The sequence below is a fragment of the Panthera tigris genome, chromosome C2 (assembly GCF_018350195.1).
Source record: "Panthera tigris isolate Pti1 chromosome C2, P.tigris_Pti1_mat1.1, whole genome shotgun sequence".
Taxonomy (NCBI): Eukaryota; Metazoa; Chordata; class Mammalia; order Carnivora; family Felidae; genus Panthera; species Panthera tigris.
Genome location: NC_056668.1, coordinates 86,772,770 through 86,826,148, shown reverse-complemented (window position 1 = coordinate 86,826,148; position 53,379 = coordinate 86,772,770). Strand labels below are relative to the sequence as shown.

Genomic DNA, 53,379 nt, shown 5'->3' with positions numbered 1-53,379 from the left:
AATCCCCAACTGAAACATCATCCCATTATGAGTAGTTTCTGCTGATGCAAGCAACAATTTAAAGTATCAAAAGTAAAGTCATATCTGATCTTACATTCTCTTCACAGGAAAAAAACAACAAAAACAACAAGAGTGTATGATCTATGCCACGCACTTAAGGAGTCGTAAAGGGATCTTCCATTGCCTTTATCTTAATGACTGCCTCCAGCCATCTTCCCTAATCAAATAGACACTGATCCTATGACCTAAGCTCATGTCAGAGAAACCAACATCACCCCTCTGCAGATGTTCTTCCTGCTCTAATGAGAAATAATACTAATAACTAACTCTTATTGAGCACTTGCTATGAGCCTGGCACAGTTCTAAGGCTTTACATGTATTAATTCATTCCTTGGGCTTTTGCAAGAGTAGAGAGCCACACTGAGTTATGCAATTTCACAGGAGCCAGAGAACTGAGCGTCTCCTGGCGTAAAGACAACTCATTGGATAATTGAAGCAGAAAGTAATAGAAGCAATAGCTGAAACTGTTACATAGTTCAACAGTCCTGGATTTATGGTCCTATTTCAAATCCACTGCAACCAAGTCTTCAGGTGGCACTGGGTTTGGGCATGCTTTACAATATTGCAGATCAAGGTATTGATCGCTACATGAGTGGCACTTGATTTTAAGTGTGACCTGCTATGAAATACAGGTTCCTAGGTCCCATCTCTAGAGGTTCTGATAAAATAGCTTGGTTATAAGACCAAGGAACCTGCATTTTAAAAGCTCCTCATGTGATTCTAATACAAGTGGTCCTATGTTCATTCTTTGGAAACCCCCAGGTCACATTACGGGTTAAATAGGTCTTGGAAGCCTGACCTTGGAAAACTGAACTCTGTCTCTAGTCCCAGATCACACGACCTCCCTGGATCTGAGCTCAGTACAGTGAGGGGTTTAGAGCAGATGATTTAATGTACTTTCCACTTTTAAGATCCACTGAAATATATGAAACCATAAATTTGTTTGCAAGAAAATGTTATCTCCTCTCCTGGATTCACAATAAGGTAAGAACTCCTCACCTCAGCTGCTGAGTGGCAGTGCTCACCTAGAAAGGAAAGAACCCAACCTCCCACCCCACCCCACATCTCCTGGAAGTAGTGATCACAGACTTCTGAGCAACCCCACACTAGGGATTGTGCTCAGTGCTTTGGGAACATTATTCCCTCAGTCACATAACCCAAAGAGGTAGATACTTCACTAATTTGGAAAAATGAGGCCACAGAGGCCTAGAGATGCTGAATAACTTGCCCCAAATCATAAAACCACAGTAATTAAGGGCAGGTCCAGGCCTCTAAAACAGATCAGATTCAAAGCCTTTTATTGACAATAATATCCTGCCTCCTCTCTCAGTAGCTAGGGATATGTATGTGTCTTGTTGTTTTTTTGTTTTGTTTTGTTTTTGTTTTTTGAGAGAGAGAGAGAGAAAGAGAGAGCAGGGGAGGGACAGAGGAAGAGGGAGAGAGAGAACCCTAAGCAGGCTCCATACCTAGCATGGAACTACTACACAGGGCTTGATCTCATGACTCTGAGATCACGACCTGAGCCAAAATCAAGAATTGGACACTTTCCCGACTGAGACACCCAGGCACCCCAGGATATGTGTCTTATTATTCAGGTTCTCACAGGAATGTTGGTGGCCAGGTTTTCAGAGAGACCAGATGGTCATACGTTTTGATGGGTATTGAGTGTGTCCTAATTACTTTTAGATAAATTCTTGCTCCTGACTTGACCAATTTCTTGGCAAGTGATGTCTCTTCATTAATTTTAATACATCTTTACAAACTATCGAATAACTCTATTCACTAGAACTCAATCAGAATTATCAATTAACTAGAAGTTGTCTGGGTTGTTTTGTTTTGTTGTTTTTTGCTATTTCTCTTTCTGAGGAAAAAAAGACAAATGATAGGAAAATGGATGAGTATCAGAAACTTAATTTTTTTTTAATAAAATTCCAGGAGAGTTCCTGGGTTAGTAATGACTCAGGTTAACTCTTCTGTTCCAGGTAAGACACATTTGTGGCCAGTGGGTTCCTGATCTCATGGCAGACACCTTTATGTCAGCTCCTCCTGAACTCAAAATGTTAGCTCTGTGAGGGCCCAAATCTGTGTCTGTTTTATTCTTTACTGTATCTCCAGCTCCTAGGACCATGCCTAGCACGTGTGCTCCATCAATCATTCTGGAGCGATTGAATGAGATGGACACCACCTCGAAAATTATTCTCTATATGATGTTAAGGGCAACTACTTCTAACCAATTGGGGTAGGTGGGCTTGAAAGATGAAAACATTTGGCTATCCCTGTCTAGGTCTTCCATTTATATCTACAGGCTCTCCACAGTGTGAATTAAAGTTCTAAATGTTGGCTGTGGGGATCCTCAAGGTTTGTAATCATTTTATTCAACAAGCATTTAGTGAGCTTCTCCCAGTACATTCATATTCTGCTGCTATGGTTCTCAAAGGGGATGGTGCCACCCCCTGGTGGGCATTTTGGAAATCTGTGGAGTGTTTCTTGGTTGTCCTTATGATTGGAGGAGACAGCCAGATGGGGCAGATGTCCGGCAAGTTACAACAAAGTCCCACACAACAAAGAACTGCCCTGAGTGCCATGGAACTTTCCATGTGTCAGTGGGCATTCATGTAGATGAAAAGCGTGTTTATAATGATCTGAGCTAAAACCTAACTTCATTTTACATATAAACACAAAATATCTGTGTTTGTTTTGCACCTTTTTCAATATCCACTGAATTTTCCAAAAATGCATCTATGGTGTAAATTCAGAGACATGTGTACCCACTTTGTCCAGAAATTCATCAAAAGTTCTTCACATTTGAGGAAATCACACCACCATCAGCAAAGCTGTTTGAATTGGCATTTAAGTTACTAATATAATAAAATACCCAATTGACCTACATTGCCAGCTGCCACATGCACAGTGATTATCCATATAGGTGTCACTATCTGTGTATTTCATTGTACTACTGATGTAGCCATGCTCAAGTATTTACATGGAGAATTACATATTTAATGGTAACTTAATTTTAATTTCCCCATATAATAAAGTTTGCACATTATGTTATTTTTTAAATGTATATGGGTAGGTTATATCATCAATGAATCTCATTTCAGAATAGTAAAGTATTTGCTATGAAGGAGGCATTGGGTCTGAAGGGGTTGAACACTACTACTACTGTTATCCTTGTTGTTAAGAAAGTGGACAATTATTTTGCAGGAATTTTTTTTAAGCTTGACTCAACATATTCTTTTCCACGCTTTTCCATACAGAGTGCCATCATCTTTCTTGGGCCACAGGGAACATGTCTATTCAAGTGGATTTGTATCCCATCTCAATCGGCTCATTTAGGGAAATAAGTCCGTTTCAATGTGCTATACAAAGAGAAGCCCACACAATTCCTACCTGAAATTGGAATTTCAGGCTGAAAACATCCAGCCTTCTCTGAGTTTCTAAGTTCACATACCATGCATAAGAAGAGCAAAGCTATGCTTTGCTTCCCCACCCCCTCCTCATCCTTATCACCCCACACTGTCCTCAGTATGTTGACCTCCCTGGTCTTCTAGGACCTGCCACACAGTAGGCTCAAAATAAAAGGCTTGAATGAATAAATGTCCTCTTGAAGATATTTGTGACAGAAGATTGAAAAAGAAGCAGGAAAAACAATAACATACCTAGGAATAAACTTAACTAAAGAGGTGAAAGATCTGTACTTTGAAAACTATAGAACACTTATGAGAGAAATTGAAGAGGACGCAAAGAAATGGAAAAAAAACCATTCCATGCTCATGGATTGGAAGACCAAATATTGTTAAAATTTCTGTACTACCCAGGGGCACCTGGGTGGCTCCGTTGGTTGAGCATTTGACTTCGGCTCAGGTCATGATCTCATGGTTTGTGACTTCAAACCCCGCATCGGGCTCTGTACTGACAGCTCAGAGCCTGGAGCCTGCTTCAGGTTCTGTGTCTCCATCTCTCTCTGCCCCTCCTCTCCTCACACTCTGTCTCTCTCTCTCACTCTCTCAAAAATAAGTAAACATTTTTAAAATGTCTATACTACCCAAAGCAATCTACACATTTAATAAAATCCCTATCAAAATACCACTAGCATTCTTCTCAGAGGTAGATCAACAATCCTAAAATTTGTATGGAACCACAAAAGACCCTGAATAGCCAAAGCAGTCCTGAAAAAGAAAAACAAAACTGGAGGCATCAGGATTCCAGATTTCAAGCTATGTTACAAAGCTGTAGTCATCAAGACAGTATGGTACTGGCACAAAAACAGACACATAGATCAATGAAAAAGAATAGAAAACCCAGAAATGGGTGCACAACCATATGGTCAACTCATCTTCAGTAAAGCAGGAAAGAATATCCAATGGAAAAAGACAGTCTCTTCAATAAATGGTGTTGGGAAAACTGGATGGCAACATGCAGAAGAATGAAATTGGACCACTTTCTTACACAATACACAAAAATAAATTCAAAAGGATGGCAGACTTAAATGTGAGACAGGAAACCATCCAAATCCTAGAGGGGAACACAGGCAGCAACCTCTTTGACTTCAGCCAGAGCAACTTCTTAGTAAATACTTCGCCAAAGGCAAGGAAAACAAAAGCAAACACGAACTGTTGGGACTTTATCAAGATAAAAATCTTCTGCAAAGTCAAGAAAACAATCAACAAAACTAAAAGACAATCTTTGGAATGGGAGAAGATATTTGCAAATGACATATCTGCAAATGGGTTAGTATCCAAAATCTATAACAAATTTATCAAACTCAGGTCACCTGAGTGGCTCAATCAGTTAAGTGACCAACTTCGATTCAGGCCACAATCTCGCAGCTGGTGGGTTCAAGCCCCGCATCAGGCCCTGTGCTGACAGCTCAGAGCCTGGAGCCTGCTTTGGATTCTGTCTCCTTCCCTCTCTTTCCCTCCTCCACTCTCTCTCTCTCTCCCTCTCTCAAAAATAAATAAGCATTAAAAAAATTTTTTTAACTTATCAAACTCAACACCCAGAAAACAAACAACCCAGTTAAGAAATGGGCAGAAGACATGAATAGACAATTTTCCAAAGAAGACATCAAGATGGCTAACAGACACTTGAAAAGATGCTCAATATCATTCATCATCAGGGAAATACAAATCAAACTCATGATGAGATACCACCTCACACCCGTCATAATGAAAGGGCAGACCTATGCCAGCTGACTCCATCTTGTTCTGTGTCCTCCACCTTGACCACGCCTCCTCCCCTTGAGTAACCTCCTGCTCACCCATTCAAACTTCGCGATCAAAACATGCCCGGCAACCTGCGTAACAGGACTCCGACCCTTCCCCAGCCAATCGGCTGAGGCCACAGCCATTACCTCTCCAACTGCCCCTAGACCCCAATGAAACCTTTGTGCTTTTGAAGCTCGCTCTCTCTCCCCGGCATCTCACCGCTGCGTCGGTGCAGGTAGGGGATTGAGCTCGAGCTAGCTCAAATAAAGGCCCTTTGCTTTTTCATCGGACTCAGCTCCCTGGTGGTCTTTGGGGATCACGAATTCTGGGCATAACAATAACAACTAAAATTAACAACACAAGAAACAACAGGTGTTGGCAGGATGTGGAGAAAGGGGAACCCTCTTGCACTGCTGGTGGGAATGAAAACTGGTGCAGCCACTCTGGAAAACAGTATAGAGGTTCCTCAAACAATTAAAAATAGAACTATCCTACAATCCAGCAATTACACTATTAGGTATTTATCCAAAGAGTGGAAAAATACAGATTCGAAGGGGTACATGCATCCCAATGTTTATAGCAGCATTATCAACAATGGCCAAATTACAGACAGAACCCAAACATCCATCGACTAATGAACGAATAAAAAAACTGTGGTATATACATACAATGGAATATTATTCAGCCATCAAAAAGAATGAAATCTTGCCATTTGCAACAACATGGATGGAGCTAGAGTGTATTATGCTAAGTGAAATAAGTCAATAAGAGAAAGACAAATACCATAAGAGTTCACTCATATGTGGAATTTAAGAAACAAAACAGATGAATATATGGGAAGGGGTGGGGGAGAGAAGAAAGGGAAATAAACCACAAGAGATTCTTCATGATAGAGAACAAACTGAGGGTTGATGGAGGGAGGAGGGTAGGGGATGGGCTAGATGGGTGATGGGTACTAAGAAGGACACTTGTGATGAGCACTGGCTGTTGTATGTAAGTGATGAATCACTGAATTCTGCTCCTGAAACCAGTATTGCACTCTATGTTAACTAACTAGAATTTAAATTTAAAAAAAAGAAAGAAAGAAAAGAAAAAGAAAAAGCAGGGAGGTGACACAGCAGGGAGGTTGCCTATATTTTTATCAGATATGCAGACTGGCACCAATTTATTTTAACCAAAACACGTGGCTTTTGTGTGTCCAATATTGTGAGTATTTGAAACATTTGATGAAATTCCCAATTTGCCTCTTCCTTTGCAGAGAAGAAGAGTAAGATTTTTTAACTCATCTCCTTCAGCTTCCCTCCTCCCTCTTGAAATGTCTGTTGCCACCTCACCTCTTTACCCGCCCACCCTCTTCTTCCTTTTCCTCCCAGAGGAAAAGAGTTCTCCTCCTTTTCTGTCCTCTGAAGGATCTTGATCTGTCTCCACTTTTATAACTTCCATCCTCCACTCTCCCTACAAAGATGTCAAGGTCTACCCTTTCCTCTCTTCTTCTCTCTTAAACCAGACAGTAAGGGTGTGTGTGTGTGTGTGTGTGTGTGTGTGTGTAAAACCTTCATTCATTATTTCCTTTGATTTTCCCAACGACCCTTTAAGGCAGCTAATATTATTCCTATGTTACAGTGAGGAATGGGGACCGGGGAGGACTAAGAAACGCCCCCAAGTCCCATGGCTCATCAGCTAGTGAGTAGAAACATCAGGGTTCCAACAGTCCACACTGTTGCTGTCCACCAGAAAACTTTAGTCTTTGGCCTCTGCTCTCCCTTTTTCTGTCTCTTTTATCCCTCATGGTCTGACCTCCTTTCCCCATTTCTAGGGAGTTACTTTCTTTAAGCATTTAAGATTAATGATCAAATCTATCTAGCACATCTTACTTGTAATAGGAAATTTTAATCACTTGTTTCACATTATTTTGTTTTTATTTTTTAATGTTTATTTATTTATTTACTTATTTATTTAGAGAGAGTGTGTGTGTAAGCAGGGGAGAGGGGCAGAGAGAGAGAGAGAGAGAGAGAGAATCTCAAGCAGGCTCTGTGCTGACAGCACAGATGCGGGGCTCAATCTCATGAACTGTGAGATCATGGCTTACGCTGAAATCAAGAGTCAGACTCTCAACTGACTGAGCCACCCAGGCACCCCACATTTTTTTTAATTCACTAATTAATTCCACCAGTGATTCTTTATCCTGGCTACATCTAGATCACCCAGAAGGATTTTTTTACTTTACACATTTATTCTATAATAGGTAATATACAACCGTGGCTCACCACTCTACAGTGAGGAGTCTTCCTCCTGTCCCTGTAGTCCAGCCACCCAGGACCCCTCTCCAGAGGCAACCAACGTTACTAGTTTCCTGTGTACCCAGAGGTTTTATAAACTACAGACTGCTCTAGGAAACTCAGATTTAATAGGTCAGTATTTCAAAAAGTGAAGGTAATTGTATTTTATTGACAAGGTTGAGGATCCCTAAACTTTTTCTAAAATCTCTGACCACTTCTAAGCCACCAAGATCACAAAGTAAATGTTTTCTACCATTTGGAAAATTAAACCTAACCATATCTCTCCCCATTTGAGAACCCCTCAATGGTTCCCTATGCCAAAATTGCCATACAATTGAATGGGTGTTCTGTGAAAAAACTATACCATGGTCAGATCCACTTGGGAAATGCCTTAATACTGTGTCCAGCATTAGGAAATGAAAAAAGCGTATTCGCGTATTGTCCCAGTTAGCTTTGTTTAGACATAATAATGCTTACGAAGCTCTTAGCCCAATGTCTGCTTCATGGCAGGGCTAAAACAATGTCAGTTCTTGCTCTTATTAACCACTCTATCCTACATCCTATAACACAGTCTCCTTTCTGGGACTTTTCTCATTTGTATAGACTTAACAAATCATTTGTAGCTATTTGTTTAATTCCTACTTTCCTCATTGGCCTGGCAAGCTCCATGAGCATGGGACAGTATATATTGTTCTTCCCTGTATTCCCCTGCCTATCACAGGATAACACACAGTGCTCAGGAAAATCAGGTACCAACTGGACAGTATTAATACTGCCATTTAAGTCAGCGTTCCCCCAAATTTGGCTAATCATAAACCCTTTTACAGTGCAAAAGCAGTTATCACACAAAACAAGTATTCTTTAAAATCTATTTTGGAGGGGCTCGGTCAGTTGACCATCTGACTTCTGACCATCTGACCATCTGACTTCAGCTCAGGTCATGATCTTGCAGTTCATGAGTTCAAGCCCCCGTGGGCTGCCTGCTGTAAGTGAAAAAGCCTGTCCCCTCCCCCCCCGCCCCGCCTCCCGTGCTCTTCCCCCACTTGCACTCTCTCAAAAATAAATTAACATTTAAAAAATAAATAAAATAAAATATATTTTGGAAAACAGTCTGAAGGTTAAATTCAAGAGCCTTACATGGGCCAGAGCCTGCTCTGCTTTGGTCTCATGCCACTCCCTGTCCATGCTTCCCTGTCTTTTGTTCTTGCCGTCCCCTCCCTGCCTCCATCCTTTGACCAGTTTGTGTTCATCCCCCAAGACTTCACCTTAACATGGCCCTCCCAAATCAGACTAAAATCATCTACCCTTTTGTCTCGTGTTGTCCTTTTGACTGTCAGCTCCCCAAAGACAAGGACTTGATCTTACTCATCCTTGTCCTCAGGCCCAAGCACAAGGCCTGCCGTGTAATCCACAACTTGCAAGTGGTTAGTGAATAAACAACTGATTTTCTTTCACAGTTAAACTTTCATCTCCAGGATGGCGTTACATAAAATTACCAACTGAATTATGGCTTTGGATCTCAAATCTGTGATAACACATTGGACCAAAGGATGCAGTGAATCAAACGTGAATAGAATGAGCCTGAGCTCACCCTTAGGTTGTATGTCATTAAATCTGCATGTGGGTGCAATGAGGTAGGGATCCTCCCCAGCACAGACACTATTATGATTGATGAGGCTGGTCTCACAAAAGCTAGTGACTGTAACTCAGGTTAGATGAAAATAGAGTCATTCAAAAGCTTAGAACGTCAGAACCATGACTCTGGAGTTATCCCAAGTGGGTCAGGACACAACTCCGGATTTCTATCCCAGGCTTGTGAATAGGAGCGTGTGAATAGGATATGAATAAGAGGTTGGCTCAGATAAACGTAACTTGACACGATAATAATGACGTGAGCTCTTTTGCAATGGAATGGCCCACATTTCAAAGACTTTTTTCTCTAGTGACATGATTCTTGGATAAATGGCTGTTAAATCAGTTAATTTAATTATTGCGTCACTAATCTGGACTTATCTCTTGCATACCAGATTCACACACCTAGTTTCCTCATGCATTCTCCAACTTGTATATTCCCACGCAAATAATTGTAGGATTGAATTGCAACTCTGTGTTAGACACCAGGGATCCAAAGACAAACCCTGCAGATTTCCAGCTGGCAAAAAGCTCACAGTCCAACTGGGAAGAAAGGCTAGCAAACAAGTACACAAGGCTATGTGATGGTGTATAATTAAATATTGGGAAGAGCTTCTACCAGAGCAAGGAAGAGGAATGACTAGTACCACTCTCGAGGTGAGGGCAAGGAAAGGTGTTTGAGAGGAAAATTCTGAACTGAATCTAGGAGTCTGCTTGACAGACCAGGTGGGCAGTTTTGGCACAGGGAGTTGGACGGCTCCAAGTGGACAGCCCTCCAGTTCAGCCAGCACAAGGTCCATCTCATCTCCTTCCCTGGCGTAGACCAGACATGATGTGGTCTCAGCGATCAAGAGTCATTCAATACCATTCTAGAAATAGGTTATTGAGCACCTACTGTGTAGCAGGCACTGTTCTAAGCCTTCCAATATAACAGTGAGCACAAGAGGGGAGGTGCCTACCTTGTGGGAGCTTTCATCCTAGCGAGGAAACAGATAAGAAACAAAGACCCAAATGGAAGAATTCCAAATACATTAATGTGATGAGGAAAGAGAAATGGGATGATGATGTGGAAAGAGATCAGGAAGAGGGCAGGCTACATTGGATGGGAACATGGCATTTAAGCTGGGACCTGAATGGCAAGGAAAAGCCAAGCAGACCAGGAAGCAGAGCACTGCAGGCAGGGACACAGCCAGTGCAAAGGCTCAGAGGTTGGGAGAAAGTTTGGTCAGCAACAGGAACAAGAACAAACCTGATGGTTATGGAAGGGACACCCAACTGGGGGAAGCAGGATCTAAGAGCCTTGGAAGAGGCAAGCCTATTGACCCTTGGCCATGCAAATAGTCAAGCAGAGTGACACTCTGGGGCATCCCAGCTGTGGCCAATATTCAGAAGTCAAGATTATAGCACATCACTGAGGGATATTTGTCCATGTGAGGTATGGCCCTAATCAACATGCCAGAAAATCAGACAGAAGTAGGGCCCAGCCATTAGACCCATTCTCAAGGCAGCACTAGAATACTAAAACTAAGGAGGAGAAACTGAGGCAGCTTACTATGTTCTGAAACTGGCTGCTCAAGCACCAGGACTCACTCCCAGGGTCATCAAGCTCCTAGAGTCCAAGTTGGCAGCAAAGAAACCTGAGTCCCGGAGGCACTCTGAGAGAAGATGTAAAGGCTAGGCTGCTAGACCACCATAAAAGCTAGATCCAGCTATACCTTTGAATCCCAGGGCTAGAGGAAGGAGCCCCACCAGATAGGGACAGGCATAGGAGTAAGGGGGATGGTTATTGCCTAGGGCTCATCAGTAGTGGCTCAAGAACTGACTTGAGAAGAGGGATGAACCTGAGAGGCTGGGGATCATCTCCACGTGTGAGCAATATCTTAATTAATGGCAGCAGCATCCACCCCATCAGTCATCCAAGCTGGAAGGCTGAGTCATCTCCTCTCCTTCATCACCACCTCCACCTCCACCCACCATCAGTGAGTCATTCCAGTCTGCTGCTAACTCCTCTGAACTATCTCTTGAATCTATGCCCTGCTCTCATTCATACTGGACCTGCTTTTGTTGAGTGTTCTTTTTCTCTCACAGGGCAGAGTGGAAAAGGCAGGAACTATAGAATCTGACAGCCTGGGTTTGAGTGCTAGCTCCTCTGGTTACAGTTGTGTGTGGGGTTAGTTGTTTAACCTCTCCATACCTTCATTTCCTCACCTGTGGAATGAGAACAGATACAAACTTCATGTCGTTGTTATAGGGATTGGTGGATGAACTTTGTAAAATCAAAAAAGCTCTATTAACTGTTAAAAACTGAGAACAAACTGAGGGTTGATGGGGGGTGGGAGGGAGGGCAGGGTGGGTGATGGGTATTGAGGAGGGCACCTTTTGGGATGAACACTGGGTGTTGTATGGAAACCAATTTGACAGTAAATTTCATATATTAAAAAATAAAAAAAATAAAAAAATAAAAAAAATAAAAAAAATAAAAAAAAAGCTCTATTAGTATAGGTATTTATAATCTGGATAAGCTTATGTTTCCTTAGATCTCAATATAATGTTGCGTAGAAGGGAAAACAAATCCAACCTCAAAATTGTAAACGATAAATGCGAGCTTCTGGGGCACCCGGCTGGCTCAGTCAGTAGAGCATGCAACTCTTGATCTCACAGTTGCAAGTTCAAGCCCCGTGTTGGGCATAGAGCTTACTTTTAAAAAATGCAAGCTTCCATTGAAGTCTCTTAATATTTGTGGCCTTAGCTAGCCAACTTCTATTCTCCCTTCTGTCGGTGCCCCAATTTTCTTTCGGTACTGCTCCTCCTTCACGCTCAATTCTTGTCTTATTTCTCTGTCTCCAGAAGTGACACAGGAGACTCAGTCCTGGCCAATCAGAACATCACACTCTTTAGTCAAGTGTGTGATTTGGGGTAGGCATGTGACTTAATTATAGCCAATTAGACATAAAGGAACTTCTTCGGGGTTAGTACCTGCCATTTCCACCACAGGGATGAGTAATTGGCCCAGACTGTCCAGTTCACGTGTACCATCCCTCCAGTCACAGGGACTCATTCAAAGATGAATACAAGGCCCCACCTGAGCAAATGAGAATTTTCTTTGAGAATGTCAGGGCAATGGAAGAGAAACCTTCTATATTCACTCAGGGTTGCTAAGCTAGAGAATATGGGCCTTGGGTTATTGTCACCCCTCTAAGGTGTCTGTAAAACAGACAAGGAAAAGCAAAAAGATACAGGAAAGTTGTCTGGATGATAATGTTTGAACCCCTGATCCAGCTGTGCCTGAAGCTATCCACTCCTGGCTATATTTCCCTGGTAAATGAGTCAATAAATTTATTTTTTGCTGAAGCTAGATAGAGTTGAGTTTATGTCAATTTCTAAGCCATTTAGAAGTAACTATCCCTATTTTCTTCTTTCCTTTACAGAAACCTGACCCATTCAGAAACTTTTGAAGATAATGAAGAGAGCATGTGAAATTACCCACTTTATTTTTTTTTTTAAGTGGGCTCCACACCCAGCATGGAGCCCAACGCAGGGCTTGTACTCACGACCCTGAGACCAAGACCTGAGCTGAGATCAAAGTCAGGGGCTTAAGCCACCCACACTGAGCCACCCAGATGCCCCCCAAGCTTACCCACCTTAAATGCCTAATGATTTACAAAGGAGCAAATCAGCTAGAAAAACAAATTTGTTCTCTGTGCCAATTATTAATCATAAATTGAATCCCAGAACTACCTACCAATATTGGCAGAGTTAAATTATCAGATGCCCATTATTTTGGCAACAGGGAAACAGGCCTCCATTTAAAGACATATTATACCAGTATTATTTCCAGAGCACACAACTAGGTGCCTGGCTTTGCAGCCACAGAGGCAAAAACAATCAGCAACTTCATAGATTACCCCCTCTGATTCACCCAAGCTGAGAAATCTAGGTCACATTTCTCTGCCTAATTAACAACAAAGGTGGGGGGTGGGGGTGCTGCAAAGGAAACCCTGCAAGTCATAACCCTGACTGGATCCTGAGCACCAAATGCAAAGATCTACTTACCCTCTTCAAAGCTGTGTTTTATAGCATGGCCTGTCGATCCTTACTAAGCCTTTGTTAATAAACCAAATGAATTTCCATTCACTCCTCAGGAAGAGAACTATAAAAGCTTAATTTCACAAACCAGATAGGTGCCCAGCCATGCTTCCATTTTGGGTGAGGTAATTCAGATGTGTGGGGTGAGAGGTCAGGTGTAAGACAGCAACATAAGCTGCCTGAGAAAATTTGAGCGCAAACTACATTCTCGTGTCCTAACACTTGGTACTGTGTCTCTTCCTATTTCCTTCCTGAAGTGTTTTCTCTCCTCAAGAAGCTGATTTGTTGAGCCTCTTGCCTTGACGTGGATTCTGTGATTACAGACAACATTTTTTTAACTTTTATTTATTTTTGAGAGAGAGAGAGAGAGAGAGCGTGAGAAAGGGAGACACAGATCGGAAGCAGGCTCCAGGCTCTGAGCTGTCAGCACAGAGCCCAATGCGGGGCTCGAATTCACAAGCTGTGAGATCATGTGAGATCACAAGCCGAAGTCAGATGCTCAACTGACTGAGCCACCAGGTGCCCCTACAGAAAACATTGTGAAAATACAGTAATGGAAGTTCTGCCTTTGCATCTTCACCTGCGTGATCTCTTCTCTACAGGCATCCCGGGACATCTAGGCAGAGATAAGGAGGGATAGAGTTTTTACCACAGAAATGTCAAGCAGAAAGACTCAGTACTCAGTCTCTGACATCCAATTATATGATTTGGGATCAACAGGAGCACCATAGATTTTGGAAGCCAGGCCTTGCAGGACAAAAGGATTTGCTAAATGCCTTTATGTTCCTTTTCAACAAAGAGGAAGCAGGTCTGGTGAATTCAGAAGTTTAATTTCTTCAAAACCATAGGAGGAGGTGGCTTCTTTTCCCATAGAACACAAGGCTGGTGGTGTAAGGTGAAAAATCCCTGAAGGCCATCTCAAGCCTGCGCCAAGGGGGGCACTGGGTAACTTCTTACCCACCTGAACTGGAGACACTCAGGGGTGAGGGCACAACTGGAGGGCTTTCCCATCCTGCTGCCATTAGCGTTCAGGGCTAACTTTCTCTTCATTGAAATATGAATTCAGGAAATCAGAAGAATCCAAAACAGATCATCCACCCACAATCTCACTCCTCAGCTCCAAACTCCAAATTTGGAAAACGGACGGAATTCATTCCCACTTTGTTTACATCCTGTGTGTCTGTTTTGGGCTGATTTTGCTGCAGCTGTGACCCAAACTCCGTGCTATTATATTCTGAAACTATAAACTTGGTTCCTTTTCCAGGGCCACATCTGTGACATTGAAAATGAGGCCAGAAGGTCGCTGAGTTGTTTCTCAGCATCCAAAGTGGGTCAAGCAGAGACACAACTATCTCCCCAGGTCCACTCACTCCAGCAGGCAAGACCCCAGTGGCATTAAGCAGCCTGAATACTCCCCAGCTCCCTCCATGTGGGAGCTCACCTCTCTAAGAGTTTTGCTGGATGCACAAAAACATCAATAACATCAATCCTTTGGGGTAGGGAGCAGGGGGGGCTCATCATAACAGGATTAGGAAAATGGCCAAATCAATTTAAAATAAATGATAGGGCCAGTGTCATTCATTCAAAAACTATTTGTTGAGTAAGTATGTGCCATGTACCAGATGTCAGGATAAAAGATGTACAAGGCAGGTCACCTGAGTGGCTCAGTCAGATAAGCATCTGACTTTTGGTTTTGGCTCAGGTCATGATCTCATGATTTCATGGAGTCGAGCCCCACATCGGGCTCTGCACTGGCAGCACAGAGCCTGCTCGGGGTTCTCTGTCTCCTCTCTCTCTGACCCTCCCCCACTCATGCTGTCTCTGTCTCTCTCAAAATAAATAAAAATTTTAAAAACTTAAAAGTTAAAAAAAAAGATGCACAAGGTGAATCTACTACACCCACTCCAACCCATCCCCAGCTGAGCTGCTGCAGGACTGCTAAGGCTGTGCACTGCACACCTCAGGAAGGCACCATTCACACCAGCTACCATGTGAAAGATGCCCCTGGCAGTTTACAACCCTACCAGAGGCATTCCTATTCCTGCGGAGGACAAAGCCATAAAAAAAATAATTGTGGGTGACAAGTATAGAAATAAAGGTATGTGCAAAGGGTCATGGGAACCTGGTCAAGTAATGAAATGTCTCTATCCATCCTGTTTGACACCCACAGCAGCCCAGGGTTTGGATGCCTCTGCACATTCCTGCATGGTTCATTCCTGTGCATCCAGGAAAGCAATTCATACTGGATCAAAGGAAGATTTCTTAGCTTCCAGATCCACTCCCAATGCACAGCTCCTGGGCAGTAGTGAGGTGTGGGGCTGACTTTTGATGCTCCATAGCCTACGGAGCAGATGACTCAAGAATCCTAAACGCTGATGACTCTTTTAGCCTTTTCTTCCCAGGATTATGCTACTGATTGGCTGGTGTTAAAGCGTAAAACCAGGTCTCCCTGGGTGGCTCAGTCGGTTAAGTGTCTGACTTCGGCTCAGGTCATGATCTCACGGTTTGTGGGTTAGAGCCCCACGTGGGGATCTGTGCTGGCAGCTCAGAGCCTGGAGCCTGCTTTGGATTCTGTATCTCCCTGTCTCTCTGTTCCTCCCCCACTCACTCTCCATCTATCTCTCAAAAATAAATAAACATTAAAAAAATAAAGAAAGAAAGAATAAAAACAACAGGTGGTTAAAAAAATTTTTTTTTGAGAGAGAGAGGGTGCGAGTGAGCGAGGGGCAAAGAGAGAGGGAGGAAGAGAGAGAGCATCCCACAAGGGGGAGAGAGAGAGAGAGAGAGAAGCAGGGCTCACCTGAACCGGGGCTCATGTTTTTGTTTTTGTTTTTTTTTTTACCTGAAGCAGGGCTCAAGCTCACCCAATGCAGGACTCTAACTCACGAACTGTGAGATCGTGACCTGAGCCGAAGTCAGAGGCTTAACAACTGAGCCACCAGGCGCCCAAACATTTTTAAATTTAATCCCTTGGGTGGTTTTCCCCATTTTCTAGAGGGGAAACCTTAGTGCCAAGTTCATCAGATCCTTTGAGCATCTCTACTGCTGGGGGGTGGCAGGGAGCAGCTGAGGACATCAAATGACGTCAGTCGCCTTAGTTGACTCAAGGGACACATAGAAGAATCCCACTTCAACCACCCACAGGGACAACATAACTGAAACAATCACCCACTGAGACAAGATAATGTTTAGAGTTACAAGTCACAAGTTAGGATATTGTCTTTCCTGATTTATATTATAATTCTTTGCTTTATGCATCAAAGTGAACCAATTACACAGATACCAAAGAAATAAAGTAACCCTAACAGAAATCAGGCAAGAGATGAAAAGCGGCTTCAAAAAAGACTAGTTTTATGTGTCTGTTAAGTAATAATTGAATAATAATCTTAAGTAAGTAAATATTACAAGATCAATAAATAATAACAACCATTTCTCGAGCCCTCACCATGAGTGGAAGCCCTTGCCATCACAGGAGGAAATTTAGACCCAGAGAGGGCATGTCACTTTCCAAGAATACACAGTAGTGAGTATCATGACTAACATCCAAATCTAGGTTTTTCTCACCCCAGGGCTTATTTTTCTCATCACTATGAATAATCAATAATGATAAAATAAAATTAAAACTTGTGATGAATAAATAGATTCAATAAAACTAGAGTATGCCATAAATCTATTATCCTTAACATTTCAGATTGCCCCATTTCCTAAAGAAAGTGTTGTGTTGGACTCCTTGCCTTTTTTTATTTTTCAACATTCTGCCTGGGGAACTCGGTTGGTGATTAGACTCATGGGGAGGCCTTGAGGGGCCTATACAAAGTAGGATGACGCCGGCACCTGCTGCAGGGTTTTCTCTCATCTTCTTCCTCGGGAACCTCCATGCTCCACAGTGATACCCAGGAAAGGAAGGCGCGTGTCTTCTTTCCCAAACAGTCTCAATTATGTCTTCCAACATTCCTACATCCCGAGGACAGGACGCTTCAAAAGTCTGGACTACAACTAACTACAAAGACCGTCAGGGCAAAAGGAAGAGGGTAAAGGGAGAGAGATATGACCATATGCGGCTAGAAAGTGAGCACCTGGATCACATCAAGGATCCAACCTGAGAATAGCGGACTCCTGTTAACCAAGCCACCCATTTTCCGTGACCACCTAACCTCTTCTCACCTTGGCTCTTCATAAGGGCTGGAGCTTGTGCTAAAACCCTCATGTCCTGACTTCCTCTTTTGGTCCTCATGGGTATTAAAAATTACAATCAGAGAGATGAGACGATTGGAGAATATTTATTTCTACATGGTCACATGCACTTTGGTACCTTACATACACTATTTCATATAACCCTTACAACAAGTCTATGAGGTAAATGTATTTATTCCCCAAATGAGGAAACTGAGGCCCATCGAGGTTAAGTAGCTGCCCCAAATCACACAGCTAGCACGGGGAGCTTACAACTCACAATCTCTTGTTAAATTCTTTGAAATTCATGCTCCAAGCCACTCAGAGCTGAACTTTTACAATAGCTACCTAGAACAATAGGCTGGATATCTGGGAGATGTGATTGAAATCATCTAACCCATCACTATCCAATTAGATATAATGTGAGCCATGTATGTAGTTCAGATTTTTCTAGAAGCCACATTTTATCTAATGTTTATTTATTTTGAGAGAGAAAGCACATGTGAGAGAGTAGGGCAGGGACAGAGAGAAGAGAGTCCCAAGCAGGCTCTGCACTCCTGAAGCCAGGCTCAATCCCATGACCCTGGGATCATGACCTGAGCAAAAGTCAAGAGTCAGATGCTTAACTGACTGAGCTGCACAGGCAACCCAAATTGTAGCCACATTTTAAAAAGTAAAAAAGAGGCAGGTGAAATTAATCTTAATAACATATTTTATTTAACCCCATAGATCCAAAATATTATCATTTCAGTATGTAACCAATACAAACAGAAATACTATTAATGAGATATTTTACCATCTTTTGCATACTTTGAAATGCAGTGTGTATTTTACATTTGTAACACATCTCAGTAAGGATGCCAAATTTTGAGCAGTTAAAATAAAATGTAGTCCTACCAATGTTATAAGATTGTATTTAAGGGGCGCCTGGGTGGCTCAGTCAGTTAAGCATCCGACTTCGGCTCAGGTCCTGATCTCACGGTTTATGAGTTCGAGCCCCGCATCAGGCTCTGTGCTGATGGCTCAGAGCCTGGAGCCTGCTTCAGATTCTGTGTCTCCTTCTCTCTCTGCCCCTCCCCCAACTTGTGTTCTGTCTCCCTCTGTCTCTCAAAAATAAATAAATGTAAAAAGAAATTGTTTTAAGGTTGTATTTAAAAGAAAAAATTATTACACTGCTTCCATTTTTAATTTAAATTCAAATTCAATAAAATTAAATTGGAAAATTCAGTTGTTCTCAATCCCATCAACCACATTTCAAGTGTTCAATAGCCACACATGGCCAATAAGTGGCTACTCTATTGGACAGTGTAGATCTAGCCCAAACCCTCTAGACTTACTTACAAAGAAACCAAAGCCCAAAGAGTTTGTGTCTCGCTCAGCGTTGTTGCCAGTTGGTAGCTGAGCCAGAACTAACCCAAGCTTCCTAACACTGACTTTTCTACCACACCACCGGTAGTTAGGCACTATTGAACTTATGGACTACTATGGTTGATTTGCTGGCATTTGGGGGATCATCCCTCAAACTAACCACATTCCTATACCAGCCCTCTCCCTCCTTGGTTAAGTTCATCAAGGTGATTCCTGCTTCCTCACCATGATTCACTCACTCTGCAAACCTCAGGCACTGGGTGCCCCAAAGTTGAGTCCCATGTAGCCCCATTGAGAAAGAAAGCTAAAAGTATTAATAAAGACTTTTTTTTAATATATGACTAAATGACTTCAAAGTTAGTCCTTTTAACACTATTTTCAGGGACAACTTAACATTACATGTCAAGAATTTTTAAGCAGACTTCCACCTTCAACAGGAAGAATATAATGAACTTCTCTTGGTAACATTACTTTATGGGTAGGAGAATGTGATGCTAAGAAATTGGGCAATCTACCTAAGATTATATAAGAATTCAGGAGCATGCTTCAGGTTGGGACATTTTCTATTTCTGCCCTGGATCTAGCTCCCTTCTAAGTCATAGCATTTCTCTCAAATTATTTGTATTTTTCAAACAAGCAATGAGGTCTGAGTTTAAAGCAGAAAAGATTGATGTGGAATAGCCCAATAATTGAGACTTTTTTTGTCCAAACAAAAATCAAGGTAAAACTAGTATATTTAATTCAAGATGCCATTCATGTTAGTAACAAGGTGATGTATAAATAATACCAAGAGCAACAGACACAGCACTGCCTACAGAGACTAATTTTTCACATTGATTTGAGAAGAGTCCTTAGCAATAAGATACTCATCAGGAGCAATGTGGAGGTCTAGTTAGTCCTGAAATTGATTCACATCTTATCACATGTCTTAGATCTCATTTTTATAGACAAAGGTAGACCGGTATTGTTCTTAGCTGATTGTAGCATGGAATCCTAAGCCTTGAAATATGTATGGAATGACCCAGAAAGAATCATCATTCCCTAGGAAACAGATATGCTGAGTGAGAGCTGGAGTTGGCCTGCTGAATAAGGAACTCGTACAATGAACCTCAGAGAAAATAAGGGAATGAATAATAGGGGGAAATGAGGTGCCTCACAACAAATCCTGAGAAAAAATAAGACCAAAAAATAAATACAAAAAAATGCAATTTTTCTTATTTCCAGATTTTGGTTTTGAGATCAAGTTGTTCCTCTGCTGATGTGTGACAAATAAAAATCTGCCTGTTAGAAGCATCCACATAGTGTCTTCATTTGACTCCCCTGCCACAGGTTAGGTTTTCAAGTATCCAAAGACTACGATCTTGTCTCCTCCCCAAGACCTTTCCTTCTCCAGGTTAATCATCCTTGGTTCCTCAACTCTTCTTTATAGGATCGATTCATGCATTCAACTGACATGATTGAGTCCTATTATATGTCTCGTGATGTTCACTAAGAACACAAAGATGATTATGATGCTGCCCCACCCACACCCTTCCTGCCTCAGGGCTTATTTCCAACAGACAAAAAATACTGCAAAGAATGTGTTGATTTGCAATGAATTAAATTATAATTCCAGGTAAACTGTGTTGAAACAATGTTCATACTTTGCACACTTTTTTGAAAACCTTTCATGTACAGAGCTATATTAGGCATTTCTAAGACACAGGATCCTTAGAAATAGAAGAGAGGAAAGCAGTTTTTGCCCTCAAGAACTAAAACTTTTCTTTAAGATATGACTGTATGTAGTTTTATGACTGTAAAACTATTCTCGTGCTCATTAGTTATTTATACACACTCTCCTCGAAAGGGCAGAAATTTTCCATCTCTTTGCCTAGAAAGTCATGAACATGGTCAAGTCAAAGCAGTGACTGCGTGTGCCTGCATATGTTCACATAATAATAAGCATCATCTTTGTTTCTTTCTGTTCTAGGCTATTAGCTTTCAATACCCCCTAGTTCCGGAAAGTCATTTATTCATTCATTTATTCAATGAATATTTGAGTGCCTGCCATGCACCAGACCCTGCTCTAGGCTCTGGAAAAACAGTGGTGAATACAAGAGACCCAAACTCCTGCCCTTGTGGAGTTTAATCAAAAGCTGTAATTTCATTTTTCTTTGAGAAATAAAGATTTACAAAATTTCAACCATCTCAAGCATTATTAAAAAACAAACAAACAAAATACTCTTAATAAGAAAAACTTTTTTCTGGATAGAAAAAAAATGTTCAAATGCAGAAACTACCAGTCATTATGTTGCAAAGTCAACCTGTCAACTCTGTTTAGAACAACATTTAAAGACGTACAGAAATGCTCCAGCAGCTTATTTATTAGTAACAGCAAGTAACTCTATCCTACTTTTCCTCTCTATCCTCCACTTTATTTAAGGAGAGGGAAGACACATTCCTCCAGGAAATTGTTTCAGAGAATCCCCTTCTCATTTGACTCATTTCCAAGTAAACATTAGTTTCCAGATGAACTAATTAGTCTGATGGGAATTTAAATGTCTTCAAAACACTGATTAAAGGGGACTCACCAGTTTGGGAATTGATCAGACCATGCTGTGCTTTTGGCTTCTAGGTAATAATTAACTGGAGGCCTTCCCCAAGCAATGAACATCCTTAGATGTCCTCCATTAAATGATTTCCTGATTGCAACGTGTAGGAAAGTTTTCCTGTGCCCTCCCTTGATGGCACTTACTCAAATCTTACCAAGAGTCACTTGCTCAGGCTCAAGGACAGAAAACTCATGAACCACCTGGAGGTAACATCAGAAAAGGAGAACTGACTGGTTACAACCTCTTCCCCAAAAACTTAAACTGCTCTTGGCAGATTTCAAAAAGGTTGGCAATGACCACGAGACTCCATTCTCTGTCAACATCCACCTATATTACTCATGAAAGGAAGGACAGGCCAAATTTACTGAGAAAAAGGTATGCAGTCCAACAAATAAAATGAGTAAGACTTAAACAGATGCTTCACAAAACAGGAAATCCAAACTGCCAATGAAAAGGCACTAAATTTCATTAGTCATCCTGGAAATGCAAATGCCAACCACAACAATATATACTCTACTGGCAGTGGAATTGCTACAAAAAGAAGGAAAGGAAAAAGGAAAAGGAAAGATCAAATGTTGTTAAAGATGCAGAGCCACTGGAACTCTATTCATACATCGCTGGTGAGGTTGTAAGTTGGTACTGTCACCTTGGAAAACGACTTGGTAGTATCCAGTTAAGTTGAAGATCTGCATACCCAGTGATGTAGCAAGTATGTTCCTGGGTATATATCCTTGAGAAAGTATGTACATGTAAACCAGAATACATATATGAAAATGTACATAGGAAGCAACCTATTTTCAGTAGAATGGATAAAAGTATATATTCTGTATACTCATCCAAGAATATCACTCAGCAACAAAATTGATAAATTTCAACTACATGTAACAATAATGGTGACTTACAGCATAATGTTGAGCAAAAAGCCAAAAGCAAGATGCAAAAGAGTATATACAGTATGATTTATATACAGTTTTAAAACAGGCAAAAACTGCACAATATTGTTTAAGGATATTGCACACATAAGCAGTATAACTATAAAGAAAAGCAAGAAAATGATTAACATAAAAGAAAGATAACAATTACCTTTGGGGAGTGAATAGGGGTTGAGATCAGAAATTAATACATGGAGGAGCGCCTGGGTGGCTCAGTCGGTTAAGCGTCCCACTTCAGCTCAGGTCATGATCTCCCGGTTCACAAGTTCAAGCCCCATGTCGGGCTCTGTGCTGCCCCACCCCCCCAAAAAATTTTTTTAAAAATAATTTAAAAAACATGAAATTAATACCTGGATTGGGACGAAGTGCTCACAATGTTCAATTTCTTAACGTGAGTGCCAGTTACATGGGTGTCTATAAATACTTGTTAAGCTGCACAGATACATTGCTGCATGTTTCTGAACAAATGTGCAATATTTTACAATAGAAGTGTTTTAAAAGCTGAGAAGGGGTGGCAGGCTAAATAAACCATCAATCAACTGCCTCACCTTTCACCTGGATGGTTTATTAATTTTGATGCTTCTTACTTGGAATACCATTTTTCACCTGTGGGAAGTGAAGAAATAACTTTTTTTCCTTTTCTTTTAACATTTATTTATTTTTGAGATAAAGAGACAGAGCGTGAGCGGGAGAGAGGCAGAGAGAGATGGAGACACAGAATCTGAAGCAGGCTCCAGACTCTGAGCTGTCAGCATAGAGTCTGACGCGGGGCTCAAACTCACCAGCGGTGAGGTCATGACCTGAGCTGAAGTCAGAAGCTTAACTGACTGAGCCACCCAGGTGCCCCAAGAAATAAGAACTTTAGAGATGATGTTTATATAATAGATTCTCTATACATAATAGAAAAGCAGAAGAAAAGAGAGTTTAGCAGAATAAAAAAATAAAAAAAAAAAAAGAATTCTATGACTGTGAAGCCTAAACATTCTAGTGCTAATTTCACTGCAAAGTCTGTGATATAAATCCCTGAGTTCTCTAAATCTCCATCACCCTGCAGTAAGGGAAAATAGTGGGGAAAAAACACTTGCAAGTGAAGCATTCAGAGCATATAAAAACTTCATTCAGAAAAAACAAACTTCAATCAAATCTTCTATCAAAACAAACAAGCAGTGAAGCATGTGACTCTTGATCTCAGGGTCTGAGTTCAAGCCCCACACTGGGTGTAGAGTTTACTTTAAAAAAAAACAAAGCAGCGTGACTTCAAGCAAGTGACTTCAGAAAAAAGAAAAACATGCAGGAAAAAAAATGCAAGACACAATCGCACCACTGAAAGTTTCATTACTTATTTATATCAGGGACTCCAATAAAGACCACTCCACTCACTCACTCACTTGCTCAGTCACTCATTCATTCAACAAACTTTATTGAGTCTCAACTCTGTTAGGCATTGCGGGTATAAAAACTGGTTGCTGTCCTGAAAGGGCTTATAATTGAGTAAAAAAGAACATGTATATGCACTTCTCTTGTTAGTTCCCAATTGCTGAAACTTATCCAAGTTCCAAACACTATATGCTAAATCATTAATCATTATTATCTTGTTTAATCCTCATAAACAATCCTTTCAGGAGGTCGGCAATTGTAGAAACAGACTCAGATAGATTAAGCAATTTACCCAAGGGAAAACACCCAGTAGGCTAGAACCTAGACTTGTCTGACCCCATAGCCCACGCCTTTTTACTCATGGTATAGTGTTTTTTCGTTTAGAAAACACAAAGAGATGATCAGCTAAATGCTGTACATACAAACCAGATATTTGCTTCCTTAGTACTGGAATTTCTTACCACACCAACTATTACTCAAGCAATTTTCAATGAGAAAAAAACTATAATGCTTTGGAGTGTAAGGAAAACTTCACTTTAGATTACCTTAACCAGAAACTTCTATAATTTTCCAAAATCTTAATTTAGGGACATTTAGAATGGAAAGGTAAATTCAACCAAAACAATTCTTGAATTCTCAAGTTTCCGTAAAAATCTGGGACCTTAAAATTGCACACCTGACACTCTTCAAGTTTTCTTTCTGATTCCGGAGTAGGGTTTTGTGTTCCTGCTTCCCCTCTTAAATTTCTAATTTCACAACTAACACATGTGATTAAAGACAAATCATTAGGTTCCTCTTGTACTTTATTATCGCCACCTGGAAAGTACCCTCTGCATCCTGAGTAAAGGAAGAGAGGGACACTCTAGGCAAAGCTATCGAGGGGTAGTCCTCCTGTTCCCCTCTTGTGTCTGGGAGCTGCCCACAGCCTCCTGCAACCAGGCACATGAGCTGTCACACAAGGTCACCAGCAGATGGTGTGGGAGGACCCCCAGATGAGGAACTACTCAATGTGCCTGCCATCCCACTCCCTCCAGAGAAAGGGGAGCTTTTGTAAGCGGACATCTGGAATCTTGACTCACTCCCAGCTTTCTCTCACTCCAGGTATGTTCTGGTTGGAGCAACCTGACCTTGATGGTCAGCGTCTCGATGCACTCTAGCATATGAACATATGAACATTTTCATAAACAACTTAAGCAAAATGAAAAATACAAGTGTACTTTGAACTCTCCCACTCCTCCCCCAAAAGTAGTTTTGACTACATTTCTCACATGTTTTGCAATAATTAAGAAGAGAGGATGAAAGAGACACCCTGGGGAATAAGAAGGTTGAGGAGGAGAGGCAAGGTTTTCCTCCATCTTCTATCAAAACTAAGCACATAGCAGACTGAGCAAACATAGCATGGGGATAGAGATGGGCAGAGATGGAGGAGAAGGCACCTCACTTGGACTTTTAAGGATATGGCACGACACACAGAGGGGGAAAGGAGGCACATTACAAGAAGAAAGCAGAGCACAAGACCTGTTGGAGAAATTTGGAGAAGTCCAGTTTGGCTGTCACCTAGCACAGACGGAGGATAAAAGGAGATAAAGCTAAAGTTTGAACAGAGCAGAAGCCCTAACCCTAGATAACAGTGAAAATCAGGCTAAGGCGTTCAAAAAACTCAGAAGGTAATTTCTTTTTTTTTTCCCATATATGAAGTTTATTGTCAAACTGGTTTCCATACAACACCCAGTGCTCATCCCAAAAGGTGCCCTCCTCAATACCCATCAAGCACCCTCCCCTCCCTCCCACCCCCCATCAACCCTCAGTTTGTTCTCAGTTTTTAAGAGTCTCTTACGCTTTGGCTCTCTCCCACTCTAACCTCTTTTTTTTTTTTTTTCCTTCCCCTCCCCCATGGGTTTCTGTTAAGTTTCTCAGGATCCACATAAGAGTGAAAACATATGGTATCTGTCTTTCTCTGTATGGCTTATTTCACTTAGCATCACACTCTCCAGTTCCGTCCACGTTGCTACAAAGGGCCATATTTCGTTCTTTCTCATTGCCATGTAGTACTCCATTGTGTATATAAACCACAATTTCTTTATCCATTCATCAGTTGATGGACATTTAGGCTCTTTCCATAATTTGGCTATTGTTGAGAGTGCTGCTATAAACATTGGGGTACGAGTGCCCCTATGCATCAGCACTCCTGTATCCCTTGGGTAAATTTCTAGCAATGCTACTGCTGGGTCATAGGGTAGGTCTATTTTTAATTTTCTGAGGAACCTCCACACTGCTTTCCAGAGTGGCTGCACCAATTTGCATTCCCACCAACAGTGCAAGAGGGTTCCCGTTTCTCCACATCCTCTCCAGCATCTATAGTCTCCTGATTTGTTCATTTTGGCCACTCTGACTGGCGTGAGGTGATATCTGAGTGTGGTTTTGATTTGTATTTCCCTGATGAGGAGCGATGTTGAACATCTTTTCATGTGCCTGTTGGCCATCCAGATGTCTTCTCTAGAGAAGTGTCTATTCATGTTTTCTGCCCATTTCTTCACTGGGTTATTTGTTTTTCGGGTGTGGAGTTTGGTGAGGTCTTTATAGATTTTGGATACTAGTCCTTTGTCCGATATGTCATTTGCAAATATCTTTTCCCATTCCGTTGGTTGCCTTTTAGTTTTGTTGGTTGTTTCCTTTGCTGTGCAGAAGCTTTTTATCTTCATAAGGTCCCAGTGGTTTATTTTTGCTTTTAATTCCCTTGCCTTTGGGGATGTGTCAAGTAAGAAATTGCTGTGGCTGAGGTCAGAGAGGTCTTTTCCTATTTTCTCTTCTAGGGTTTTGATGGTTTCCTGTCTCACATTCAGGTCCTTTATCCATTTTGAGTTTATTTTTGTGAATGGTGTGAGAAAGTGGTCTAGTTTCAATCTTCTGCATGTTGCTGTCCAGTTCTCCCAGCACCATTTGTTAAAGAGACTGTCTTTTTTCCATTGGATGTTCTTTCCTGCTTTGTCAAAGATTAGTTGGCCATACGTTTGTGGGTCTAGTTCTGGGGTTTCTATTCTATTCCATTGGTCTATGTGTCTGTTTTTGTGCCAATACCATGCTGTCTTGGTGATTACAGCTTTGTAGTAGAGGCTAACGTCTGGGATTGTGATGCCTCCTGCTTTGGTCTTCTTCTTCAAAATTACTTTGGCTATTCGGGGCCTTTTGTGGTTCCATATGAATTTTAGGATTGCTTGTTCTAGTTTCGAGAAGAATGCTGGTGCAATTTTGATTGGGATTGCATTGAATGTGTAGATGGCTTTGGGTAGTATTGACATTTTGACAATATTTATTCTTCCAATCCATGAGCACGGAATGTTTTTCCATTTCTTTATATCTTCTTCAATTTAGAAGGTAATTTCTTTAAGTGTATAGTCCAGTGGCTTTTTGTATCTTCATAGAGTTGGGTATCTATTGTTACAGTCAACTTGAGAACATTTCATTACCTAAAAGGAAACCCCCTACCCCTAACCATCACTCCCCACTACCTCTTGTCCCTCCAACCCTAGATAACCACTAATATACTGTCTGTCTCTATAGATGTGCCTATTTGGGTCAGTTCATATCAATGGAGTCATGTGATAATATGGTCATTTGGAACTGACTTCTTTCACTTGGTATATTTTCAAAGTTCATCCATGTTGCAGCATGTTATCAGTACCTCATTTCTTTTTATTGATGAATAACATTCCATTGTGTGGATATATCAGATTTTATTTATCCATTCATCAGTTGATGGACATTTGGATTGTTTCCACCTTTTGGCTATTATAAATAATGCTGCTCTGAAGATTTGCATACAAGTTTTTGTGTGGATACATGTCTTCAATTCTCTTGGGTATAAGTACCCAGGAGTGGAATTGCTGGGTCATATGGTTCCATGATGAACTTTTTGAGGACCTGCTAGACTATTTTCCAAAGCTATTGCACTATTGTATATTCCCACCAATGAACGAGGGTTCCAATTTTCCCATCTTATCACCAACACTTGTCATTATCTAACTTTTTTATTATAGCCATCCTACTGGGTGCAAAGTGTTATTTCATTGTGATTTTGATTTGCATTTGCCTGATGACTAATGATGTTGAGCATCTTTTCGTCTGCTTATTGACCATCACCTATCTTTCGGGAAATGCCTCTTCCTTTGCCTATTTTAAATTGGGTTATTTATCTTTGTATTAGGTTGTAATAGCTCTTTATATGTCTAGATACAAATCTCTTATCAGATATATATTTGGAAATTTTTTCCCAGTGTGTGGGAAATGGGGGTGTCCTTTGAGGTACAGGAGTTTTTAATTTTAATAATGCCCAACTTATCTATTTTTTCTTTTATTCCTTGTGCTTTTGGTGTCATATCTAAGAAATCATTGTCTAATCCAAGGTCACAAAGTTCATTCTTAGGTTTTCATCTAAGAATTTTATACTTTCAGCTCCTCCAGTTAAATCTTTGATCTGTTTTGAGTTAATTTTTGTGCATAGTGAGGAGAGGCAGAAGATCATTTTTTACCTTTAATCTTTTAAACACATCAATTTAGGTTTTAGAAAGATTTACCTGTCAGGAATATGTAGTATATATTAGTTTGCTAACAGACTAAAGGTGGGGAGGCTACTGTACAAGTCCAAACATACAGTTATAGAAGCAGCAGCTAAGGAAATCAAACTCCTTGAGGTAGGGGCATAGGCATCATTTTTTTAAAAAACTCACAGGTGATTCTAATGTGCATTAAGTCCTTAGAGGAAGAGGTGGAAAAATACATTGTCGAATAATAAATGAAAGGCAAATGCAAAACGGTCCTTCTGAGGGGCCATGTCTAAGGATTAGTCCTGAGGTTGCTCTAGTGTGGACTGACCACTCCCAGGAAAAAAAAAGAGGTACAGCAGGACCTCTTCTTACAGAAGGGCTGGAAATGGGGGTGCCTGGGTGGCTCAGTCAGTTAAATGTCCAACTCTTGATTTTGGCTCAGGTCATGATCTCATGGCTCATGAATTAGAGCCCTGCATTGGACTCTGCACTGACAGTACAGAGCCTGCTTGGAATTCTCTCTCTCCCTCTCTCTCTCTGCCCTTACCCTGCTTGTGCGAAAGAAAGAAAGAAAGAAAGAAAGAAAGAAAGAAAGAAAGAAAGAAAGAAAGAAAGAAAAGAGGGAAGGAAGGAAAGGCTGGAAATGCCCAGTGAGTGAACATATGTTGCTAAAATTTTAGAAAAATTACCTCAGAATTTAATAAATTTGAGTCCTTGTTTTAAATTACCTATAAAGCACATTTTTCTCTTTTGTAATAGGTAAAAATACTGTTTTGGACACCATTCTTATTTCATGAACTTACAATAGATCATTATCTCCACACGTTCCCATCAGTCGCATCTCTACCCCAAAATGATTCTTGAGGACCTGGTCATGGAAATTCACCTGATGAGACAACTAAGTTTAATTTGGAGGTTCAATTGCAAAGGAAAGAAGTGTCTTTGGGGAAAGGCTTTCTCCACTCAGAAGCAGGAGACTAATTATAAGAAAAACACCTTAGCAGATTGAACTGAGGCATTAACATGTTGGGTTAATTAGCATTTCCACCCTGAGGAAGCTCAAAGACAGTTCAGCTGATCTTTGTGAACTAGGTTAAGCAAACACTGCATAGACTTTAATCCTAGGAAGTCTAATTGTAAGGTTGCTCAGAACACACTACAAACTAATTGAGTGACCCTCAATCCTGGCCACTCATTAGAACTCCTGAGTTGTATTTCTTTCTTTTTAAAGCTCATTCCCCAGAGTTCCTTGTTGAGACATATTTGTAGTAGGTTCGGAGTAGCTCCATTTTTAGAAAGCTCCACAGGTGATTCCTATGCCAACCAGGATTTAGAATCAGAGAACCTATCTGGAATGAAGAAATCTGGTTCTCACCCAGGTCTGCCATAATTAACTACTTTAAGCTTGAGCCATTCCCTGAAATCTGAACCTAGGTTCCTCATTAAGAAAAGGAAGGTAGGGGGGCCTGGGTGGCTCAGTCGGTTAAGAGTCCAACTTCAGCTCAGGTCACGATCTCGCAGTCCGTGAGTTTGAGCCCCGCGTCGGGCTCTGGGCTGATGGCTCAGAGCCTGGAGCCTGCTTCCGATTGTGTGTCTCCCTCTCTCTCTGCCTCTCCCCTGTTCATGCTCTGTCTCTCTCTGTCTCAAAAATAAATAAACGTCAAAAAAAATTAAAGAAAAGAAAGATAATAATGACCATAACAACCTCCCAATGACTCATGTAAGAAAAAACTGACATTCCAGTTTTCACAAAAGTGTTCCAAAATGTATTATACAAACACTGAGTCATTGTCATTATCAAATCCAATGGCCACCTTACTTTACTCAACAGTTCACCAGTATTAGACTCATTTGGCCTCTCCTTTCTTGAAACACTGTCTTCTAGGGGCTTCTGTGACATGACAGTCCTCTCGTTCTCTCTTACCTCAGGGACCACTCCTTTTCCATGCTGTTTTTGGCTTCCCTGCTCTGTTGGAGCTCTAAATGTTGGGCCATCCAGGACTCAATCATTTCCCTTCATGTTCTCTCTATGTACTCTCTCTTGGTGATCCCAACCAATTTTGTGAGATAAGCATCTCTACAATCATGACTCCCAAAATTTATGTCTTCAGCCCCAACCCTTCAATCTTCTCTCTCTCTCCCTCTCTCTTTCTGTGTGTGTGTGTGTGTGTGTGTGTGCGCGTGTGTTCACAAGGAATTAGCTTCTTTGATTATGAGGGCCGTCTAAGCAAATCCAAAATCTGCAAGACATGCAGTCAGGAAGGGAAGATCTGGCAGGCTCAAACTGTGAACTTCACAGGCAAAGGCTGAAGCCATCATTTTCTCTCTTCCTTTCTCTCTCTCTCTCTCTCAGGCCATCTGACAATTATCCAATAATCAAATAATTCAGTGAACATTCTATGCTGACACTTGGTATCCCTGGCATGTGGTATTGTGAAGCACTAGGACAGTCTTCTCAAAACTTCTACTTGAAGAGATTTTGGAGTCTCTCTCCCTCACTTCCTTCTGGTCCACACACTTTAGTAAGGTAGCTTGGCCAATGAATGTGGCTATCCCGAGATATAGATCATTTCCTTTTTCTTTGTTCACATTTCACTGAGTCGTATGGATATAGAGAATCAAAATTCGGATATAGACCAAAGTATCCTACTACAGTTAATTTGCCTTTCTGAATCATTTGCATGGTAATTAAGTTCACTTGGCTCCTAATTGTGTAAGATACCGTTTTGAAAACAAATCCTTTTTTCTTTATAATTTATAAATTGTGGGATTTTTTTTTCCTGTAAGGTTCTTTGAAGTTCTATCCTAAAATATTTTCTTGAGTTAAAAGGAGAAAAGAATACCCCTTTCTTGAAAGTTTTCTCTCTTGAACTACAATTAATTTATAATATAGGATGCTTAACAGATATCTCTAAGGAATGATTTTTTTCTTTTAAGAAATAATTGACATATATTAGGCTCAGGTGTACAACATAATGATTTCACATCTGTATATATTGCAAAATGATTACCCTAATAATTAGTTTAGTTAACATCCATTGCCACAGAGTCACAATTTTTTTCTTGTGATAAGAAATTTTAAGATCTACTTTCTTAGCAATTTCAAATATACAATACGGTATTACATTACATATAATCTATAATATATTATAGATTATATATATATATAGATTATATATAATCCATAATCTATACTACATTATATTCATATAATAATCATACTATATTACATTATACTATATATATTATTATATACATACTATACATTATAATCATATATAGTTGCTATGCTGTACATTACATTCCCAGGACTTACTTATTTTATAAAAGGACAGTCCGTTAAGCGTCTGACTTTGGCTCAGGACATGATCTCACAGTCCGTGAATTCCAGCCAGGAGTTGGGCTCGGTACTGACAGCTCAGAGGCTGGAGCCTGTTTCAGATTCTCTGTCTCCCTCTTACTCTCTGCCCCTCCCCCACTCGTGCCCTGTCTCTCTCTCTCTCTCTCTCTCTCAAAAATAAATCAACATTGAAAAAAAAATTTTAAGGATGTTTTTACCTTTTTACCACAATTACCCATTTCACCCACCTCTCAGCCTCCTCATATGTAAAGGGAGAGTAAAATATATACCGCACAGGGTTAAGAGGTTTAAATACGTACAATGCCTAGCATCTCGCAGTTTCATAATAATGATACTGTCGCTAACAAATGATTCTGCAGAATTTACAGATTTCTAAAATTTAAGGTTTTAAGGCTTTTGATTTTAGGTTCTAAATTAAGTTTTAGAAATCTTTGATGCACATGAGAATTCTCAAGGAAACTTTTAAAAAACTGATGTCAGGCTTTACCCTTGAGATCCTGATCTACTTAGTCTGGAGGCTGGGCTTTTTAAACACACACACACATGCACACTTTTTGTACGTGATTGTTCATGGTAGATTCCTTTGTAATAGCCCCAAAATGGAAACAAGCAAAATGTCCTGAAAGAAACAATGGAATACCATTCCTCAAGAAAAAAAGAAAAATCTATTGATACAAGCAACAAGTTAATGGATCTCAAGGATTACACTATGTGGGGGAAAAAAGCCAATCTGAAAAGGTTATAGGTGCATGATTCCATTGATATGACATTCTTGAAATGACAAAACTATAAAGATGGAGAACAGATTAACGGCTGTCAGTGGTTAGAGATGGAGTAGAAGAGGGAAGGGGGATGGGGACCATAAAGGGGTAACGCAAGGATCTGAGTGGTGATCGAGTAGTTTTGAATCTTGATTATGGTGTTGGTTCTATGAATCTACACATGTTAAAATTGCATAGAACTACATAGACATTAACATACAAACGAGTGCACATAAAACTGATAAAATCTGAATAAGATCTGTGGCTTGTACCAATATCAGTTTCCTGCTTTTGACATTGTGCTATAGTTACCTAAGATGGTACCGTTGTGGAAAACAGGGGTTCTCTGTACTTTTTTTGCAATCCTCTGTGGATCTATAATTATTTCAAGATAAAAAGGAAAAGGAAAAAACTATCGCTTCACGCAACAGTTTGTATAGGTCTCAAGGGCATTTATGCAGAGTGAGGAAAGCCAATCTCAAGAGGCCACATATTGTGGACTCCATTTATATAACATTTCTCAACCTGACAAAAAATAGAGATGGAACACAGATTACTTGTCAGAGGTTAAATGGTAAGTGGAGAAAAAGGAGTACATGTGATTGTAAAGGGAAAATATAAGCCAGAATTTTGTGGTTATGGAATAGTTCTGTATTTGTACCGACATGGATTTCCTGGTTTTGATACTGCACTATAGTTACACAAAATGTAACCATTAGGGGAAACTGAGTGAAGGGTACCCAGATCCTCTCTCTATTGTCTTTGCAGCTTCCTGTGAATCTACAACTATTTTGAAATAAAAAGTTAAAAAAAAAAAGACCCCCCAGGTGATCTATATGAACACAAATTTTTGAGAAACACTGATTCTGTTAACTCAGTCACAAATACTAAATAAGCAGGAATACAATTATGATTTGCTCAGACCATTAGTTAACAACCTAGTTACCTGGAGCGCTAAAATATATATATATACACGCGCCAAGGTAACTAAGTTAGATTCTGGCACAATGAATCTCAGATTCTGGGGTTTGAATTCTGCATTTCTAACAAGATTTTAGCGATAAATAGTGAAGAACAATTTCTGCCAAGAAAGGAGCACCACTAGGGGCGCCTGGGTGTCTCAGTCTGTTAAGCCTCTGACTTTGGCTCAGGTCATGATCTCGTGGCTCGTAAATTCAAGCCCCAAGTCAGGCTCTGTGCTGACATCTTGGAGCCTGGAGCCTGCTTCGGATTCTGTGTCTCCCTCTCTCTGCCCCTCCCCTGCTCATGCTCTCTCTCTCTGTCAAAAATAAATAAACATTAAAAAAAAAAAAAAAAAAGAATTCTACATTGGATTTCATTTTCCCTTGCAATTTTGAAGGCATTGCCTTATGGTAGTCCAGCTTTCCTCTCCTTTGCATATGATCACTTCCCCTCCCATCCCTAGAGTTTTAGAACCTTCTTTTTAACCCTAACATTTTAAAATCTCACGATTTTTTGTCTTTGTGTGGGATTTTTGTTGTTGTTGTTCATTCAATTTGCTGGGCCCTCAGTGGGCTCTTTCAATCTGGAGACTCCTGTGCTTCTGTTCTGAGAAATTTTCTTGTATTTTTTTCCTTGATTATTTCCTCTTCTCTTTTCTGTGTTCTGTCTTTTGGGAACTCTTTTATTTGAAAATTGGTTCTGATACTTTCCTTATACTTTCTCTCCTAATTCAGACCTTTTTTTCCTACTGTGAAGGAGAAGTCTATCTTCCAAGACTTCTATTAATTTAATTTTTAGATTAGCTAATGTATTTTTATTATAAAAAAAAACACCCTCTTTCTTGACCACTGAATATTCATGTTTAAAGTACCGTTTTCTTATCTCATGGATTCAATATCTTCTCCTCGGATTGCTTCTTCTCCTCTAGATGTTTTAAATGTTTTATTTTCTCATTCATATTAAATACTTTTCTCAAGTCTCTCATGGTCCTCAGGTGCTGTCCATGTTTAAGAGTAAGGCACCAAAAAAGCTAGTTAGAAACTAAATGTGGGCTTCACTATAGGGTGATCAGGCTAGGACCCAGCTATTTCTTTTGGGGCCCACTTTCCCTGCTGCCGTATCTGTAAGCTTTTTCTTTGGAACAACTGGCATCCCGAGAGAAGAATCTTCCCATTTCTAATCCCAAAAATTAGTCTTCTGACAACTGAGCTGGGGCGGGAGGCCACAGTCTATTAATTGTGTAAACTTTCCCTCACTTCCAGTAGAATCTCCCTCCCCTTTGCTATTTCTCATATTCCCAAAACTAGTCTCTCTAATTCAACCTCTTTACAGAGTAAACTCTCCACCTTCTATTGAGGTAGTGACTTGGAGCCTAGGTATGTAGAGAAAAAAAGTTCTAGAGGCTTTCTTAATTTGTTCTGGCTGCTGTAACAAAAATACATAGACTGAGTGTTTAAATTTTTTTTAATATTTATTTATTTTTGAGAGAGACAGAGACAGAGCATGAGTAGGGGAGGGGCAGAGAGTGAGACACACAGAATCTGAAGCAGGCTCCAGGCTCTGAGCTGTCAGCACAGAGCCCAATGTGGGGCTCAAACTCACGAGCTGTGAGATCACAACCTGAGCCAAAGTCAAATGCTTAACCGACTGAGCCACCCAGGCACCCCTATAGACTGAGTGCTTAAACAACAAATATTTATTTCTCACAGTTCTGGAAGCTGGGAAGTCTAAGATCAAGAAATGAGAGGGGCACCTGGGTGGCTGAGTCAGTTAAGCACCTGACTCTTGGTTTGGGCTCAGGACATATCTCATGGTTTTGTGAGTTCAAGCCCCGCATCAGGTTTGGAGCTGACAGTGCAGAGCCTGCTTGGGATTCTCAGTCTCACTCTCTCCTCTGCCCCTCCTCCACTCTCACTGTCTCTGTCTCTCTCAAAATAAATAAATAAACTTAAAAAAAAAATTTTAAAAAGACATGGGCAGATTTGGTGTCTGGTGAGAGCCTGCTTCCTGGTTCAGAGACAGCTGAAATGGTGGAATTAACAAAGGAACTCTCTAGGGTCTCTATAAGGGCACTAAACATGAAGGTTCCATCCTCATGACCTAATCACCTCCCAAAGGTGCCACCTACTAATAACGTCATATTATTGGTTAGGATTTCAACATATGAATTTGGCGGGGGGGGGGGGGGGGCAAGGCGGGGACAGTAGTAGACAGAAATATTCAGTCCATAACAAGTCCTAACTCCTTTCTTAAGTAGACTTTAATTTTCATGTAGACTTTCTCAAATGTTCAGTCTCACTCATTCCTATGCCTGCTGTATCTAATTCAGGTCTTTCCAGGATACTGCTGTGAAAATTGGCTTGCTTCTTGGAGTTACCCCCTTATAGGCAGTTGGATTTGAGAAAATGAAAATCAGCCCTGGTGGTAATCATACTGTGATATTCCTAAAAGAACATAAACAATGTTTCCAGTGGACGGGACAAGGTCACATAGACAGTATTTCTATACAGAGCTACACCACAGCTGCCAAAATGACTAACAATCTTCTTGGGACTGGTGCTTTGCTATCAGTGACATGCCCAGTCTGGTTTTGTTCCTTCAGTTTCCTGAACAAAGATTTCTGAGATATCCAATTGCTGAAATTCCCCTATTTCTCAACTACATCCCATCCAGCGATGGCACACTTCTTTCCTAATCCCCCTTTAGAATCATGCAGCACAGACCAATCCTGTAAGAATTCTTTCCCAATTCTTCCTTACTGAGATGCTTCCAAGATTCCTCTAGCGTGTGTTCTCTCTTGCTGCAGAAAACTAAATAAACATAACTTTGTTTAACTCCAGGTGTGTTTCTGGTGTGCTCCACCTGGTGAATGTTGACAGAACGCAGAGCTCTCTGTGGTCTGCTAAATTAACTAACCCTTGTGCATCTACCTTCCAGATTCTAAAATATTGTTGACCTCTCTCTGAGGTTGTATTCTCTCTCTCCAGCTTGTTGTGGACCAATACTCTATGGCTGAAGATGCTTTGTATTGGATTTCTATCACTTGCAATGAGTTCTTGCCGGTGTTAAAGGAAGAAAGTATACTGAGACAGGAGTCAATGAATGAACAAATCTGACACAGCATCTGCCATGCTAGGCATGTAAGCTATGGCACTGAATCCTGACCACATATGTATATCTTCAGACCTAGTCCTTCTACAAAGTATTAGACCTGCCTACCAAACTCCAATTGTATGTCAAATTCAACCGGACCAAAACTTAATTCATCCTCTTTTGCCACCAGGTTTGCTTCCCTCCCCCTTGCTTAAGCCAGTTAATCTACCATTCAATTAGTCACACAAGGCAGACACTGGGAATTCTGTCTGTGCTGTTTCTTCTTCCTCACCTCCAAACATCCTATTGTCACCAAGTTGTGACAATTTTACCTCCTAAATATTTCTTGAATTTGTGTTGTTTCCTCCATCCCTAATGCTACTACCCTGTTTCAGAGTCTTTATCATTGGTCACCTAGAATATTGCCATAGCTTCTAACTCTTCTCTCTACCTCCAGGGAAGCAACCCCTATTCCATACTGTTCTTGGTAAAATGCAAATCTGAAGTTTATGCTACTGTTTATCAATAGGTTCCTACTGGCTACAGGATAAACTCTAAGCTTCTTGGTTAGATAAACAAAACCCTCCCATACTTGGTCACTGTTCCATTTCTCCAGTGTAAGAACGCATCCACCTTCAAATGTAACCCTTTCTTCCAGAAATGCCAAAACATGTTGTTTCTCATTTCCTTTGTATGTGCATTCTCTCTGGCCAATAAATTCACCCCTCTTTACCACATGGCTAATTCCGGCCAATTTTCCAAGAAGCCCTTTCACCGTGGACTCACCAGCCCAGAGAATATTTGTCTAACCCAAAAGACTATCAGGTTTTCATGGGTGGGGGCTTTCTTTTATTCAACTTTGCCTTCCCCAGTAAGTAGCAAAACACAGGCACATAATATGCATTCTACAAATTATTGCTATCAATTTAAAAAATACAATATAATTGTATATTTTATGTAAGCCTCATGGTAACCACAAAGAAAAAACTTATCTTAGATACACAAAACATTGTGACAAAGAAGTCAAAGCATATTGCCACCAAAACTCATCAAATCACAAAGGAAGACAGAAGAGAGGAAGCAATGAACAAAGGGTCTACAAAACAGCCAGAAAACAATTGACAATATGGAAATAATAAGTCCTTAACTATCAATAATTACTTTAACATAAACGGATTAAATTCTCTAATCAAAAAACATAGAATGGATGAGTGAATTAAGAAAAATAGATCCAATGATATGTTGCCTACAAGAGATTCACTATAGTTTTAAGGTCACATGTAAGCTACAGTGAAGGGATGGAAAAACGATATTTATTCCAAGCAAATATTGACCAAAAAAAAGAAGAGCTAGACTTTACTAAAAGAGACTTTACGTTAAAAAATGGAAAGGAGGTGCCTGGGCCTGGGTGGCTCAGTTGGTTGAGCATCCAACTCTTGATATCAGCTTAGATCATGATCTCATGGTCATGAGATTGAGCCACTCAACAGCCTCCATGCTGGGTGTGGGACCTGCTTAAGATTCTCTCTCCCTCTCCCCCTGCCCTGCTCATGCACACATGTGCACTCTGTCTCTCCTCTCTCTCTCAAAAATAATAATAATAACAATAATAATAATAATAATAAAATTTTAAAATGGTCAAAAAAGACAAAGATGGTCACTATATAATGATAAAGTGGTCAATTCATAAAGAAGATATAACATTTGTAAATATTCTTGTACCCATCAGTGCACCTAAATATATATAGCAAATATTAACTGAACAAAAATGAGAAATAAACAGCAATGCAGTAATAGTTGGGACTTTAACACCCCACTCTAAACAATGGATAGATCAGACAGAGAATCAAAAAGGAGACTGCAGATTTGAACAGCACTATAGACCAAATGGACCTAGCAGACATATACAGAACATTCATTCCAAAGCAGCAGAATACACATTTTTCCAAAGTGCAAGTGGAACATCTTCTAGGATAGACCATATATTAGGTCACAAAACAAGTCTCAACAAATTTAAGAAGATAAAATTACATGAAGTATCTTTTCTGACCACAATGGTATGAAACTAGAAATCATAACAGGAGGAAAGCTGGAAAATTCACAAATATGTTGATATTAAACAACACATTCCTGAACAACCAGTAGATCAAAGAAGAAATCAAAAGAGATTAAAAAATATCTTGAGACAAAAATAGAAACACAACATACCAAAACTTATGGGATGCAACAAAAGCAAATCTAAGATAAAAGTTTATAGTTATAAATACCTACATTAAGGAAAAGGAAAATCTTGGAGCACCTGTCTGGCTCAGTCAGTAGAGCATCCAACTCTTTTTTTTTTTTAATGTTTATTTATTTTTGAAAAAGAGAGACAGAGCATGAGTGGGGAAGGGGCAGAGAGGGAAGGAGACACATAACCCAAAGCAGGCTCCAGGCTCTGAGCTGTCAGCACAGAGCCTGACACAGGGCTCAAACTCGTGAACCACAAGATCATGACCTCAGCTGAAGTCAGACGCTTAACCAGCTGAGCCACGCAGGCACCCCTCCCAAATCCTGATCCCAAGACTGTGATTTCAAACCCCACCTTGGGCATGAAGACTACTTTAAAAAAAGAAAAGAAAAAGATCTCAAACAACCTAACACTGTGCCTCAAGACACTATAAAAAGAACAAACTAAGCCAAAATTAGCATAAGGAAAGAAATACTAAACATTAGAGCAGAAATAAATGAGATAGAGAATAATAAAATAATAGAAAAGATTAACGAGAGTTAAGAGTTGGTTCTTTGAAAAGATAAAATTGACATTTAGTCAGACTATACACTGACAATGAAAAATCCAAAAAAACAAGGAAAACAATCCCATCCACAATAGCATCAAAAATAATAAAACACTTAGTAATAAACTTAACCAAGAAGATGAAAAAATCTGATCACTGAAAACTATAAGACATTGATGAAAAAAATTAAAGAAGATACAAATCAGTGGAAAGATAACTCGTGCTCATGGACCAGAAAAATATTGTTAAAGTGTCTATACTGCCTAAACCATCTATTACATCTATAGACTCAATGCAATCCCTAAGAAAATTCTAATGGCAATTTTTTTTACAGAAATCAAAAAAAAATCCTAAATTTGTATGGAGGAAGGCCTTGAATATCCACAGAAATCTTCAGAGAGAAGAACAAAGCTGGAGGCATTATGCTTCCTGATTTCAAGCTATATCATAAAGCTATAGTAATCAAACTGTTACTGACATATAAAGAACTTATCAAACTCAACACCCAGAAAACAAATAATCCAACTTAAAAATGGGCAGGAGACATGAACAGACATTTCTCCACAGAAGACATCCAGATTGCCAAAAGACACCTGAAAAGATGTTCATCATCATTTATCATCAGGGAAATGCAAATCAAAACTACAATGCGATATCACTTCACACTTGTCAGAATGGCTAAAATCAACAACCCAGGAAGCAACGGTTTTGGCGAGGCTATGGAGAAAAAAGGAACACTTGTGCCCTGTTGATGGGAATGTAACCTGGTACAGCCACTCTGGAAAACAGTATGGCGGTTCCTCAAAAAGTTAAAAATAGAACTACCTCATGATCTAGAAATCTCCCTACTGGGTATTTATCCAAAGAATACAAGAACAGTAATTCAAATGATACATACACCTATATATTTATGGCAGCATTATTCACAATAGCCAAAATATGGAAGCAACCCACGTGTCCATCAATTGATAAATGGATAAAGAAGATGTGGTATACACAATGGAATATTATTCAGCCATAAAAAATAATGAAATCTTGCCATTTTCAATGACGTGGCTGGAGCTAGAGAGTATAATGCTAAGCCAAATAAGTCAGTCAGAGAAAGAAAAATACCATATGATTTCATTCATATGTGGAATTTAAGAAACAAAACAAGCCAAGGAGGGAAAAAAAGGGAGAAAGAAAAAAACAAATCAAGAAACAGGCTCTTAATTATAGAGAATAAACTGATAGTTACCAGAGAGGAGAGGGTGAGAAGATAGGTTAAATAGGTGTTGGGGATTAAGGAGTGCACTTGTCATGATGAGCATAGGATGATATGTGGAAGTGTTGAATCACTATATTGTACACCTGAAACTAACATAAAACTATATGTTAACTAATTGGAATTAAAAATAAAAACAAAAAAAATATGGCAGTTCAAGAAAATGTAAACAAAAACCAGATACTGAGATAAAAACAGACACAAAGACCAATAGAACACAACTGAGAACCCAGAAATAAGCCAATGCATTTATAATCAACTAATATTTGACAAGGTAGCTAAGAATACTCACTAGGGAAAAAATAGTCTCTTTGATACATGGTGCTGGGAAAACTGGCTATTCACATTCAAAAGAATGAAACTAAACCTCTTTTTTACATCACTCACAAAAGTTAACTTTAAATGGATTAAAACTTTAATGTAAGCCCTGAAAGCATAAAACTAGAAGAAAACATAGGTAGCAAAGTCTTTCACATTGATCTTGACAATTTTTTTATATGACACCAAAACTAAGCAATGAAAGCAAAAATAAACAAGTGGGAATACATCAAACTAAAAAACTTCTGCACAGTAAAAGAAAATACTAACAACATGGAAAGGAAACCTATATAATGGGAGAAAATCTTTACAAACCCTTCTATCTAATAAGGGGTTAATATTACAAAATATATATGGAACTCATCTCAATAGAAAAAAAAATCTGATTTGAAAATGGACAAAAGACCTGAACAGACATTTTTCCAAAAGAAAGATATACAGTGGCCAAAAAGTATATGAAAATGTGCTCAACATCACTAATTATCAGTGAAATGTAAGTCAAAACCACAAAGAGCTATAACTTTGCACCTGTTAGAATACCTATTATCAAAAAAAAAAGATAACAAGTGCTACATGTATTTACAAAAATGGGAACACTTGTACACTGCTCATGGGAATATAAATTGGTGCAGCCACTATAAAAACACTATGGAGGGGGCGCCTGGGTGGCTCAGTCGGTTAAACGTCCGACTTCAGCTCAGGTCACGATCTCACGGTCTGTGGGTTCGAGCCCCACGTCGGGCTCTGGGCTGATGGCTCAGAGCCTGGAGCCTGCTTCCGATTCTGTGTCTCCCTCTCTCTCTGCCCCTCCCCCGTTCATGCTCTGTCTCTCTCTGTCTCAAAAATAAACGTTAAAAAAAATTTAAAAACACTGTGGAGGTTCCTCAAAAAGTTAAAAATAGAGCTATCATATCATCCAACAATTCCACTTCTTTGTATATATCTGAAGGAAATGAAATCACTGTCTTGAAGAGATATTTACACTACTATGTTCACTGCAGCATTATTTACAAAAGCCAAGACATGGAAACAACTTAAGTGTCCATCAATGGATGATGGATAAAGAATCTGTGGCATATATACACAATGGAATATTATTCAGCCATAAAAAAGGAGGAACTTCTGCTATTGTGACAACATGGATGACCTTTGAATGTGTTATGCAAAGTAAGTTAAGTCAGACAGAGAAAGATAAATACTATATGATCTCACTTGTATGTGGAATCTAAAAAAAAAAAAACAAACAAAAAACAAAAAACAGACTTCTAGAAATGGAGAATAAATTGGTGCTTTCCAGGGACCAGTGGGGAGGTGATGAGGGAAGTAGGTGAAGGCGGTCAAAGAGTACAAATTTTCACTGATAAAATAAATAAGTTCTGGTGATGTAATGTACAGCATGGTGACTACAGTTAACAATACTGTATTGTATACTTGAAAGTTGCTAAGAGAATAGATCTTAAAAATGCTTGCTACATGCAAAAAAAAAAATGGTAACTATGTGAGGTGATAGATGTGTTAGCTAACCATCTCGTGGCAGCCATTTTGTGACATATACATATAGCAAATCATCATGTTGTACACATTAACCTTACAGAATATTATATATCAATTATCTCTCAACAAAGCTGGAAAAAATAATTTAAAAATGGATCAAAGACTTTGGCAGAAAATAAAAACAATTTTGAATTTGCACTCTCCATAAAAATTTCGAACAAAATGTCACTAAATAATGTTAGCAAAAGCTTACCAAAATAATCAAATAAATATTTTTTTGGTCATTTTACTTTCTCTTTCAGTTTCAGCCTATGCGTATGCCTTTGAATTTGAAGTAAGTTTCTTATAAGCAGCATACTGTTGGATCAAATTTTATTTTATTTTATTTTAGTATAGTTGACACACAATGTTACATTAGTTTCACATGCACAACATAATGATTCAACATCTCTATGCATTATGCTATGCTCACCACAAGTATAGCTACCTTCTGTCACCATACAACACTATTGAAATACAACTGACTATACTTCCTGTGCTGTGCCTTTTATCCCCTTGACTTACTTATTCCATAACTGGAAGCTTATCTCTCCATCTCCCTTTCACCCATTTTCCTCACACTAGATCAAAAAAAATTTTAATCCATACTGCCAATCTTTTAATGATATATTTAAACCACTCACATTTAAAGTAATTATTGATATGTAAGGGCTTAAGCATCATTTTATTATTTGTTTTCTGTTTGTTTCCTCTGTATCTCATTCGTCTTTTCCTACCTTCCTATGGATTAATTAGACACATAGGATTCCATCTTGATTGATTTGAAGGGTTCTTTTAGTATATTACATTGTATGGATTTCTTAGTATTTGTTCTTTTATTAGAATATACACATGCAAGTTACCATAGCTTACTGGTATGAATGTTTTACCACTTCATGGGAAATGCAGAAACCTTATTTCATTTAGGTCCCTTTGCCCTCTCCACTTTTTAAAAAGAGTCATCTTATGTATTTCCTTTACACACAGTGTGCACCACATTAGATAACGTTATGATTTTTGCTTCAATAATCAAATATGATTTAAGAAACTCAGGAAGAGGCTAACACACACACGCACGCATGCACACACACACACATCTTGTGCATGTGTGACTTCATATTTGTGCTGGTATGTTTTAAGTGTAAATTTCAAGAAGTGGGATGTATCAATCGAATGGCAAATTTATCTGTAATTTTGCTAGTATTGTCCAGATCTTCCCCCAGGTGTTGTATCATTTTGCATTCATGAAATCACCTGTTTCCCCATAAACCTCTCTGAAAGAGTTCATTTTCAATTTTTTGGATTTATGTCAATCTGACAGTGAGAAATGATAGCTCAGGATAGCTTTAATCTGTGTTTATATTATTATGGATTAACTTGAGCATTTTTTTCATATATTTAAGGGCCATCTCTATTTCTTTCTCTGTGAACTGTTTTGTATCCATTTTTTAAAAGGTTTCCTTGCTTCCTCCTCACAACCAACTGTGCTTACTTCTTATTGGCCAGACCTATTTTAATACTACCTCTATCTTCAAGGAAGTCTGGAAAATACATTTTGGCCTCACATCAAGTCAGGATTTAGTTCATAAGGAAGAAGGCAAGATAGGGAACTGAAAATCTCAGTCTCCATTTATCTTGATTTGCATTTAACCTTTAATTTTCAGAGGTCCTTATAGATGTAAAAATGAAGTAACCAGAGAAGGAAGAAGGGTTAATAGTGATAAGCTAGGAAAATGTGACAGAAAGACTTATGCTGCACTCAATAATGTTTAGTTTCTCCTTGAAAAATGAGATTTCCCTCTCTGCTTAATATCATGAAGCCAAATAAATTAATAGAAACAGAGTAATTCCCTCTCCACATCCCCACCCCATAAGACTGGTTATTGTGTTTTGAAATTCTTCCTGCTTTTTGTAAACTGGCAAAGACTAAGAGCTGGAAATATTCCTTAAAGTACAAATCTTTGGAGTTCTGTTTGTAACAAATTTTGAATATATGAAAGTAAAAAATTCATCTTTCATAAATCAATGATATGAAAAATGTGGGAAGGGGATTTCTCTGACTTAATTGAGACTATATAAACATGACAACTAGTTTTCATTAGTTTATTGGCTTTATTGGATCTTGTTTTTGAACAAACCAACTGAAAAATGATATTTAGGAGAACAGAAATTTGTGTCTTTGATGATACTGAGGAATTAATGTTCTTTTTATTAGGTGTGAAAATGCCCACATTCTATAGAAAATTACATAGGACTGAAATGACCTATGATCTTCTTAAAATGCTTGAGACAAGTGAGAAAAGGATAAAAGGAAGTAAGGGAGGGTGGGAGAGCAAAAGGAAAAAGAAAAGATAAAGCAAGTAAAGTATGGCTTGATAATTACTGAAAATGGTATGCTGAGTATATGAGGGTTCATTGATTATTCTCTGTAATGTACGTTTGAAAAAGTTTATAAAAGCTATGAAAAATACCCAAAGAGCATGCAGATTAAAAATGGAAAAAATAGGGGCGCCTAGATAACTCAGTTGAGCATCCGACTTTGGCTTAGGTCATGATCTCATGGTTTGTGAGATGGAGCCCCACATTGGGCTCTGCACTGAGAGCATGGAGCCTGCTTGGGATTCTCTCCCTCTCTCCCTCTCTCTCTCTCTCTCTCTCTCTCCGCCCTTCCCCACTTGTGTTCCCCCTTTCTTTCAAAATAAATAAGTAAACATTTAAAATTTTTTATTTAAAAAAATAGAAAAAATAGGGGGTCCTGGGTGGCTCAGTTAAACAACCTACTCTTGATTTCAGCTCAGGTCATGATCTCACAGTTTGTGATTTCAAGCCCTCATAGGGCTCCATGCTGACAACGCAGAGCCTGCTTGGAATTATCTGTCTCCCACTCTCTCTGCACCTCCCCTGCTAGTTCTATCTCTCTCAAAATAAATAAATAAACATTTTTTTAGAAATGGAGAAAATAGGGGCACCTGGGTGGCTCAGTCAGTTGAGCGTCCAACTTCAACTCAGGTCATGATCTCACAGCTCATGAGTTCGAGCCCCGCGTTGGGCTCTGTGCTGACAGCTCGGAGCCTGCAGCCTGCTTCAGATTCTGTGCCTCCCTGTCTTTCTGCCCCAACCCACTCACATTCTGTCTGTCTCTCTCAAAAATAAACATCAAAAAAAATCTTTAAAAGAAATGGAAAAAATAAATTTAAGTGAGATTCTCATCCAAATAAACTACCCTTTGAATATATCAAACCTCATCATTTTTATGAACAAATCAATGACGTAATCTCTTTAAAAATTCTAATGTTTCAAGTTTTTATTTAAATTCTAGTTATTTAGCATATAGTGTAATATTAGTTTCAGGAGTAGAATTTAGTTATTCATCACTTACATATAACACCCAGTGCTCAGCACAAGTGCCCTCCTTAATACCCATCATTCACTTCCACCCACCTTCCCTCCAGCAACACTCAGTTTGTTCTCTATAGATGAGTCTCTTTTTTTCCCTTTCCCCTATTTTCATCTATTTTGTTTCTTAAATTCCACGTATAAGTGAAATCATATGGTATTTGTCTTTTCTCTGACTTTTTTTCTCTGAAAAAAAAAAAGTGAAAGTGCAGAAACTTTTTATCTTGATGAAGTCCCAACAGTTAATGTTTGCTTTCATTGCCCTTGCCTGGAGAGACATGTCTAGTAAGTTGCTATGGCTGATGCCAAAGCAGTTGCTGCCTGTGTTCTCCTCTAGGATTTTGATGATTTTCTGTCTCACATTTAGGTGTTTCACCATTTTGAATCTATTTTTGCGTATGGTGTAAGAAAGTGATCCAGTTTCATTCTTCTGTACGTTGCTGTCCAGTTGTTCCCAACACCATTTGTTAAAGAGACTGACCTTTTTCCATTGGATAATCTTTCCTGCTTTGCCAAAGATTAGTTGACTAGAGAGTTGTGGGTCCATTTCTGAATTTTCTATTATGTCCCACTGACCTATGTATTTGTTTTTGTGCCCGTACCGTACTGTCTTGATCACTTCAGCTTTGTAATATAGCTTGAGGTCCGGAATTGTGATGCCTCCAGCTTTGTTTTGCTTTTTCAAGATTGCTTTTTCTATTTGGGGTCTTTTGTGGTTACATATAAATTTTAGGATTGTTTACTCCAGCTCTGTGAAAAATGCTGGTGATATTTTGATAAGGATTTTATTAAATGTGTAGATTGCTTTGGGTAGTATAGACACTTTAACAATGTTTGTTCTTCCAATCCATGAGCATGGAATGTTTTTCCGTTTATCTGTGTCCTCTTCAATCTCTTTCATAAGTTTTCTACAGTTTTCAGAGTATATAGATCTTTTACCTCTTTGGTTAGGTTTATTGCTAGATGTCTTATATAGGTTTTGGAATTGTAATCGTAATTACAATTGTAAAAGGGATCAATTCCTTGATGTCTCTGTCTGCTGTTTCATTATTGGTATATAGAAATGCAACAGATTTCTGTACAATGACTTTGCTAAAATCGTATATCGGTTCTGGATGGGTTGTTTTTTTTTAATGTTTATTTATTTTTGAGAGAGAGGGGCAGAGAGAGAGAGATGGAGGGATACACAGAATACGAAGCAAGATCCAGGCTGTGAGCGGTCAACACAGAGCCTGACTCGGGGCTCAAACCAACGAACCATGAGATTATGGCCTGAGCCGAAGTCAGATGCTTATCCAACTGAGCCACGCAGGTGCCCCAGTTCTGGCTGGTTTTTGGTGGAGTCTTTTGGGTTCTCTAGATAGAGTATCATGTCATCTGCAAATAGTCAAGTTTGACTTCTTCCATGCTTTATATTTCCATGCTTTATATATCCATGCCTTATATTTCTTTTTGTTGTCTCATTGCTGGGGCTAGGAATTTCAAGACTATGTTAAATAACAGTGGTGAGAGTGGACATCCCTGCCTTGTTTTCGACCATAGAGGATAAACTCTCAGTTTTTCCCCATTGAGGATGGTATTAGCTGTGGGTCTTCTGTATATGGCCTTTATGATGTTGAGGTATGTTCCCTCTATCCCTACTTTGTTGAGGGTTTTTATCAAGAATAAAAAGAGCTATACTCCAGCTCCCACTGATGGCAGTGAGCCAGCGAAGGCTCCCATTGGCAATGGAGACATCCCCAGCCAGTTTATACCAGTGATGGGCAAAGTGTGCACCCAGCTCTTGGTGTCCCAACCAGACCAGGAGAACATCACCAGTTACCTCCAGCTCACTGAAAAGTGCCTGACTCATGAGGCATTCACGGAGATGCAGAAGAAACAGCTGCTGTCTTAGAAACAGCAAGTGCTGAAGTTCCTCAGCATGGTCCCACACAAAGCAGCATTAGAGATGCAGAACTACCAGCAGCAGAAAGGCTGGGCATTCTGCTCCAACTCACTTCCTGTACCTGGGACTGTGTGGATGGGGATGGCGGGGGGGGGACCCAGCAGTGGTTCCCCAGGCCTCCCCAGGCCTTCCCGCCTGGCAGGATGGGCCGTCTGAGCCCTTCAGGCATTGGGGGCGTCTTTCCCCGACATGCCCACACTAGCCCCAGCCTTGGGAGTCAGAGCCCACAGAACCTGTGGTTTGCCAACTCCAGAGGCAGCAACAACATGTCTAGCCAGAGCCGCAGCTCTGTGCAGAGCACCCATTCTCTCCCTGTCCACTTCTCACCCCAGGCCATTCTCATGGTCCCTGGGCCTGATCACTCTGAAGTCTTTTTGTCTGAGCATGATAGAACACACCTTGGGTGGTGAGCATTTCCTCTTTCCCTGACCCAGCTCCCACCTACCCAGGATCATTTCCACTTCTGAACTGAGCAACTCAGAGGATCCTGAGGGGTCCCCAGGGGAGCCCAGGCTCCAGGGAGGACATGACTGGGATGATAGGCTACCTTATCTTGGGCCTCCCACCAGTTCCTGATCTTCCTCCCTTCCTCTCTTTCCTACCACAGATGGGACAGACAAAACCTCCACCATCTGATGGGACCCACAGCCCAGCGCACGCACAGCTTCCCTGGGTGGTGGTGGAGGGGGGGAGGGCTAACCCCCAAAGGGCTTCTCCATGACAGTGAGAAGGTGAGCTGGCTCAGCTATACATGCTAGTAATTCTCTACCCTCTCATCCTTTTAACTTTTGTTTAACATTGGCACATGCCTTGCTCACTCCCAGGCTCAATGAGGGATCTCTGTGGAGGCTCAGGTAAGTAGGGAGCAACCAGGATAAAGGGGGCAGGGACCAGCCAGCCCAACTGCCCCTCCTTCCCTCCTTCATCCCCAACCTGGCCCGCCCCACCCCTGCTCCTCCCAAGGGAGCAGCTTCCTCCTATCTTGTGGGGCCTGCTCAGAACCACCTGACATTTGCAAAGAGAGAAGTGGGGTAGATAACCTGCTCTCCTGGATATTATTTGAGAGGAGCTGAGGAGAAGGTGGTGGATGAGGGGAGGAGCCTCTTTCTCTCTCCTCACCACTTTCTTCTCCTTCCCCATTCCCATCATTCCTGGAGGACAGGAGCCACCCTCCGTTCCCTCACTTCCTTTCTGCCCTGTTTATATCAGAGGTTCTCTACAATTAATTTCTTTGGCCTATTTAAGATGCATATTTATATAGTTCTTAATGGTTTATCTCTCTTATCATTCCCTCTCACTTTTAGAATCCCCAGGCCTCTCTCTGAGCCAAGAAAGTGGCAGGGGAGCCTGAATTTTACGAGGGGAAAGGGTAAAGCAAGACCCTCCTCCAGACCCCCTAGACCTTCCCCACTTCCCGCCCCTCCCCCAGCCCTGGCTCTCCAGATGCAAAGGTTGAAGGCCAGAAACTAGGGCAGCAAGTGAGGTCAGGAAATCTGTTGCCTTAACATCCCCTTCCCACAACCAATACACACCCTTGTCCACTCCCAGGTCTTCTTGCTGAAAGACATTGGGGGAAAAGAATAAGGGAAAGGATTGTTTGGCTTTTGGTTTCTTTCCCCACCCTCTTTTCTTTCATCCTTTCCCCACCCTCTACTCTGTCATGACCTCACTTAAGTGGAACACTATATCATAACCCAGAGATTTGTCCCAGCCATGGAGTCATACAGACCCTCTGGTCTCTCTATTCCTGCTGAGGAGTTGTGCTGGAGCCCAGGTGGAGGGAGGGGATATGGGGGTTCAGGCTGTAGGGAATCAAGGGCCCCCTATTCCAACCCCATCTTCCTACTCAACCCACCCCCACCCACCACTGGGACATTCTCAACATTTTCACACCAAAAAGTGGGAAAATGTTATTTTTAGGTATATTTTATGAATAACTTTCATTATGAATATGGTTGGTAACCATTGTGTATGTTATTAAAGATACAAAATGTTGGGGGAAAAATGAATGCTATACTTTGTTAGATGCTTTCTGGATCTATTGACAGGATCCTGTGGTTCTTTTCTTTTATTAATGTGGTGTATCATGTCTATTGATTTGTGAATATTGAACCACCCTTGCAACCCAGGAATAAACCCCATTTGATTTTGGTGAATGATTCTTTTAATGTACTGTTGGATTTGATATGCCAGTATTTTGTTGAGAATTTTTACATCCATTTTCATCATGGATATTGGCCTGTAATTCTCCTTTTTAGTGCAGTCTTTGTATGGTTTTTAAATCAAGGTAATGCTGACACTGTAGAATAATTTGGGAAGTTTTCCTTCCATTTCTATTTTTCAGAACAGTTTAAGAAGAATAGGTATTAACTCTTTTAAATGTTTGATAGAATTCCCCTAGGAAGCCACCTGGCCCTGGACTTTTGTTTGTTGGGAGATTTTTATTATTGATTCAATTTCTTTGCTGGTTTTCAGTCTGTTCTAATTCCCTATTTCTTCCTGTTTCAGTTTTTGTAGTTTATATGTTTCTAGCTTTATCCATTTCTTCCAGATTACTATTAGCATTATAATTTTTATAATATTCTAATTGTTTGTATTTCTGTAGTATTGGTTGTCATCTCTTCTGTCTCATTCATGATTTTATTTATTTGGGTCCTTTTTCTCTTCTTCTTGATAAGTCTGGATAGGGGGTTATCAACTTTATTAATTTTTTCAAAGAACCAGCTCCTAGTTTCATTGATCTGTTCTACTCGGTTTTTTGGTTTTTTTTTTTTAATTTCTATATCATTTTTTTCTGCTGTAATATTTATAATTTCCCTTCTTCTGCTGGCTTTAGGCTTCATTTGCTGTTCTTTTTCTATTTCCTTTAAGTGTAAGGTTAGGTTGTATATTTGAGATTTTTCTTGCTTCTTCAGGTAGACCTGTATTGCTATATACTTCCCTCTTATGACTGCTTTTGCTGCATCTCAAAGGTTTTAGACTTGTCATGATTTCATATTTATTTGCTTCTATGTATTTTTTTTTATTTCTTCTTTAGTTTCCTGGTTAACGCATTCATTCTTTAGTAGGATGTTCTTCAACCTCCATGTATTTGTGGTCTTTCCAAACTTTGTGTGTGTGTGTGTGTGGTTTTGACTTCAAAATTTCATTGTGGTTGGAAAATATGCATGGTATGATCTCAATCTTTCTGTATTTGTTGAGGTCTGGCTTGTGACCCAGTATGTGATCTATTCTGCAGAATATCCCATGTGCACATGAAAAGAATGTGTATTTTGCTGCGTTAGGATGAAATGCTCTGAATATCTGTTAAGTCCATCTGGTCCAGTGTGTCATTCAAAGTCATTGTTTCCTTGTTGGTTTTCTGCTTAGATTATCTGTCCATTGATATAGGTGGGGTATTATAGTCCCCTACTATTACTGTATTATTATCAATTAATTTATTTGTTTGTTATTAATCACTTTACATATTTAGCTATTCCAAGTTGGAGGCATAAATATTTACAATCATTAGGTCTTCTTGTTGGATAAATACCTTTATTATGATAAAGTGGTCTTCTTCATCTCTTGTTACAGTCTTTGGTTTAAAATCTAGTTTATCTTGGGGCACCTGGGTGGCTCAGTCAGTTAAGCGTCTGACTTCGGCTCAGGTCATGATCTCACGGTCCGTGGGTTCGAGCCCTGCGTCGGGCTCTGCTGACAGCTCAGAGCCTGGAGCCTGTTTCAGATTCTGTGTCTCCCTCTTTCTCTGACCCTCCCCTGTTCATGCCCTCTCTCTCTGTCTCAAAAATAAATAAACGTTAAAAAACAAATTTTAAATCTAGTTTATCTGATATAAGTGTGGCTACTCCAGCTTTCTTTTGACATCCATTAGCATGATAAATTGTTCTCCATCCCCCCACTTTCAATCTGCAGGTGTCTTTAGGTTGAAAATGAGTCTCTTGCAGGCAGCATATAGATACATCTTTCTTGCTTTTTTATCCATTCTGATACCCTATGTCTTTCAACTGGGGCATTTAGTCCATTTACATTCAGACTGATTCTTGCTAGATATAAATTTAGTGCCATCGTATTACCAGTAAAGTCAAGGTTTCTGGAGATTTTCTCAGTTCCTTTCTAGTCTTTGTTGCTTTGGGTCTTTCTTTCCCACTTAAAGAGTCCCCTATAATATTTCTTGCAGGGCTGATTTAGTGGTCATGAACTCCTTCAGTTTTTGTCTGGAAAACTCTTTATCTCTCCTATTATGAATGATAGCCATGCTGGATAAAGTATTCTTGGCTGCATATTTTTCCCATTTGGCACATTGAATATATCATGCCACTTCCTTCTGGCCTGCCATGTTTCCGAGTAGAGATGTGCTTCTTCCCTTATAAGTTAGGGACTTCTTTTGCCTTGCTGCTTTTAGGATTTTTTTTATCTCTGTATTTTGCAATTTTGATTACAATATGTCTTGGTGTTGGCCTGGTTTTGTTGATTTTGATGGCAGTTCTCTCTGCCTCCTGGATTTGGAAGTCTGTTTCCTTCCCCAGATTAGGGAAGTTTTCAGCTATAATTTCCTCAAATAAACTCCATTTTCTCTCTCTTCTTCTTCTGGGACTTCAATGATACCAATGTTATTACATTTCATGGAGTCACTAAGCTAAACTTGCTTCGATGTTACCCTCTCTTAAGGATCCATATCAATTTTTCTATTTCAGAATGAATTTCACATTTCAAAACACATTTTGGAGGAAAGCTTAAAATGAGAAGGAATGGTACTAAGTAAATTTTTACTATTAAACATAGTTTGAACACACAAAATGAGCTAAACATTTTACCAATATTTACCTGTGGTACAGATTTCAGGCATCCTTTCCTTTTTTCCTTCATTCACACAATAAATATTAAGTGATTACTCTGTGTCAACATTGTGCTAGGCTTCAGGATCTACATTCAACAAGGCAGACTCATTTCTTACCTTCACAAAGCATACAGTCCACTTGGGAAGATGCCACAGAGCTCCTATCTACCCCCTCCCAGAAGTGGTATTTTATGGTGATTAGCATTCATAATGAATAATTATGCCTTCAATTTTTTGACTCCCATTGCCAACAAGGAAAGCAATGCTATTCATTTTGGGCTAGTCAAAGTTTGAAACAGGTAAGTCATCTGGATATTCCCAATCGTCAAAAGCAGCCCCCATGGTTATCATTTGGTATATGGCACCACTTGGTGTGAAATGTGAGAAGTGCTACATGAAAATACTACAAGAAAATTATAGTTCTAATAGATTTACATGGATTTTCAGTGTGACCTGGTAAGACTGCCATAAAAGTAATCAAAAACATAGTTTTGTTTTTTCCCCTCCACAGTGGCTACTATAGTTATCTTACAAATGGTAGGCTTTCATAAATGCTTGTTAATTGAATAAATAATTGAACTTAAAGTCCAAAGACACTCTAATGGAATACAGATTTTAATAGATTCTGTTCTTTGGCCTCAGACCACAATGAAGGGAATGTATAAATTCAGCCCGTATATCAGTCAATGATTATTGATGAATTAGTGATTCTTCAATAACAATCCCAAAGCTTATCAATTTCATACAACAAAATTTCTTGTTCATGTCATGTCTGTTATGAGTGCTGATAGCTCTTCAGTCAGAGGAAGGGGAGGCTAGGGAAGCAAGTGCTAGAAATGAAATGCTTCCACCTAGAAGTAACACATAACACTTGTACAG

At 39.8% G+C, this 53,379-nt stretch overlaps 1 pseudogene; it reads left to right on the top strand.

Moving 5' to 3' along the window:
- Positions 1-10,291: 10,291 nt before the first annotated feature.
- Positions 10,292-48,092, top strand: LOC102968722 (annotated as a pseudogene).
- Positions 48,093-53,379: the final 5,287 nt, after the last annotated feature.